Source organism: Aspergillus fischeri, genomic scaffold (assembly GCF_000149645.3).
Source record: "Aspergillus fischeri NRRL 181 1099437636245 genomic scaffold, whole genome shotgun sequence".
NCBI classification, from domain to species: Eukaryota; Fungi; Ascomycota; class Eurotiomycetes; order Eurotiales; family Aspergillaceae; genus Aspergillus; species Aspergillus fischeri.
Genome location: NW_001509773.1, coordinates 1,608,513 through 1,676,340, shown reverse-complemented (window position 1 = coordinate 1,676,340; position 67,828 = coordinate 1,608,513). Strand labels below are relative to the sequence as shown.

Sequence of the window (67,828 nt, the reverse complement as noted above, 5' to 3'; positions counted from 1 at the left end):
TTCCCTGTGCAATCCGGGAGGAACATCGGGAAGTCTTGGGTGGACGGGAGCTGACTTGCTCCAGCAATTCTCAGCGGGTTTGCGTTGTGGAGATGACCACGATGTCATGGACGGCCGGCCGACTGGCGTATTAAGGCTCAGCCTGGGAGCAATGACTAACTTGGAGGACATCAATACCTTTGTCGAGTTTGTCGAGGAGTTTTATGTCGAGAAGGTGGCAACTATGGACTCTCTGGTTACACCAGTACACAGTGTGCCACTTCAACAACCCCGCTTCTATATCGAAAGCCTGTCTCTCTATCCGATCAAGAGCTGCGGACCATTCAGAGTTCCGGATGGAAGACGCTGGGAGGTCAGAAGGGAGGGGCTGGCTTGGGACCGAGAATGGTGTCTTATCCACCAGGGTACTGGTGCTGCCTTGAACCAGAAGAAGTATCCTCGTATGGCTCTCATTCGACCTTCTATCGACCTTGACCGCAATGTGCTGCGTGTCACTTGCGAGGAGCCGGGTTCAACTAATCAGAAGCTTCTGGAAGTTTCTCTACTGCGTGAGGACACAGAATTGGCTACGACCTCCCTTTGCCAGCGAACATCAAAGGCCTCTACAGTTTGTGGAGACCAGGTGACTGTACAGGCCTATACCTCCCCCTCTGTCGCGCAGTTTTTCTCCGATTTCCTTGGTGTTCCTTGCACACTGGCACGATTTGGGCCACATAGCTCAACTAGATATGCCTCACCTCGGAAAGCCCCAGGGGCCTGGAAACAGTACCTGAGGAAGTTCGTGATGCCAGGCTCTTTCCCTCAAGAACCTTCGCCGCCTCCGGCCGAGAAAAATCCCATTCTCCTGTCCAATGAGAGTCCTATCCTCCTCATCTCGCGCTCTTCTGTGAATCACTTGAACGAGAACATCAAAGCCAATCAGAAGAGAAATAGGACGGGGACCAGCAAAGCCGTAGCCGCTGACGTCTTCCGGGCCAATATCGTCGTCGCGGAAAGTCTTGCAGACTCGCCCAAGGTGGAGCAGCCATACATCGAAGATCAGTGGGAGGCCCTCAAAATCGGACCTGGGGAGCTTCAGTTCGATGTACTTGGTTCCTGTCAACGATGCTCGATGGTCTGCATTGATCAGTTTACCGGCGTTCGTCGCGACGAGCCATTTTCGACGCTGGCAAAGACCAGGAAGATCAATAATAAAATTGTTTTTGGGAGACATTGCTCCCTTTCTGCGTCAGAAGTTACGAAAGAGCAGCATGATAACGCGGAGCGCTGGACGCTGATGGTTGGCGATATCGTTACTCCTTCGTATGCGCATGATTACGACTTATGAGAATCATCTGGTTGCCTGGTTCGGTTGGTGTTGGATATGAGCGACTTGTTTTGATGACATGTATATATAGCCACTCAATCTTCTGAATATTTATTGCCACGTATAATAATCCTGTATAGGGCAGTTGTCGGGGCTGCCTTTCCAGTCCTGGAGTTTGTTGATTTTGAAGTGTTCAGTATACACACAAATTCTATGAAACATGGAACGCTTTGTGCAATTTTTGCTAGAACATCTATTTGTACAGTACATATGCAAACAAGAACTCCCATCCCAAACCCCGTCAATGATCCATATAGTAATCTTAGCCAAGCTGTGTGAGTCGAGGATTGGCAAATAAAACAGACGCGACATGATGAAATCCCGTGTGATAGAAAAGATATTGACATAGATTCGTTCACCTCTTGGGCCATTGCTTCCAGCCACGACCATGACCTCTCTGTGCATCGCATCAAGTTAGCCTCGACACATTCCAACCGCACACTCAACATCAACTGAATGCTTACCTGCTTCCACAACCGGATCATCTCCGGCATCTCCATCATAGCCTTGCGTCTGTCCTCCAAACGAGCCTCCATCGTCCGTTCCCACTTGTGACCCTTGACCTTCTGTCCAACACCAGTACCCTTGATCGCCAGTCCGCGCTCCGCCCGTCTCGTCTCCTTATACTCGGTTGATTTGCGCCCAGGCGGCAGCAACGCCTCCACGTTATACTTGATAGCCAACTTGACAAGCTCCGCCTGTCTCCTTAGCCCGATGGGCGGGCCGATCCACTTGCCATTGCGGAAGTTCTTGCGAGGGAGGAAAGGGTTGGGGTGTTCCGGGTTGGAGTAGAGGAGCGATTTGGACGGGGAGAAGGCTTTCGGGTCGGGCTTTTTGAAGCCCTTTGCGTCTCGGTTGGGCGTGTATGGCGATGGAAGGGATTCCTCGGCCGCAGGGGCTGGAGTTTCGGGTTCAGTGACGGGAGGGCGTACGGCCGCGGAGTAGATTTGCGGAGGATAGCGGGCGAAGAAATTGCGTAGGCGGAGGGGGAGCTTGCTCACCAGGTCGGTGGCTGCTGTTGTGACGGACATGATGAAATGTAATAAGCCCAAGCCAGAAAACCCCCAGTAAGAGTGTGAGGTTGGGGACTTGGGATAGATAATGTTATGTTGGTGATCGATAGCTTCAAAAGGAAATACTCTCGGATATGCTATGAGAAATTCCACAGCCCGGGGTGCGGCTAAGCCACATTAGTTTAGGCTTGGCAGCGAGAAAAGGCGGCAGCTGTGTGGCTGGTGAGAGTGGCTTCTTCCTCAACTTGCTGAAGTTCTACCTATCCAGGCGGAACTCTGCGTCTCTCCCGCAACCGTCTTACTTGTGTTATTCAGGAGTCTTTGTCTCCTCCATTCATTGCATTTTCTCTTTCTCAAGTCTCTCCATTTATCGCATATCACTCCTTCTCGCTTGTCCTCGCGCTGCTTGCACCTTTGAGTGATTGCCATTATGGCGGACTACAACTATGGAGGTTCCGAGGAGGAGAACGCCGAGTTGAGAAAGCTTGAGACCGAACTTGTATGATCCTGATTTACACATGCTAGTTGCGAAGCGCAAGTATTGTAGCTAACAGATGTATTTCTCAGGCCGATGACCCTGACAACTTCGAGACGTGGGAGAAGCTTGTTCGCGCTGCCGAGGCGCTGGAGGGTGGAATCAATCGCAACTCCAATCCGCAGGCCATAACAACTGTCAGGAACGTCTACGATCGGTTCTTGGCCAAATTTCCCTTGTTGTTCGGATACTGGAAGAAATATGCCGACCTGGAGTTCTCCATCACTGGTACAGAAGCAGCGGACATGGTATGAAGGCTCTCTCTCTACCGCGCATGTTCGGTGCTAACTTCTGGTTCCTAGGTCTATGAAAGGGGAGTTGCTAGCATCTCGTCTTCCGTTGATCTATGGACCAACTACTGCTCCTTCAAGGGGGAGACTTCCCATGATCCCGACATCATTCGAGAGTAAGTATACTATAGCTGGTTTCCTTTCCTTCCCTGTAACCGTTACCGACACAGCGCGGACCTTATCGTGGTGCCGAATACGCATGATGCAAGATTTCACTGGCAACAAATCCCTTGATGATGGGTGAGATTGTCGCCTTACCCAGGTTCAACTGAAGTTTACTTCTCACCCTTGGCTTTTTCAGGCTGTATCCTTTCCCTTGGTGAAATTGATTTGACCTCAAGCACCACTTTTTTGCACGGACACCAAGACCAGTAACTCTGTTCGGAGACTGCTTCTTGCGCGCACGATGCGCCAGGGAGGGGGAAGGAGAATTCTTCCCTCAGTCTGATCATCCTACTCGTTGAATTATTTGGGCTCACGCACTGATTAGTTAAAAACTGATGTTTGCCATCCTTGCCATCCCCCCTTTCCGTATACCCTCCTCTATCCCATTTCTGCTCAAACAATGTGCTAGTTGTTGGTGCTAACATACTTTTCTCCAGGTTGTTCGAGCGAGGAGCGAGCAGCGTTGGGTTAGATTTCCTGGCGCATCCCTTCTGGGATAAATATATCGAATTCGAAGAACGAGTCGAAGCTCCTGAAAAGATTTTTGCCATTCTTGGTCGCGTTATCCACATTCCAATGCATCAATATGCTCGGTACTTCGAAAGATATCGCCAGCTTGCGCAAACTCGTCCGTTATCAGAATTGGCGCCTGTGGAGACTTTGTCTCAATTCCGCGCCGAGCTTGAAGCAGCCGCTGGCCAGATACCCCCGGGCGCAAAGGCAGAAGCAGAAATCGAGAGGGATCTCCGGCTCCGTGTCGACGCTTACCACCTTGAAATCTTCTCAAAGACACAGACAGAGACTACCAAGCGATGGACCTACGAGTCGGAGATTAAGCGCCCATATTTCCATGTTACAGAGCTGGACGAGGGTCAGCTAACCAACTGGAAGAAGTATCTGGATTTCGAAGAGGCAGAGGGATCATATCCTCGAATTCAGTTCTTATACGAGCGGTGTCTCGTGACATGCGCTCATTACGACGAGTTCTGGCAACGCTATGCTAGATGGATGTCTGCCCAGCCTGGCAAGGAGGAAGAGGTGCGGAATATCTATCAACGTGCAAGCTGCTTCTATGTTCCAATTGCAAACCCCGCCACGCGCCTTCAATACGCATATTTCGAAGAAATGAGCGGCCGGGTGGACGTTGCTAAGGATATCCACGATGCGATACTTGCCACCCTACCAAACCATGTGGAGACTATTATCTCCTTGGCGAACATGTGTCGTCGTCATGGTGGCCTTGAGGCTGCGATTGAAGTATACAAGAATCAGTTGGATTCACCTCAGTGCGACCTGGCTACCAAGGCTGCGCTTGTTGCCGAGTGGGCTCGCCTCCTGTGGAAGATTAAGGGCTCAGCCGAGGATGCGCGTCAAGTCTTCCAGAAGAATCAGCAGTACTACCTGGACAGCCGTCCATTCTGGAACAGCTATCTCATGTTTGAGTTAGACCAGCCCACGAGTGCTGCTACTGAGAACGTCCAATACGAACGCATCAAGCAGGTGGTTGATGACATTCGTTCTAAGAGTGCCCTTTCGCCCGACGTCGTGAGGGACCTCGTTCAGATCTATATGGTCTACTTGCTTGAACGAGGAACCAAGGACGCGGCGAAGGAGTACATGACTCTTGATCGCGAGGTCCATGGTCCTGCCTCTGTGGCTCATACCAAGACTGGAGGCGCAGTGCAAGCCCCGCAGAACGGCAGTCAGGCGGCACCTGTGGCATCTGTTGTGGACCCAACGGTTGCTGCCGCCGCCGCCGCTCCTCAAACCAGCCCATATCCTTACTATCAACAGACTCCGGTCAATGGTGGTGTAAGTGCTTAGTTGGCATGTGTGATCTCAGCAATAGACACTGGCTGACTGCTGCCATGGGTCAGTACCCGTCTCAGCCCGTCCCCTACCGATAAGGTAAATGGCTTCCTCAGGTTTTTCTCTTTCGTCTCCGGTAGGAGCCATCTCCCATGTAGAACAACTACTTCCGTGCTCGCTTTTTGCAACAGCAACAGCAATAGCGGTTCTGTCGCACCAAATGCAGAGGTTCGTCAACATCTCGGCGGACTCTCTGCTTCTCCGCCTACTTCTCAAATGATATCATGCCAGCTGATTGGGTGGAATTATGGATTTGGACATTTCTTTTTCGATCGTGTACTCTAATTCTAGGTCGCAATGCCACTGAGACTTCATGTACTCCTTTGCTGGTTTCCTTTACACTGGTAATATAGATGGATCACGTGACTGCGCGTCGAGCTTCTATGCCTTTCCGTAGAAATTCGAGATACGCTTCACTTATCAAAGGGTCCGCAACCGCTACTTGCGACATAGTTCCCCGCAAACCACCATGGATGGCATCATTTCAAACGGCTCCCCGGGTGCGTCTGTTACCCGACCCCTTCCTGAGCCATTAGAAAAACCTCCTACACCACCTCCCCCTCCCCCAGAAGATTCCGCCGCCCCTCCTCCGCCCCCAGACACTTCCGTGCCGCCACCACCGCCGGAAGATGCTCCCCCAGCTCCGCCGCCTGAGAAGAAGAAGAAGGTAGGGTGGGGCGCGAAACGCCCAGCAGCGACGCCGTTGAGCGTTGAGGAACTTGTACGGAAGAAGAGGGAGGCAGATGCGGCAGCAGCCAAGGTAGGCTTTCCTCCGAATTTGCGAACTACGCACTGAACACAATAGCTGATACTCTGACTTACTGCGCAGCCGAAATTCTTGTCCAAAGCTGAGCGCGAGCGGATTGCTCTAGAGAAGCGCGCCAAGGAGGTGGAAGCAGGGCGACGATTCAAATCGGAACCATCCACCAACGGTACAGACCGAAGCGGGACGCAATCACCGTCAGTTTACTCCGAGACTCCCAACGGCGATGAAAGATCGATACCCACCGGTCCCCGAGCGATGCGAAACTCAGAAGTCCCGACTGGTCCCGCCGCGATGCGCAACAAGAATTACGACATGTCGCCGCCGCCTCCGCCGAAACCTATGTCGTTCAGTCTAACGGATGGGAAAGGAGACAGCAAGCGCCAGGCGGAGGAGGACGAGGCGGCGGCCCAAGCTGCCTTGATCAAGCAGAAGTACATGGGAACGGAGAAGACGTCGAGTTTCTCAGCGAAGAAGAAGCGCAAGAGGACGACTGATCGGAAGTTCAATTTCGAGTGGAACGCGGAGGAAGATACGAGCGGGGATTATAACCCGTTGTATCAGCAGCGGCATGAGGCCAACTTCTACGGGCGTGGCCGGTTGGCTGGCTTCGGAGACGATGTGGCCGATACATTAGCGCAGAAGTATGCCAGGGCTCTGGAAGACCGCGATCGGGAAGCTGGAAGCATCCGAGCCCGAGAGATATTGGAGATGGAGCGGAGACGAAGGGAGGAGAGTACGCGGAACCAGCTCGACAAGCACTGGAGCGAGAAGAAGTTGGAGCACATGCGCGAGAGGGACTGGCGTATCTTCAAAGAAGATTTCAACATCAGTACCAAGGGCGGCAGTGTGCCGAATCCCATGCGGTCATGGGAGGAATCTGGCCTTCCCAAGCGGCTCCTGGAGCTTGTGGACCAGGTTGGCTACAAGGAGCCCACACCGATTCAGAGAGCTGCCATCCCTATCGCTCTGCAATCACGAGACCTTATTGGTGTTGCCGTTACAGGTTCGGGTAAAACCGCGTCATTCTTGCTTCCGCTGCTGGTATACATCTCGGAGCTGCCCCGGATTGACGAATTCGAATGGAGGAAGAACGACGGTCCGTACGCCATCGTCCTAGCTCCTACCCGAGAACTAGCACAGCAAATCGAGATCGAAGCCAGGAAGTTCACACAACCGCTCGGGTTCAACGTGGTCAGTATCGTCGGTGGTCACTCCTTCGAAGAACAAGCATACAGTCTCCGAAACGGCGCGGAGATCATCATCGCCACGCCCGGCCGTCTAGTCGACTGTATCGAGCGCCGTCTCCTCGTGCTCAGCCAGTGCTGCTACGTCATCATGGACGAAGCCGACCGGATGATCGATCTCGGCTTCGAAGAGCCCGTCAACAAAATCCTCGACGCCCTCCCCGTCACCAACGAGAAGCCCGACACGGAAGAAGCTGAGAACTCCGCCGCCATGAGAAGCCACCGCTACCGCCAGACAATGATGTACACAGCCACCATGCCCTCGGCCGTCGAGCGCATCGCCCGCAAATACCTCCGCCGGCCCGCCATCGTGACGATCGGCAGCGCCGGCGAAGCGGTCGACACCGTCGAGCAGCGCGTTGAGATGATCGCCGGCGAAGACAAGCGCAAGAAGCGGCTCGCCGACATCCTCTCCTCGGGCGAGTTCCGGCCCCCAATCATCGTCTTCGTCAACATCAAGCGCAACTGCGACGCCATCGCCCGTGAGATCAAACAAATGGGCTTCTCCTCCGTTACCCTGCACGGAAGCAAGACCCAGGAACAGCGTGAAGCCGCGCTTGCCTCCGTGCGCAACGGCTCGACGGACGTCCTTGTCGCCACCGATCTCGCAGGTCGTGGTATCGACGTCCCCGACGTCAGTCTCGTCGTCAACTTCAACATGGCCAACTCCATCGAGAGCTACACGCATCGTATCGGTCGTACCGGTCGTGCCGGTAAGAGCGGTGTGGCTATCACTTTCCTCGGCAACGAGGATGCCGACGTCATGTATGTCAACTTCCCCTCCCCTTTCTTCCCGTCTCAGAATCATCTAGAGGATATGGTATACTGACTTTTCTACTTCTACAGGTACGACCTCAAGCAGATGCTCATGAAGTCGCCCATTTCCCGCGTCCCCGAAGAACTGCGCAAGCACGAAGCCGCCCAGTCCAAGCCTAACCGGGGATTTGCGAAAAAGAGCGACGATAGTTCAGGATTTGGGAATAAAAGTGGGTGGCAGTAGAATAACATAGACCCATCATGCTGTATACCCTTATGACAAACGTACCTATATGCTCAGCGAAGAGACATTCTTATGGTGCTCCAAGTGCATTCTGGCCCTTCAGGGTCGAAGATATCAAACCTTAGGACTTGTGGTGGAATACACACCTGTAAGAAGCACATGCCTCATTTTCATGCGCTACTCTTGGTCGCCTGTATTTGTATTAAGATCCCATGCTCCTCGCTCTTCCAATGTACGCATCGTAACTCGGGATTTCACAAAGCTGCACAGCGAGATCTCTCAGAAGATTAAGTCTGGTTTTGTAACAACTCTAAACTTTTGGTCTATATCCGTTATCTTTACAACTTCTCATCCCTGAGGTAGCCGTTCGACTTCAGCCAAGACTCAACGTCAGCGCGGTCACGCTTCAGCCATTGGACCTTGGCCCGGATAGCATCCAGACTCTGCGAAACCGCACGATCATAGCCCTAGATAGTCAATTAGCCATATATCCCTTGAAACTGACAGGCGCCGAAACTCACCTTGGTATCCTTGTTCTCAAAGAATGTCTGCACATCCTTCAACTGCTCCTCGGTGCAGAAGCTCGCAGTGCAGAGCTGAACAACTGTGCCCAGCATACCAAGTGCAGGGGGCAGACGCTTGTAAAGGGCGTCCCAGTTCGTCTTCATCCAGTCCCAACGGGCTTCAATGGCAGCAGGCGAGCCACGGAGTCCTCCGAGAGGCATGTAGATATCCTGGTTCTTAACCTCATCACTGCTGGCCAGGCCCAGAGTACGCTGAATCAGAGCGGGATCTTCGGCAGAACCGAGGCAGCGCAGCGCGGTTGTCTTCTCATCAGAGGTAGGAGCGTTGCGGAAACGGTCCAGTACGACATTGTATTCCTTCTCTCCGCCGTGTTTGAGGACGATGGAGAAGACACTACCGCGGATGTTAGGGTGGATGGCACTCAGGTCACCACCAGCAAATCGCTGGAACATGTCCTGAGCGGCCTTGACGACAACAGGGTCTTCGGCCATTCCTGCGCTACCGAACATAAGAGCCTTGAACTGTTGCAGGATATGGCCGTCCTTGTCAGAGAATTCCCAGCCGAGCTCCTGTGCCTTGCTGCTGACAAGTGAGCGCTGGAAGGCCTTGAGAGCATCCTTTGTCTGGCTGTTCTCGAATATCCAGGCGGCTCTCAGGGTACCGACACGGGTCAGGATCTCGTTCCAGACGACGAACTCAGCTTCACTATCGAAGCCCTTCAGGAGGGACAGCAGACCAGAAGTGCTCTGATAACCAGACGCAGCCAGAGCACCAGCATCTGCAATCATCCCTGCACGATCCTCAACGGTCAAAAGTCCCTTCTTGGCTGCTTCTCCCAGCTTGCTGAGCCGCTCGGGTGGGTAGGAAGTGCGGTAAATGGCGGAATGATCAGCATTCAGCTTGTAAAAGTCAAGGTCGGGAACCTTGAATTCACCCTCACGTTCAGTGAGCATTGTGTTCTCATCAATGCCCTGCTTGGTACGCAAGCCCAACATGACGGGGTACAGTGTTGTGTCTTCTTCGGGACGCACATCGCCGGTGCGCAGGAAACGGTTTTGCTTCAGCTTGATGGAAGAAGCGCTGGGATTTTCCGTCACAGAGACGACGGGGAAACCAACGTTCTTGGTCCAGATGTCCATCACGTTCTCCACCGGCTTGCCACTGGCGTCAGCAAGGGCGGACCACAGGTCACCGGTTTGAGTGTTGCCGTATGCGTGCTTCTTAATGTAGTTACGTACACCCTGGAGGAACACATCTTCTCCAAGGTATTTGGAAATCATGCGGAGGACGGAAGAGCCCTTCGAGTAGGAGATGGCGTCGAAAATCTGATTGATCTCATCTGCCCGTTTCACAGGCACCTCAATGGGGTGGCTGCTGCGCAGAGAGTCTAGAGAAAGCGCGCTCTGCAAATTGTCGATGACATACGTCTGCCAGACCTTCCACTCCGGGTAGAACGCGTTGCAGGAGTACCACGACATCCAAGTAGCAAATCCCTCGTTGAGCCACAAGCCGTCCCAGAAATCCATGGTCACCAGGTTTCCGAACCACTGATGCGCCAGCTCATGTTGAACGGTCTCTGCAATGCGCTCCTTACGAGAGGCACCGCTAGCCTTCTCGTCCAACAAGAGATCGACAATACGGTAGGTGACCAGACCCCAGTTTTCCATTGCTCCAGCACTGAAGTCAGGCACAGCTACCATGTCCATTTTGGGCAGCGGGAACTCGCTATCAAATGCCTTTTCGTAGAAGGCCAAAGTCCTCGCGGCAAGATCTAGGGAGAAGCGGCCATGCTCGATGTCCTGATCTGGAGTTGCATAGACACGGATAGGGACACGGAAATCCTTGGTCTCGATGTGCTTCAGATGGCCAACGATGAAAGCAACAAGGTATGTCGACATCAGGGGAGTGGTGTTGAACTTGACAGCCTTCTTGGCACCTCCCTGGACTTCGGTCTCGGAAGCGACGTCCATGTTGCTTAGGCAAGTCATGCTCTTATCAGCAATCAACGTGACCGTAAACTTGGCTTTGAGTGCGGGCTCGTCGAAACAAGGGAAAGCCCTGCGGGCATCGGTAGGTTCCATCTGGGTCGAGGCGATGTACTTGGTCTCCCCATTGGCAAGCTTATACGACGAACGGTAGAAGCCAGCCATGTTGTCGTTGAGAATGCCAGTGAAGGTGAGCTTCAATTGCGCCGAGGATCCAGCGGGGATGGTTTCGGCAAACTTGATCGTAGCCGTCTGGTTGTCCTTGTTGATTGAGACATCGGGGCTCGATGTGACAACGGAGCCCTGAGACGAGACGACGGCTTTCTGAATATCAATCTCATTGGTATTGAGGGAGATGGAGGTCGTATCTTCGGCAACCTCGAGGCTATACGTAGCATCAGTGTCCCGAACCGCCGTAGCAGGCAAACATCTCGAACAGAAAACCTACTCAATAATCACGGTCCCGTCATAGGTGAACTTCTCGAAATTTGGTTCAAGAGTAAGGTCATAGTGCACCGGCTTGACGTTGGTAGGCAAGACCTCACGACCATGGGTGACGTTGGTCGAGCCCGAAGGCACGTCAGCACGGCGGGACATGCACATCCTTCGATAGGAGCAGTAGCGTTTGGCAACTTGGGAAAGAGGAAAACGACGGGGGGCGATTCGATTGACGGACGTTGATGGGGAGGAGGAGAAGAGAGAGGACGATCGAGAGAGAAGGAGGAGGGGCTTTGAAGAGGGTGAGGAAAGCGGTGGCCTTGCTGAGTTCAGAACCAGCGGTAACCGCGCAGAGGAGAATCGACGCATGAACCCCGCCGGTCGAAGAAACAGAGAGGAAAGAGGGAGAGAGGAAGAAAAGCGGTGGGAGAGGGAGGAGGAGAGTCAATTGATCAGGATGACAACAAGCACAATGAAGTCGAAGAACCGCGGATGGTGAATAGTGGTAGAGACCGATCTGTAGAACTGGCTACAATCGGCATCAACCCCGGAAGAAAACGATGATGTCTGGTCCGGAATGGCAGGCGGTGAAAACAAACCGTTCATAATGGGCTCATAACTTACGCTATTCAGTACATTACACACAAATACCCTCACCGCTTTAGCACCACAGCTTAAGGCGTCAAGGCAGTCAAAGCTTGCAAGTACGCTAAGCCTATATTAGACATAGCTTATCACGTGACATGTTTTCTTTTCCTTTTGAATCTTTCGCACCTTATTCTTTCCTCCTCATCATTCTTTACGCAAGTCAAAACGGCATATGCCAGGCTTCCTTTTGAGGAGTACACTGTGGCAGATGCCTTTTCCTATGCCCATGTGGCATTACTTGCAAGACGGTTCTCCAGTCAGTTTGAGGGGTTCATGACAGCAAATTATGCAAATCTCGTGGATGGGCTTCCATAGAGGACTGGGACAAGAGGCATCCTTAGATAGATTTTTGAGCACTATCTTCATTGGCCAGGAAATTCTTTTACAGTACTCTCTACTGGGTACTCGTGAAATATGTAAATGTATTTTGTGCAACAAAAATCAAGATGCTTGTTGAATGCTGTCTATAAATGCCTCCAAACTCCGAAGATATGCCAGGGTATCCAGTTCCTCCCTTTATACACATTAAAATTATGCCATGAAGGCAAGATGTTGAATCATGTCGTCGTAACCGGAGAATCTCATCTGACGCCGCTTGGCTGACAAGAGAAACTCAAAAGCGAGATCAAACTCGCTCAGCTTCCGCGAGCGGCAGCCGGGTGAAAACGCTTCTGGACCAGCCATCAGCGTCAACCACGGTTTCTTTGACCAGCATGTAGCGACCAAAGCGTGGCATCAGAATCGCCCACACCACATAGTATATCGCGCCCAAGGCAAAGATGCCGAGCGCCACGACACAGTGAAGGTAGTAGGGAAGTTCTTCGTAAACACTCTGTCCCTCCGAGGGCGGAATGTATGGTGCAATGACCAGGTATATGTTGGATAGGAAGAAGAATATGGTGACTGGGAGGGTCGCGCGGATCCCGGGAGCCCAGTCAGGAAAGCGTGTTGAACGTGTGAGGTAGATATAGATAAGACCGCCGGACACGAAGACGTTCACAATGGATAGAGGATAGGAGATCAGGCTTTTGACGGATTAGCAGCGCCTCAGCTGAAATGATGCATGGACGGACTCACTTGAGCAGGAAATTGTACGCATCACCCGGCGGGGGAGCCAGCATAATGATGACCGAAACGACCCAGTGCTCAAACAGACCGGCAGCTGGCGAGTGGAACGGCTTGTTACTCGCCCAAAGCCTCGAGAAGGGCAAAACACCCTCACGACCAAGTTCTTGGACAACTGCCGACCGTGTTAGTACTTGAGACGACACCACAGGCAACGAACTTGAACATACTTCGTCCTTGAGAGAAGATCACGGACAACACATTTCCAAAAGCCGACAATGCCACGAAGACCGACATCACCTTCTCAGCACGAGCACCGAACATGTTCCCGAAGAATTTCGCTGCCACCGTTTGGCCCGAAGAGAGCATATCTTCCTTGGACACGGCAGCAAAGTAGGCGATATTGCACAGCATGTAGAGGATGCCCACAGATCCGATAGCGATCGGCGCCGCGATCTTCAGCGTGCGTACAGGATTCCTCGTCTCGCTCAGAGCCTGTCTTGCAGTCAGAATACCGGTCGAAAAGATAAGTCACGACTGCGAATGACTCACATAGTTGGCGTTGGAGTATCCGATAAACGACCAGATGACGTTGTACAAAGCCATGACAATACCATAACCGCTGCCAGTTGTGCCCTCAAAAGCATTCTTAAAGTTATGAGGCGTCTCAGCCTTGGTATGACCGGCCAGCGCCACCCAGCCAGCAACAATGACAAACAGGATAATGACCAGCTTGATCACACCAAGCAAGTTCTGGAGACGAAGACCCCATTTCACAGCAAGAGCGTGGATGAGGAAGGCAGCAGTAACGCAAGCCAATCCAATACCGCGCTGATTCCACCGATTGACCTCCACATCGGCAGCATTGAGGATATACTCGCCAAACACGACACTGTTGCTCGCGGCCCAGCCCAGCAAGACAGCGTACGCAGCAAACATGGCCGTAGCCAGGAACTTGGGTTTTCTGTAGACGTATTCGAGGTAATTCTTCTCGCCACCGTTCCTAGTAGTCATGATGAGTATGGTGAAATCCACATACGCGCAGGGGGAACATACTTCGGAATAGCAGTACCCCACTCCAAATACACCGCGGTACCCGCCATGGCGATGGCAGTACCCGCAACCCACATGAAGAGCGACAGACCAACACTACCACACAATCCCAAGATCGTTGCCGGAGTGGCAAAGATACCTGTACCGATGACACGGTTGAAGATCAGGAAAGACGCACTGACGACGCCGATCTGTCGACGGTCGTCTGGTGTCGCATCAAAAACATTGCCCTCGTCTGGATAGAAACATCAGCGCCGATATCTCCCTTAAGCAGCGAACATAGAGCAGGACATACACAGCTGGGAGACTCCGTCCGCCCTCCGTGGGGTTTCGCTGAACGGCTTGTCCTCAGGCATGGCGCCTTTCTGATAAATCGACTCTGTTACCGGGTCGCTCATGGTATAGCTCGTGTAAAAATGCCTACTTCGAAGGGTCTGTTTTTCTGGCTCCTTGAGCACGGGAGCAGCTCAATTTCAATGCAGGAGCAAGTAGGCACTATGCGGTCAAGGGCGGTTAGCGATGGCAAGATATGGATTAAAGATGATGATGTGCTGGGTCTAAATATGATGCAATTGCCAATGCCTGTCAGCGGAGCAGATACCTTGTCAGAAAAGAGAGCTCAAAAAATAAAGAGTGAAAATGCTTGCGGGCATCAATCGGAGGTATAGTTCGGGATGCCGAGTCGCCGTCAATACTTCATATTCCAGTCCAACGAAGACACGAAAAGAAAAAAGGGAAATATGCAACAAGAATGATTAAAAGGACTACAGAAGAAAAGGGAGAAATAGAGTCAAGTCAAAGAAAAATAGAAAAGAATGATATCAATCAAGATGCATGTTGCACTGACTGAGACATTCGCCATGTGGTCGGCGGATGGTGCCAAACCGCCAATGGAGTCGGAAAAAAAAAAAAAAATTTCCTGGACGCAGCGGAACCAGGAGTTGGGAGTCTCCACCAAGAGCACCCTCAGCAGCTCGTTGAATCGTAGAAGCCAGTGGCCATGACACATAGAAATCGATCACGCAATTTTCGTCACTTCTGGAAGCTCGCCAGCTCCGTCTAGACTGTCAGTACGTAGCATCACACTAATTGCAACTAAACCGCCATTGTTCAAAATTCCATCCGCCGCTCATACAAGACAAGAGCACCGAAATCAATGCTTGAAATCATAATCAATCCCAGTAGGAAGATAGGTAATTTTTGTCTGATTCTTTATGTACAGAAATGTAAAGTTCGTCGGACTGGTAATAATTAGTTCGCCCCGAATCAATACCATGATCATGCACCCTGGACTCCCAAATCGATTACTCGCAGCCATGAATCATCCCAAGTGGTCTTGACAATCTGCGTATATCCGTCAAAAACTTCAACGCCGGAAGGCTCAGCCTGTAAATGAAAAAAAGCGAAATGGATATAGACTGGTCAAGGAATATTGGATCCGAGGCAGTAAAGTTGAGCCTCGATCGATCGATAATCAAATGCACTTGGGAACTAGGGTCCCAGTGGAAACGAATAAGAAAATACGGCCAAAGAAAAGGAAGAAAGCCTGCGGCAAGCCGATAGGCAATAGGTAGAGCGGTCATCGAACACATGTCGCATCAAAGACATAATGCAGCTGAAGGGTCAGAATCCCTTCATGTGGAGCATTCTGAGCACAAGGAATAAGTCGGGGTGGAAATACTCCATGGAGGCCCCACGCTTACTTCGGCGGTGTTGCACCCACGGAGACCGGATTTAATGGGGCCATCTTGCTGGGAACATTAGCAGAGGGTGTCGGTGCTCGTTTCGCAAGAATTGCCAGCTTCTTGCGAAGAGCTGCCAGCCGACTCCGGATGCTGGAGACAACTGCATGGATCGTCAGCACTAGTTGGTTTCCTGCTCGGCGGGGAGCGACTCACGCTTTATCACCACTTGCCGTTCTTCAGCCTGTACCGCATCAAGCACAATTTTGTCACTATCCTTGGACGTGTCGTCTTTGCCTTGCCCAAATCGCGGTACTTCGCCATTCTCCAGTACGGCTTCCAGCATTCGAATGGCCGTCACGTACGCTATTTCGCAACCAGACAGATCCTCGCCAGTGAGCTCGTTAATGGCCGCCGTGCGACTCATTTCCAGTGCACGGTCATACATAAGCTTCTCTGCGGAGACGCCGGGGCTCACAACAACGTCTACAGATGCACCTGATCCCAGCGAAGAGCCAACCGAGTGGTTGTCCGGATGGCTAGGATGGTCAGGTGGCAACCGCTTTTGTGCCTCGATTAGCTTGAGACGGACGAATTCTCCCTTCTCTAGCACTTCGTTGAATCGGTTTCGCACCCACTGAACGACATTGTTGATGCGGGTTCCAGCAAGTGTACTCGCCCCATCGGCTCTGCTCATGGCTGAATCCCCAAAACCATCTCCTCGATTCTTCCGCGCCCACCAGGCTCCTGCTATGTCCATCGATTTCGCCAGTAAAGAGAGTGCTTTGACATAAAGAACCAAGGCTTCCTCCGACAATGTCACAATAGCATCTACCGTGAGACCTCCATCAGCCGAGTCAGGATTCTCCCTCTCTCCGGCCAGATTGCCTTTGGATGATGGATCGGTCTGGACCGACGGCGCAAGGGGAACGAGCTGCTTATATTTGACCTCAGCAAATCCGTATACGACGTCACTGCGAGTAGCACATTCTTCCAGAATTTGGACAGTCTTTGTATCCTCATCCAGAGCCACATTATTCTTCGCCCCGTCTCCAATCATCAAGCTGCCATGCGCGGGATATGCAGGAAATGGATTGTAAGCGAGAGGAGGCGACCGTCCCCCCTTCGTAATGGCCAGAGGCGGGGAAAATCCCATGCCAAACAAGCGTCCACTAGCCATATTGAGCGCCTTCGAAATGGCAGACGTTGCAGAGGTGGGACTCTGCCCGTATCGACGCTCATATGAGCTCTGACGGTTGTGCATTGAATCAGCACGAGAACGTCCTGAAAGGACCTGCATGGCCTTGCCGACAGTAGCTTGAGGTGGTGATGGGTTCAATGGCGTTGGGCCGTGTACTGTCGATCGACGGGACAAGGCACCCGTCTGCGCACCTCTTGAAATGCCGCCCTGAATGCGGGGGCTATGCGCCAACTCGTCTGCAAAAGCGTTCACTTCCACCGCACGCTTCTCTACAACGACATAGTCCCTCTCGAAAGCAACATCTTGTGCTGCCCGTTCTCTTTCTTCTCTCAATTTGTCCGCCTGTCTGTCCGTCTGCGGGGAACCTTCAGAAAATGTATTCCGACCTCTCTGTCGTTCCATGGCTGTAAATGCAGCATTGCGATCAACAAGTTCTTGTCGTCCTGGGGCAGTTGCATGACTGACAGCACTAGGTCTTTGAGGGTAAGTCATCGGTGGCGTTAACTCTTTGGGAGTAGATGGAGGCCTGTCCCCGCTTCCTATTCGGCGCATATGTGTTGTAGTCGGGGGAGTGCCAAATCTCTGGTTTTGAGAAGGGGGCCGCTGTGTAAGGCCAGTATCCCCTTTTGGCAAATACGAAACCTCTCTTTCGCGCTCCGTACCGCCTGGCACAATGGCTCCGGATCGAGAATCGGGTCTCGGCGTTGATTCTGCTGTTTCTGGATCAGCAGGGGGGTCCCGGGGTATCGATGGCTGATCGTCGGCCACTAAGCCAGGAATAGGACTCGTGATCACGCCATTTTCAAAGAAGTCGGGAAAGTTTAATCTCTCAACGGGATTTCTCTTCAAAAGAGCCCGAATGAGCGCCTTGATTTCATCAGATGCCGGGTTCTCCTCGGGAAATTTGATCCTATCCTCTCCTTTCTCGATCTTGCGAAGCAGTTCCACATGATTTGTCGCTCTGAAAGGAGGCTTGCCTACGACCATCTCGTACAGCACCGTGCCCACGGACCAGAGGTCAGCTTTGGCGTCATACTTTTCGTACCGGAGGATCTCGGGGGCCATATATAAGGGCGAACCACATAATGTTTCCGCCAGTGACGTAGCAGGAAGTGATCGAGCGAATCCAAAGTCCGCAATCTTGAGAAGAGGTAGTGACTCGAGCCCGGTTGCAGGGTTAAAGGAATCTTCGCTGCCTTTGAATGGAACTACTTGAGTGACGCCACTGCGATAGGACGAGGGCGAAGGACAAAGCAGGAGGTTTTGTGGCTTGATATCGCGATGAATGAGGTTCCGGTCGCGAAGAAACTTCAGGGCGCTCGCCAGTTGCTTGAGGAAATGCCGGACAACAACTTCGTTGAGGGCGCCACCGGGAGGATTCGGATACTTGGCGATCATATCCCGTGTGTACCTATGATCTCCAAGAGTATCTCGACGCTTAATGAATAGGGACAGGTCGCCCAGAGCGCAGTATTCCATCACTAGATGAATGTGGGAGGTGGTTTCATGGCAATCGATTAGTGCAACGATGTGTGGATGGTAGAGGCCTTTGAGGATATGAATTTCAGAAGATAAGTTGTCCTTCAACTTCTTATTCAACTTCGAGAGGTTGACCGACTTTATGGCGACATACGTGCGTGTTTTCTGGTAGATTGTCCAAGCTGGTTAGCAAGAGATGCCTATGGATCAAGAAGGCATTATCATCACCAAGAGGAAGACGAAAGGTAGGGAGTAATAAGACTAAATCCAGCAAAACTCACAGTATGAACTCCCTGGTAAACCGTAGCAAAGCTCCCTCGGCCGATCTCATCCAGCCTTGTGTAGCGACCGATAGACATCTCGGGTTGAGGGGTCTCCCTCGACCTCCTCGAGTGGTGAGTAGATGTCATAGTCTGCAGCAACCAAACACGTCCCGTCAACTACACGACTACCTCAGCAGCAGCAGTAACGTCGACGGATGATGGGGGCCCATCAGGGGAGTAATAGATGAGGTCTAATCTGCCAGTGAACCGGGAAGGCTGGAGTGAATAGGCAGAGATGGAACCGTCGGGAGACAAGTATGGGAGGAAGAAACAGGAGGGTGAGCTGGGAGCCGTGGAACTGTGGCGGAAAAGGCTGAGCCGGTCGTTTGAGATCCGTACAAAACCAAAAGTTCTCTTTATAATAATCAAGTTATCGCCGCGTTCTGGATCGAGACAGTTGAAGCCAAAGATGCAGAGGCAACAAAGCGGTGAGGCCGCAGAGGAGCTGCACAGTAGATAGGCGGCAAAAGGACAATGGTTGTTTGATAAGGAAAGCTCCAAGGTACAGAGCTAATGAGTATTCGTGAAAGAGTCAGAGGCGTTCAAGTCAAAGGGCAAAAAATAGCTGCGAGATCGGCTAGTAGAAAGATAGGTAGGAAGCAGCTTGATCCAAGGAACGTAATGGCTGTCAACTATGGGGAGGGAAGAGTCGACAGTTCAGGCAGGCAGTAGTAGGCGTAGGAGGAGCGTGACCCAGCGATAACAGATGTTTGGAGATAAAGCTCAGGCAAAAGTCAGGTAATGTGACTGGGGGGGAAGTCTTAGGTAAGGCGGTCAGAAGGGCGGCATCGGAATGGGAGATGATTAGGACCAATCAAGGCAGATGATGCAGCGATAAGCAGGAGGCAATGAAGCTGGCTGGGGCACTTGCTTGGGTACCCTTAGGTTCACTTAGGTAACAACAGCAGCACGCCCGTGGACACAACTGCCTTATTGTTAGGGACCGAGTAAGTAGATGAGTGCTTGTGATGACAATGATACAAATGATGCAATCTGACAAAAGAAAGGACGGAAATGATGAAGAAGATGAGCAATCGAGATGACTCGGGGATGATGATGGGACGAATGACAAGAAGCGGCTAAACCGCTTAAGGTAAAATAGCTCCCTACCTGGATCCCCACCATGGAGATCCATGATCGACAATGGCCTGAGGCCGGAATGGCTCCTTGTCGAATCTTACAATTTCCATGATTGCGTCGCCCTTGATATCGAGTCAGGTAAATTTAGATTCATGGGTGCTACATGTACCTTACAGTGTAATTGCTCTAGCTCTAGGTAGAGAGGTCATTCCTACCTGTACATCTTTCGCAGGTATCATCTGTCATGGTCTTAGGTGACTCGATTTCCCGAAGTACCCTCACAAGTATGACTCAGTCAAATGATACTTCAAGACTGCGGTACCTAATTCAGGGCACTTGAAGGCACTGGAACAGGTAGTAAATCAAGTGACTCAGTAAACTTACAGGTTCATGCGTGATTACGCAACTGTTCATCTGCTATTTTAATTTAAAGTTACTGAAGTAACTGACAGCTTTAAGTACCTCATACTTGGTTGTGATGCACCCACTGCATCATTGGAATGGATGGCAGACTTCGCTCAACTCTGGTTCTCTGTTGGTGTATGATTCTAGACTTGTCCGTTCGGAGTAGAAACATCTCTCTAAAGTAGATTGAGAAAAAGGAAAACGCTGTCTATTGCGCCTCGTCTAAGCGCTTCAAAATCATGGGTCATGCATTATGCCTAATGACATTAATAGAGGAAAATTCATATTCATCAGTAGTTTCATATCCAGTGGTCTTGTAGCTCATTTCAAGTACTGGATTGCTTTGTGCTCTCTTCCAGCAAGCCAAATTGCTGACAACGGAAATCGAGAGGACGATACAATACGCGAACGTTCAGACCTGTAACTCATTCTTCCGGAGGAATCGCTTAAGATCAGATGAGATTCAGGTAATCAATCATAAACCGAGCCCTCTGACCAGCAACCAGAGTATAATCGGCACAACGACATTATCATTGCATCCAGTGAGAATCGCTTCGGTAGCACTGGTCGCACCAGCAGCCAGAATGGCTTTGAGAACCGTAACCGGCGAAAAATACTGCCCTGGCTCATCCAATCTGTTCGTGGGCCATTGTCCTACCGCGAGCCAGATGCTCCCGAACAAAAGCCCACAGAAGACTGCGATGACAAAGGCCACGCTGCCCTCGATGGATTTTCCACCTCCCCAGAACCACTTGCGCCGGCCGAATCGCCGGCCGATCAATGAGGCGGCTGCGTCTCCCATGCCGACGCAGATTACACCACTGACCATACTGACTTCCCTTGAGCTGACATTCCATCCGCTCCAAGGACTATCCCCCGTCCGCGGGACATCAGCCAGGGAGAGCCATAGAGGAATGGCGCATCCGATGAGAAGAAAGATATGAGAGATGATAACGGGGCCCCGATGGTCACGACCATCGACGTAGGGCGCCAGGAAATACGTCAATGGCCGGGATATCGGCGGAAGTTGCGAGGCTCGGAAGAGGTCTAGGAGGAGAAAGACCACCAAGACTAATGCAAGAGCCAGAGCACAGAATGCCGGATCGACATAGACCGTCGGGAGGAACATCAACACCATCATGCCGTGAAAGACTTTGCGTCTTGTGTCTACTTCCGCGACGGACCTGAGCTTGAAGACGACAACCATACCTGTCAGAAGCACAAGGATGCAATAAGCAGTGATGATCAGACGCGTATTCGCTTCGCCAAAAGTACTTTGACGAAGGTGCTCAACCCAGCCGAACGAGCAATAAGCGTCGAGGCCTTCCTCGTCCAAGCGCGCCGGTAGAGATATCCAGTGGCCTAGATTCCACATAACAACCCAGAACCTGAACCACGATATATTACCGAACAGATAGCCAAGGGCCCATCCAAACGGATCTTCTCCACCTAATGCTTGTTCACCAACGTATTTTCGAATGGGGCCGAGGATTATAACTAGTACGGCAGCGTACACGTAGAGAGCATAGAGCCACTTGCGTACTTGAGCCTGCGGTACAGTCATTGTGAGGAATGACGAGAGCCCAGGGGCCATTGATCGCTTCCGCCTGCCACTAGGGGTCGTCCGGACTCGCTCGGCGCGCACAACTTCCACAAAAGTTGAGACGGTGTGCCGCCGGCGGTGTGTGACAGTCGTATGCCGCTCAAATATCTCCTCTGTGCTCACTTTGTCCACGGCGGAGATAGGTTCTTTGATCGCGACATTGTTCCGAGTTTCCTGCATAGTCTTGCGTGATTTGAGCAAACGGCCTGGTGAGTAGTCGCTATCCGACATGGCATCTTCGGACGAAGCGGTCCGACTCAGCCTCTGGCAGACCTTGTGGTCGATCAAATTCAAAATATTCTTTGGTGACCGCGATGACCGCGATGACCTCGGGAATCGCCTGAATTTCCAGGTGGGAATCCTTGCCAGAACCACCTCCCACCGAAGGACATGGCGACAAGAGGCGAAGAGGCAGAGACCACCGAGCCAGAGGAGTGCCTTGAGTATCTTTGCTTGTGGGGAGACCGCAAATAGAAACAAATTAATCAAAGCAGTCGCCAGAAGCTGCAATTCCGCTGGAAGGATACTAGTAGTCAACAGGAAGTCTAGAGTGGGTATCAATGCTTGGTGCAAAGGAAAAACAAGAGTCAATAGCTCCGAATTCAGAGCACGAAAAGAGAGAGGTGCAGGTGTTGAGCTGTCTATGGACCAATGCTCCGAAACCAATATGGGTATCAAAGTAATGAACCAATGAGGAATGCTGTGGCCATTAACCAAACCGCGTAGAGGAACGACCGGGGCAGGTAGCGACGAGAGGCTGAGGAGGATGTTGGGTAGTATTAACGGAGGTCTATGGTGTGACAACGACAACGAGACGAAGATCGGTATTAAGATCGGATAGAGGAGAGGAGCAGGCTCAAATTTCGATGGAACTGTGAAGGAAAATAGTTTGGAGAACCGTAGGCGTCGTGTCTGGTGTAGCGGATATACCACATAGAGGACAGTCACAATGAGAGTATGAGCAAGGAGCTCTGTCCCAAATCAGTAAGCCATACTTAGCACAGACACGAGACAAGGTCAGTCACAAACCTTTTCTCCACGTCCGGGCAAACGCTCTGGCGTCGTCCTGCCATAAGACAACACCACCTACAGAGAGCAACAACGCAGTCTCTGAAAGCCTCCGGAACACCTCAATTCGAACCTTTCTGCGGGCCTTGTCTCTCAGCTTGCGTACTTCGGCTTGTGCTTCGTCCCCTGAGCTCCTCCGCGAACTTCGCGACGACGTTGACCGGGCGAATGATGGCCACGTTCGCAATGTCGGATACCATAAGTCACTATCGTCCACGCCGTTCCAGCTAGATCGAAGCCCTTTGCGTGGCCGCGGGGATGGGGCCGGTAGGCCTTTTAAGATACCCGTACTCTCATCGTCGGCTTCTGTCCCGCTATCGCTGGAGGTCTTGGCCCATTGTGACAAGTTCCGAGACGGTCGATCGCTGTGGTCTGTCAACACCGACGGTGCGTCGGCAGATTTCAGGCCCTTTCGGTGGTATGGATGGGGTGAACGAGATAATAGCCGGAGGGGATCAGCAGCAGGAAATTCGAAGTCGCTGGCGTTTCGGCCGGGAATAAGTTCGTCTTCTTCCTCGCTCAGTTTGGAGGCCATGGCGCCATGAATTGTATTCGGGAAGGTGTCTATAATAACAAATACGTCATGTCGGGTTGGGAGCGGGGAGAGGAGGTTACTGTTATAAATCAAATTATCAAAAGGGCCATCTCAATTGAAGCAGAGTATCGCTTCTTTTCACTCACGCAATTGCCAGAACAGAAGATTGGCTCGTAGCGACTGAAGCGAACGAGGCGGAGGGTTGTCGCTTGTTATCGCGTTGGACGCAGAAGGCGGAAGAGCTACTATTTATTCGCCTATCACATGCTTTTTGACTTCGACGATGTCCTTACGGTACTAGTCTCAGTAGTAGCACCACTCGAAAAGTACCTAGCACCAGCATACAGGAGGGAAAATTGTACCACGAGATCGGTGGCTAGTTCAAATTTTCTACCTTGTTGAGTCCGAATCCCTGTCAGCGGTTACATCCAGTCAACTGCCAGATTAGGTCCAGGCCTGCTGTTGGTGCGCCACGCGTTTGTCCCAACCATTCTAGGGAGGCAAAGATAGGTTCGAAATTGCGGCGCAGCCGTAGATTACCGTTTCTTACTACTGACGTCTGATCACGCTTATCTCGGATTATTATGCCCAATCAGCCTTCAAGGGCGCTCAACGGCATCATGTGGTTGTTGTATGCATGTTTTCGTGAGACGTCATTTCTTCGATTCATACTTCATCAATAGACCAAGGCGTCTATGACTCAAGGCTCTGGAAAATAATACCAGCTGCCAGCCTACGTCCCTTGTGACCCCAGACTGACTTGCAGGGGACGACTTCCCCTGGCCAGGATTCCAAGGGGAACGCCTTCGTGGTATAGATCACTGCGTGCGTTAAGGCTGAGGTTACCGTGTGGGCGGCTAGAATTTGCTGCAATGCTGACTTCAGATCGCTTTCTGACTTCTCCATGTCGGTTTCGACAATAGTGTAGCCCGCTTTCTGTTCTGTGACTGTCCTGGTGGTGCGTCCTTGGTCTGTTTCTTCTGCGTTCAATTCCAGTCCATCGCAGCGGTAGCCCAGACCTTGCCATTCAATATCACTGGCGCGAGGTAGTTCTTCGACCTGGACGGCTAGGAAGGGAGGAGTTGCTCCGCTCGATCGCAGCACTTCGAAGTTCGGTATCGGGGCCGAGACCGTCGCCTTGGTGGTTTGCTCCTGTGCCCTGCGTCCGTATTTGATGTCCCACACATCGAACATAGACTCTTCTTCGTCGACCGATTCATCGTCGCTTTGGCTGTTCATGGTCTCCCAGATGTGCCAGGCTACTCGAGCCTTAGCAGCGATGTTTTCTGCACCTGTTATAAACGCAACTGCTCCAAGCCACCAGTCGACCTGCATGGCTGCACCGATCCTCCACATGTGCTGAAGAGAGAGCACTGCCCGTAGAGAGTAGTCCGAAAGCCACGATCGTTCCTCCGTAGGTGCGCTGTCACAGACCATTTGCATAGAGGCCGGCTCTAGAGGGATCTGCCCTGCAATGTATACTACACGCTCGACTCCTCGCAGAGGAATAGACATGGCTTGCGAATACGGCCCAATGTTGGCCGGTGCCCAGTACGAACGAGACTGGACATGAAGGCCTTGCCGGGAATCTCTGTCTCCCAAATCAACAATGAATGAGACCATGACATTCACGCCCTCAGGGAGCTCATCTCCGCAGGCCACTGTGGCTCTTGCCGGGGGGTTAGGTTTCTTAAAAAGCGAGACGTAAGTGTCGTTCATCGATGCAAAATCGGCCATGGAGCGGAGCAGCACTGTAGCGAAGACAATATCCTCCGTCCCTCGAGGTACGTTAGTGGAAGACTGCAGTATCGTCCTGATCTTCCCGGCAATGCCTTTCATCTGTTCAGCTGCCTCAGTGCCTGCCTCAGGCGCTGTGATGTTGCAAATGTGCCATATCCCGCCGTTCCTCAATTGACGAGGCTCGCACTTGATACGCCCAGCGCTGATCGATCCAGCCAGCGTTTCACCTCCGTAACTTCCTGAAGCCGATTGCACATCCTCCAGAACTCGAGCAAACGCCTCATCCAGCAGCATCGGCCGTCTCACCGACTCCAGTGTGATTGCATCTCCCTCCATAGCCGTCTTAGGCACGCATCTCGCCCCTTTCAACCTCACGTACCCAACGCCACCCTCACCCGTCCGCACCTCCGTCTCGCAAACCTCAATCCTCGATCTCCAAAGGAACCCCGGCCCATCAAGCGCCAAACTCTCATACTCCCCACCCTCCCCCAACACCGCGCCCCGCAGATCCCCCGGCGCAGCAAACCGCCTCATCCCATTCACAATACGTCTCCGCAACGCCCCATCCGCCGACGACACATCCTCCCACAGAAATCTTTCATCCAACCCCCCAGAAGCAACCTTGATGATCCGCGCCTCACACCCACAAGCAGCCATATCCTCCAGTAACCCCGCATCACCCATCACAGACGACACCGCCGAGAGCGCGCTCCGCTCCGCAGGGGCAGGCAGCAGTGGGTACTGCCACAGCCAAGCAAGCGGCACAAGCCCCAGTCTCGACGCGACGTTCTCAATCCTGGTCCGCTGGTACGTGGACAAAATGGCACCAGCCGAGACGGCGTTCGCTTCGGGATGAGCCGCTTTTATCCGTCTCAGGAGGGGAACAAGCGACTCCGTCTCGTCTTGCCGATGCTGCTTGTTTTCCTCGTTCGCAGACTCAGGTTCCTCGGCCATTTGGTCTGCGGCGTTGTGCCGGTAGATACGGGAGGTGTCGACCGCGTCGCCGGTGATGGGGGCCCGGTAGAGCGGGATGCCCAGGGCGGCTTCGTAGAGCGGGATCACGCTGTGTCCGATGGTTTGGTACATGAAGCTGTCGATGTCTTCTTCTTCTTCTTCGTCTTCTTCCTTCTTGGGATCTTCATGACTGTCCTTTGCGGCGGTACTGACCGCCTGTCTGGATGTAGACGGGTACAGATTCGCTAGAGCGACCACCTTGTGTCCGTTTCTGATGCAGTGCAGGATGGAGTAGAGCGAGTCTTTGCCGCCTGATATCAAGGCAATCACGTTTAGCCCTGGTGTTGTTTGGGGAGTCTGTGTTGGTGGCGACATTGTCGCTGGAGGTTGTCCCGCTTTGCTTTGTAGCGCAGTGAGGGGGGCATCCAAAAAGCACCCCTCCTTTTGTCTTTACGTGTTCTTCAGGCGTGCTCCTTCGGATTTGAAACGGGTTATTCAGTGTGGGGAATATCAGGTGGTGATGATCTCAGATCGTCGACTACTTTAAAGCAAAGCGCTAGAATGGAAGTGCCGCAATCTGCAAAATTTTGAAAATTTGATCTACGAGGTATACATGCGAGTGCCCCATCTCAGATGTAGGCCATACAACAATTGACACCCTCACAACAATGTTGATCAAGTTAGATAATTAATGTCAACCTTGGCAATATGACATCTATTTTTCTCTTTGCTAGAGTACTGTCTTATTATCAGGCAGGAATTTCATTCACCAATTCTTCAGATTACCACTAGGACTGCCACTACAAATGGTATGCGCAACATATTATTAGGCCACAGGGGGAATAATGCAAGATATAAATAAGTTCAATAACAGCGAGGGAGGTAATACACACAAGGGGTATGAGATGGGTGAGAAATGACTGCTAAAAGGCAGATTAGATGGTACATGTGGCCAGCACAGTAATGAAGGGGGAGAAACGAAAGCATGTGCAAAAGATATTACATCGAATAAGTCACAAAGAATGCAAGATGAGAGAACAGTATATGAAAAAGATGAACAGGCGAAAGTTGGAAAGGCTGCAGGCCTCCAATGCTTCGCAGTGAAGAATCAATAAAAAGACAGAGAAGGAGAAAGGTGAGAAAAACGAATAGTGCCCAAGTCAACCGTCCGCGCCAGAAAATGATAGGTATCGTCATGCGCTCTATTGATTTTGGTCCAGTACCCTGGACTCCGAAGTGCGCCCAAGCTCGATTGCTGTCCAGGCAGCCCAAAGCCTCCGTCCTTGTAAGAGCAAGGAGCTCGTATGCCTGGATCCTTCCCCTCTTATAACCCACCGATGCAAACAGTCCTGACGCCAATCCAAGGAAATGACCAAGCCAGATCCACCCAGCCCTGATGTGGAAGAATGATTAGGAAAGTATATTAAGTATTAGGAGAGCTCCTGGTCTCATCGCATCATTATAGAGCTTCTAGTAGTCTCGCGAACGGAAGTTCAGACGTGGTCGTCCCGTCGGCGCTTCTTGGCAGGCCGCCCACCGACGGACGACGTGTCTGAAATAGTTCCGTCAGATGACTCGCTCGTTGTCGACTTGCTCGTTGCGGCGTTGGCGGCCTCGTACAGAGCGAGGCCCAGAGCCCGCGGCTCAGGCTCATCGAACGCGGGTTGGGTGTTCGAGCCGTTTGTGTCGATAACACCCATCACAATGGAACCACCACCGTGAGTCCTGGCATGCTGAGCAAGGTTGTCGCTGCGAGAGAACTTCTTGCCGCATTCATGGCACTCAAACGGCTTGTCCTGAGTGTGAAGCGAGCGGTAATGACGCTTCAGGTGCTCCTGACGGCGGAAACGACGAGAGCAGAGCGAGCAGACAAAGGTCTTCGAGGGGTCATCGGTCAAGGATTGCTTGCGTCCGCGACGGTTGACAGAGACAGGAGCAGCTGGGGACCCAGAGCTGGATGTATTGGCGGTCGAGTTCTGACGAGAAGAAGCAGTCGACTGCTGGACTGTGGAAGTCGTCTCAGAGTGACCAGACCGGCTGGTGGCGGAAGCCTGAGTCTTCTTGGCAAGGCTATCCGAGCTGCTCTCCGACGTGCTCGCCCTCTTAAGCGACCTGCGAGAGGTGACTCTCTTCTTCGAGCTCATTTCCTCGGTGTTCTGTGTAGCATCACCCTCGGCTGCGAGAAAGTCAGAGGACTCCACGGAAGGAAGACCGGATTGGGCAAAGGCCTCTTGGTCGTCCAAATCTTCCAAGCTGCGTTCACTCAAGAACTCGTCCTCATCAAGGAGGTATGTGCCCAGGCGTTGCCGTTTATCTCCCAGGAAGTAGGTGTTTCCAATAGGATGGAAGTCGACGAGCTTGTTGGCAAACTCGTCCTCCGAATCAAGGTCGGAGAAACTGTCGAAAGTGGGCAATGAACCGAGAGGATCCTCGGAGGAGCTCGAGAATGAAGGCGACAAGCCCTCGTGAACCGGCAATGTCACAGTTGCGCTACCCAAAACCACCTTAGGTTCCTCCTCATTGCAGGAAAGAGTAGGCAATGGCGGTAGCTCTGCAGGTGCTCCGACTGACGATTCGACGGTAAGCTGTCGAGGGTCGCAGAAGTCGGATCCAGAGGGCTCAGCTGAGAGAACCGACTGAGGATGAGAGATGAAAGTTGTCGAGTCCGGAGAGGGCGATGGAGAAAGGGATGGGCAGGACATATGAGCCGATAAGAGATCTGAGCTCTGGCTGGCGGTGAGGGATGGTGGTTGGATAAACACTGGAACGGGTTCAGTTAGCCCCTGCTTAGCCCTAGATTCTCCCCAAACACAATCCCCGCAACATGATCTTTTCAACACATGCGTTCCATGTACAAAGACTAAAAAGGGAACAAAACACTAGACTGTACACCCGAAAATCTTTAACTCACCAGGTGTCAAAGGAGGCGAGTCAGACCGCGACCAGCCGGTGTTGGCCAGGAGCTCACAGTGAACATCGCTCTCGCAACCTTCCTTCACCCCTTCCACCTTCTCAAATGAGAAGAAGCAATCATTGATTGGGGTGTGAAGAGAGCCATTGCTGGACGGGGGGCTGCTGATAGTGCTTCCAGATGTGGACAGCGGTGGGGTCGAAGGGAACCCATAGAAGTCATTGCTAACGAATCTCGTGTCCAGAGGCATGAGAACTGGAGAGTCCTGCTGCTGCACGATGATGGTAGGCTTGAGATGGGTCGGCTGTGGGGAGGCAATGGGAGTCATGCTCAGGGCACCTCGGAAGGCATTGGTTGTGGCCATCTGATGCATGTTCAACATAGGTTGAGCAGCGTAGACGGGCTGTTGTTCTGGCATGCTGTGCTGTTGCTGTGGGTAAGGCGGCACTTGTCCATAGTACTGCATCTCGGACGGGTGACTGGTGAAATGTTGCTGCCGCGATTGCGACTCTGTTGGGTAGTATGCAAATGATGGCTGTCCCTGCACTGGGGTCTGTGCCATGGTGTATGTTGCGTCCATTGTTGTGGGTTACTGTGTCTGACTGTGAACAGGTGTTAGTTATTGTACCGCAGTCAGGTAACAGTGGTGAGTCAGGAAAGCCACGAACAGATGATGAAGTCGACCAGGACTCAGAGGAGATGAAGCTCGAATCCTTGCCTTGCTGTTTGCTGATTATGCTATATGTATAATTGACCTGTATGTGTCCTCCAGTGCGATTGTTTGGCGATGTCGCAGCTCGACGAAGGGTGACGAATATTAGGCGACAATACTGGAGATGAATGAGTGTATATAGAGGGAGTTGTCTCTTCTTTTGAATGAAGGAATGACTGGAGGGATCGACAGTTGGATCTTCCTTCCCAGCCTTGGATACTGATGTTATATCCAACGTAGACGAGTGTCTGAAGTCTGTTAAAGGAAAGACAGGGACCTCTTTTCGATACGAGCCAAACCACAAGATCTATCTATATGATTTGGAACGCTCTCGATCAAGGCACCGGGAGACAGATAAATGACACGGGAACAGAAAGAGAGATATAGGAAAGGGCAAAAAGAAGGCAAAAGGTTAAGTAGTAAAAGAAAGATAAAAAGGAATGGCACGAAGGGAATTAGAATCTAGAAAGGGAAAGAGTAAAAAATAGTTCAGAAATCCATAGAGAATAAGAAGAAGATCAATGCAATGGAGACTAAGCTTGAGTACAGTACAGAGAGGAAACTGAAAGTCGCGGGGAAATAACGAGAGACAGGCCAGGCCGATAACTATGGGACGAGGAGCGACGGCTGGAAGGGGTGGGCAACAGAGTGGGCACTGGGCAGTGGATAAACTGAGCGACTGATCTGCCTGTGCTACAGCTTCGTAGCGCAATTGGTAGTGGCTTCTTAGTCGTACTTTTAGTTCTAGTATTGAAGTACTTAGTTTCTCTCTGGAGGTGCACATGTGGGAGTAGTGGCTTGTACTGAGGTGGTGCCAGAAAATAATCCTATTTTAATGATTTAATAGTAGTACTACATTAAAAAATAAAATAAAATATATTAAAATAAAAAGAAAAGCAATTTTAAAATACTGTACCATTATTAGATATTATTATTATTAGCAGTATTTTTATCCCACCCTCCCACTCCAAAGTTCCACCACTCCTAATAAAATACCCAGGAGATATGGTGTCATAACGGGACATGAACCAGACTCTTAAATGATCTAAATTTTGTTCCTGTATGCGTGAACCACTAACAGGGTACCTGACCTGATCCAGTATTATTATTCCGTCGGGAGGGTACCGTGCTGATTTCCAAACTTTTCTCGCCTTCGGTTGCAACACTACAATCTGGGGCTGGAGATATGCACGTCGCAGCCTACAAAAGATCAGAAATGCAAAACTCACTTTTCCTTCAGATAAAAGGTCTACCGGCCAGTTACAATTGAAACCTCAGAAGCGGAGACCCGTGGGAGGTGGGACTGGTTGTTCCCATATAGGTAGGTATGCAGATAGTCTGAGGGTTTTAGCAAGAGCCTTTCAACCTCGCCATCGCGACGGGAGACCATAATGATAGTTCGCCTTCTCCAATTGACCCAGATACTAAGTTGCAACGCAAAATGTTGTGCTCTTCCTCAATTCGGACACTTATGGGTAAGATCAACTACCCTAGACAGACCGGTCGGAGAGTCAGCGACGGATCCCGGTCTGTAGACCTGTACTAAAGAGCAATCTGCCCCACCAACTTCGGCCGGGGAACCCAAAAAGGTCTTAGTGAGTGGCGCTCAAGAGCACGAGTAGGAAACATTAGTTGGATTTGGGCCAGTCCCAGGCCCTGTTGCGAATGGAAAGTTGGCTTCGATATTAGTAGTACGTAGTTAGATTGTTACAGGAGATACATGGTACTAGAAGGCAGAGTTGAGGGTGTATCCTACCGGGAAATGCGGGGACTTCTTACTTGCTGTCTTTCCACCAAGAGATGGACGCCTTGTCTCACCGTACACACCAGCCAACAGAAGGGGCGATAAATACAGTTAGTGGTCGGCAAATACCGCAGCGGCGCAGCACTGTCTGAGGGCAGTGGAGGGACCTAACCTATGGGACTTGAAATGTTGACGAACGCCGTTGTCACCGTGATAGTCTTGTCTCATGTAGGAGTATCTGATGGAGATCAATGATTGGCGTGGTCAGAAAAATTGGACTGTGAATTGCCACTGTCCCCCGAGACCTCAGCTTCAATTGACAGTAGGGAGATACGCAGTACTACTGATGGAATTTGAAAATGCTCATATTGTCTCTCCCTCCACGCCCAAAATGGTTGCCTCCAGTAAAGAACGATAATTCAGTCCTCCTTCAAGCCAGCTGACACGCACATGCTGATAGAACCATTTCTACGCCCACCTCTGAGGATTAACGTTTTCAGCTTCGTATGGTCTTTTTCTGCAAGAACTGACTTTGAGGGTCCCCATTTGCCAACCTTAGTCTCGTTCCAACGGAGCACGCATCAACTTCAGCTTATCAGTGGACTATTTCCCATGGGTTTGGTGACTGGGAGCGCTTGGGGTCCAGCCAGTCACAGAAAATCCTGGGAGGATGGGTTAAGTGGGGGCGCTCTTCCTCATGCGCAACTTTGCAGGAACCGAAAACGTGATGTGGCAGATTAGCGGAGTGGTAGTAACTCTTTTTGACGCCGCGCTGATACTGGTTAGCTAGAATGCTAGATAGAAAGATAGTAAGTAGTGATAACCAAGGGCTTTACCTAAATTGTTCAGGGTGGTCCATCCCACAGATTTGAGCCGGTCAACCTATCAGGAGATGGTATGGTTTCTTTTCCACTTCGATTCAACCAGAAGTTGGCGAGACTAAGTGCGCTCGAGCTGCATTGAAAGCCAATGGACTCTACCCGTGATGGGAAACATTGACTCGCCCGGCTAAGCTAGACGGCCCCGCTGGCATATCCCGTCCGCCATTTGGGGAACCCCATCATTCCAATCAAAGAGACAAAACAATCCACAAGCAGATCAAATGATGAAAAATGGTAACTTGATAGTGTTCAGAGAACAGGAGATCAGCATTGCAAAGTTCCAACGGGATCAGCAAGCGGGTAGTTTGACGCGGTTACATAAGGGCAAAGTCATCATCAAGCCAGTCGCTAATCAGCATCAAATCCCCGTGCAACAGCAATCTGCCTATCTAAATTTCAGCGCTCTGCTCTGATTGGTTCAAACTGTGGCCACGTCGCTCAGGACTTTCCTTGGGTTTCGGGAACGAACAATTGCGCATAGTCTGCTTCTCGAATGACATGAACCCAATTTACGTCAGTAATATAAAATGTACTCTACCTTAAGAGGCATGATTGATTACTAGAGCAGTGGTGAAACGGTAGCGAACAGGGTCCACTGCCGCGGAAGTGATGGCATGTTCTTCCAGACCGACATTCATATCGTCCTATTTGCTCTGAGTCTGAGAGAGGCAAGAGGCATGTATGATTGTGTGTACATGCATTCAAACTACATCAATATGCGATCCATATTTTCATATGCCGCAGTCAGATCCCGAATTGTTTAGCGGAATACTACTGAGCTCATCCCGAAACACCATGGTCAATAGTTACATTATTTAATGGAGAATATGTAGATAGGCACTGGTGTGCAGCTTATATGCTTGCCAAGGAATAGTCCGCCAAAGTATTGAACCTACTGGCCTACTTTTTCTCCGTATGGTAAGAATTGTCGGTTGTCGACCACTCTTGAGACTGATTTTCTGGGGAAAGAGAGAACTAGAAGGCCGGACAAAAACTTTCTTTTGGGGTCTGAAATTTGAGAGGTGTTGATAGGCAGTTAGACATGATAGTTGTAATTGTAAGGTGGTACCTTAGACACTGTTGCATATCATGTGAACAAAGAGCTGCCTCGGAAGTGGAGTGCTTGGGCCTCAGGCACTGTTAGCCTAAGTTTGGGATTCGACCTGTTAAACGGCAGATGGATCAAGTTTGGTCGGGCTACTGCAGGAACAAATGCGGAGAGGCCTTGGAAGGGAAACATACATATGTCAACCCTTGCTTGACCAGATGCAAGCTCTTGCTTTGTTCTGTGATATCTATACATGGGTGACTAAGGTATGTACAGTAAGTACTCGTCCACTCAAACTCTTCGTCTGTATGTACCTCTCTAGATTTAGATTTAGACCAAAATGTGGCTGTCAAATCAATGATCTCTGCTTGGCTGCCTCATTATTCCAAATCCTTCTCATGAATGACCTCATCTATCTAAGAGGACTGTCTTCGATGCCGCGACACTGCCGCAGAAACGCGTGATGTTTGCTTCCTTATCAAATACAGCTAAATCCAGCCACCAGGACTGAATTTGGGATTTGAAAGTCGATACATAAAGATCCGCATTCACCGCCTCCACCTCAAGAGAGCTGTCATGGACTCATGATTAACGCAACTGAAACATGATGGCCGCAGGATTACTGTTTAAGGCTCAGATGATGAAATGATTTACAGTGCATAGCAAAGTGACAGGACAGAACCACCAAGCAAGGGACTCCAGAAGAGCTGTCATATCTTCATGTCAAAACTGACATATACTTTGGATCCAGTGAGGAAAGCAAAGCGAACAAATCGCAAACCCCCATTTTGCCACCCGAGACAGTGCAGACTATTACTCCGTAGGGTAGTCCCACATGCCTCTTCTCCAAGGGTACCTGACATATCTGTGTAACACAAATGAAAGTGCTGGGACGAGTTTCTGGTTGATTTCTCAAATCTACCTTATGATTTGAGGTTTCCCACGTACAGACCGCACAGTCGGGTACCTTATTGAGTGACTGATTGAGAAATGAGACGCCAGGCTTCCAGTACCCAAGGGAAATGCTGGACATCGGTTAATGTCCATTGGATAGTCTAAAGATAGAATCAGACTTTATTGGTCGACCCCTGACGTTTAATGACGGAAAGGAAAGCTTCCGGGGGCCGGAACGGTCCCCCGGCTGTTACCCAATTTCTAGCGATAACCTGACGTTCAAACATGGGCCAAAAAAGATGATACAAAACCACTACGAAATCGATAATTTCGGTAGCATCTTGCATCCGTCATCGATGCAAACGATGCCAATTAGGCCTCGATATTAAAATCTCCACTGCAATTTGGTTTAGGGTCGGTTGTCAGCACTATGGGCTCACTTAGATTGACAGTCTACCCACCTAGGCCTCCTCGTCTATGCATGGAAGCTGGACCAATTCGTTCGAGAAGATATCGTCGAAGGCTCCGGAGCAGTACTAGCCTGCTAGTATGCCAGTAGATTCCACACTCGAATTCAAGGATAAATTGGTCTGTATGGCCTAGTCTATGGAGACCGACTTTCAGCGTCTTCTACGATGTCGACCGTCGGGTACATCATCCGATATCCGTCGAGTACCGACTGTAGTCACTACTAGTACTACTACTGTATTATTCCGTCCTAGACTGATGCTGTTTGCCTCTGCGTCCCGAGGGCTTGCAGCTGCAGCAAGGGTTATCGCCACAACCGGAGTGCCACCGCACAAAGAAAACAAAAGCCGTTGTCGCACAGACGAAAAATGAGATCGAGGAGTCACATCTGTCACTGCCTGTTGCCTGACGATGAACGCTGAAGGATCAACGCTAGGACCTGAAATTTGAGTATCTCGATTTTGAATTTCTGATATATCATAAACGTTGAGCCCATGTCATCGAGATTGTCAATCGGTGGTCCGAACGAGTACCGTAATTCGCCCGTCCGATGCGTGGATGACATCCTTCCGAGAGTACCTTGCTTTACGGCGGACTGCCTCGGGGGTGTCGATAGTCCGTACGTACGGAATACTTAGTAGTCGATACCTACTATGACAGGTACCTCGCAAGTCGTTACCTACTGCAGACTCCCCACAGTCCGAGCACAGCATGGCTGGAGGGCTAACGTAGCCTAGAACAAATGGTCGCAACCGTTGCTTTGCAAAGTTGGAAATTTCGGTATGTGGCCGACTTTGTGGAGTTGCAGGCTATGTACAAATTACAGAGCTGGTAAAGGATTTGCACGGAAGAAAGGTAAACATGTCGTAGACATCTAGCACAATTTGACAAGGCACTCAGGCCATTCTTCTTGAAGATAGCTACCTAGAGAGGACAGAATGTGGGTTTCAATGGCGCGTCCGCGGGCAGCGGATGGGCGGTAGTCAGAGTAAGCGGCTTCGCGGGAAGGTCCTCAAATCATCTTTGACAGCACATTGCACCATTAACCGGTAGGCGACCGTGCGAGTAAGGTAGGAAATGTTCCGTAATTGAGCGGTTTTCTCCGGGCGAATCAGCTATCGACTATCACAGCATGTTATCATGTTATTCTCCTTGTTTTGATATTGATGAAGAGGTTGCTGTTCTGGTTGCTATGAGCTTTAAAGTTAGGTATTAGCTTCGTGGTACGCTACCGAATTGGATTCGCAACAAAGTACCTATCTTGGGTTTCTCTGTATCATAGTAGGATCCAAGAACTCAGGGAAGCAAAACTTTCAAACCTAGAAGCCCGGTGTCTGGAAGGAGAAAGAGGAAAAAATCATATAATTATCATCAGACAGTCATAAGTCAAAGGTAATGTCAAGGCCATACACAAGTAGCCACACGAGTTCTAGACTTCCACTCAGTGCCACTATAAACACTAGAAAAATACATCAGAGACGTCAAAGTCTTGACATATCCTGATACTCATCATCATGCAACATATGTCCAGTGCCAATCCACAGCGCCAGGCCGGTTCCCACTGTCATTTCGCACCTAGTGGGAATGGACTACAGAGCAGAGACTTCAGGGTAGCACGTCCTTAGACTACAGATACTTTCTGAGACACTTTCCAACAGTCATACCATGCATGACGACTCAAGATGGGGGATTTCGGTGACGAGACTCAAATGCCCTAAGTTATGATCCTTCGCTCTGCCCAGTAAACTTCAGATTCTCATCAACCATGTCCATGTGAAAAGCTTATTATCAACGTACCAGAGCATAGGGTTCTGGAATACGAGCATGGCTGTTATGATCCCCACAGAGTAAGATGCTGCAGGATCTCAGAGCAGACTGCGCGGTCTAATCTGCTGATCCAAATACTCATACTCCGTACTCTATGCATACATTATTGCATGATCATACAGTAAGACTACGAATCTGTAACTAGGTCCTCACACCATCCTTTCACCGCCAAGCAAAGTAATTACGAACATCAAGTAGATCCCCCACTAAGCTGAGAAGAGCAAGTGGAGGCACGACCGTACCCAACCCGAAAGACTAGTGTTGATGGTCTGTGGAGGTCTACAAGGACCTTGCTGGAAGAAGCTAAGAGTGCGAGACTAAGCCGGAAATATCTAGGCTCTGGGTCGAACTCCATATCCGAAGGTCGGCAAGCTCGAAATCTGAAACAGACTACGCGTACCCCAACCCTCCAATTACAGGAATGAGCTGACTCGGGAAAAGTGGCGACAAGGTCTGGGTGTCCAGTTATGGTATGTCGTGATCCGTAGTGCCTGTCTTGGATTCTTGGTACGGAGTCATTGAGAGTGGTGGTATCTAGATATCGAACGACACTGTCGAGTTTCTGGTAGTTATTTCCGTGCTCGAATGCAGATCCTCATTGATGGGGGGGATCCATGGAGACAATTCTTGGGGGAAAATCACAAAAGGACTTGCTGTTCATACATTCGGGGAGCATCCGTAGAGCTTCCTTGGAAGAGGATCCTGTGAGCTAAGAATTTCCCAGTTGGAGTCTCTCTAGCAGTCCTTCAGTACTAATGATCGGCCTCCTTTCATAGACTTTCGACTAGGCTTCTAACTCAGGCCGTAGAAGACACCTCGAACACTGCACTCTTCCTTCCAGGACGGCCCGCTTAGTACCAGCCTAGAGGTTAGAGGACCGAATCCAAACCTTGAACGCAGCGGGCACGTGCCTCCAGCGCGGAGCACGTGCCTTCAGCATCGATAGTAATGGTAACATCTCCGTCCTCTGGCGCCACCATAATCAATGACCTGGCCACCTTCGCTTGAAATTGTCCGTCGATGTGCGCCGGTGATTGGAAGAGATTACTAAAACTGAAGCAATGGTCATTGGAGAATGATTTAGGACGCTGCAGTTCCACTAGTTGCCATCAATGCCAAGCAGTTATATGTCCTCTTAGGATATCCCTATACGAAGGGAAGGTATTCGTTACGGAGAGTTGAGATGGCACCAAGCACCTCAGGCTAGCCAGTTAATCTAAGGCGATCCGCGAGGCTGTACGGAGCATAGTTTATACTACACCACACCATCTGAGCTCTGGCTGTCGTCTCAAATGTCAAATAGATTGCTACTGTCGAGTACGGAGTAATGACAGAGCTAAATAAGCCATAACCATAATAGCCCGTGGCTACTAGCAGGACACGGTGTCATTGGTCGATAGGACTTTCCTTCCAGCCTCGCCAGGTGGCCAATTTGCTGCTGTGGCTGGTCTAAAGCAACCCCCAGTATGCCGAATGCACCCCGGGACTTACATTAGGCGAAACACACAATGGGGCCAACAGAGCAAGGATTAAGGAATCAGTGTGCGAAAAAAGCTCGTGATGAAATCGCCATCTGTTTAACGTTTGAAGAGCGCCCCATTACCTTGCGTTTCTTCCAGAGAAAAGAAATAGCATGTCATTAGTGGGGAGGACTATTGTGGTTGATCCTCATCATCAAAGAAGATCCTACGGTTCAAGGCTCGAACACGTGCACGAATGGCAACTCCTCGGCGCTCACAGCTTGATTGCGTTCGCTGGGTGAGGCTACTGCATGCTAAGTCTCTACGGAGGACGCGGGATGCAGATTGCCCTTCGATTTGTGGAGGCGGGCATGCTAAACCATGGCGCTAGCCCGCTACTGTACCGTACCATAGAGGGACGAAGGTGTGATGGATGCAGTGGGAGGTCCTGTGTGGGTGTCTTCTGTTCCTGCATTGGTCGGCAACTGGCATTGGTCGACGATGCCGAGTCTAAGCCATCTACGGTATGTTGTTGATAAGGGCAGCGGACAGCCAAAGCATGAGATCAGCCTCCCAAGGTTCCCCAGTCCTCCATAGTCCATACGACCAGAGAAAGCCTAAGAACTCGTATCTCTCTTAGGGATGGAGAACCATCAAACTCTCCAGGTGGCTCAGATCTCCACGTTCAGAACAGACGGCAAGGGTGACGAAAAACAGAGTTCGTCCGGTGCCGCTCACCGTTGACTTGACAATGCCATTCCTCTGGTAACTCTCGTGACGAAACTCTAACCCTGGAGGTTACTGAGCGCTGGGATGAAGAAGATATGTTTGCCGAGGACCAAGAGTATCAGCATATTATCAAGGTAAAGCGGGGTTAGACTGCTGTTATCCAGAAATCGGAGCTTCCTCACTTTGCATGACTCAACCTGCTACCTAGCCTGTTAATTGTCTATTTCTGAGACTGCATATCCGCCTATCACGTCGATGGGCTGGATATGTGTCATACCTAGACTGATGGTGGTCCATAACACCCAGACATCCATAACGGCCAGTGAGTTATGAGTGCTGGTTATTACGTGTCCCAACTTGCTACTACAACCGCAAGGTTTGTGGAGGGTGTCTAGTTCAAGGCTGTACATTTGATTTTCAGTTAGCTCTGGGGGAAATAATCACGGTTTGCTGATACGGAGAGGTGCAGATATCGAATCGAGTCTCCGCATACGAAGCTAGGATAGGCCATCTCAAATAGCGCGATCCCGACAAATCCAGGTGTGAACTCTATCTGGAAGGATTCAATACCGCGCTACTCCACATTCCAAAATACCCCTTTGGCGCCTTTGAGTGTTTGGCCGAGAAGCTCAGAGGCTAATCTGCTGCGGTGTTTCTCCGTCAGACCGCGATGCTCCAATCGAGTTTCGAAGGCGTGGGTCGCCAAAGGGACCATGCATGAGACAATTGGAACGGTCATTGGTCTGGAGCTGGAAAGAGATGCGATGATACGATGTGCTTTCGCTCCTTTGGGACTTGATTGACGCCGTCTCCCAAGTTCAAACCCTTGTTCCTGATCGACGTCCGATCCTGGTTCGGAAGTCCTCCCAACCACTGGCTCCCGAATCTAGATACTGTCATTTTGCTAGACAGAAACCAAATCCTTCTGTCACTGCTGCTCGGCCTAATGCCGAACTGCACAGCAGATGGTCGGTCGAGGAGCGATCTGAGGAGAGAAGCGATAAGCGTATGAGGTATTTCCCTTGGCAGATCCCTCAGCACGAGACCATAGTGGCTGTGCGGTTCCATGGGTCGAAGTGGAAATCATTGGAGACTAATCCGAATCATAGCACAGAACACGAGGACATTCCAAAGGGTGCGCTGTGCTTACTGAGTATTGCGCAATGACCCCGGAGCAGTGACCAAGGTGTGTCCTTGACTCCTCGCCCGTGCTTGATAGTCTGCTCGAGACTTTGGGTGCTGTGGGGAAGAGCTACCGTGAGAATCAAGCCTCAGCGCCTGCCACGTAGTCTAACACACGGGTATCAAATCAGAGTACCTTCGGGACATCTACTGCTGAATATGGCCCTGCCGCGGTGAGCAAGCCTGCACCTTAAACGCAAGAGAGTGCATGGGAACCATGGACCTTGTCCAACTTCTTACATACACGCAGGCTTATTAAGAAGTCCAAGATGGCAACACAGCACAAGACCATCTAGTTCATGGAAATGCTTATGCTAACCTACATGAACAATACCACACAGCAGCCAAACCCTGTCGACTGTGCCGAAGGCTGCATCTGCAGGTACTCAAGAATCCAACGACCAGCCGCGTAGAAGCAGGCCATAAATCCTTGCTCCCTGTACCATCCAGGTCATGCTTAGACAAAAGGACAACAGTATTGTTCCTCCTACTGGGGGTACACGTCGAGCACGACCAAACGCGTAGACACTAAATAAACAGTCCTCGAACGAGCACTATCTACCACCAGAAATAACAGGTAAATGCGACAGCCTCAGTGGATGTAGTGTTGAGATCATGCTCCCAGAGGGAGACTCAGTCTCTTCCTATCATATATTCATCCAATTGTCTCATCACAGGCTTTGTCTGAAGAAGACAAAAGGAAGAAGAGAAGGAGGGAAAATTTTCTATGCACTTTACTCGCTTGGCATTTCGCAACCCACACAGAAACCCCGATTATGTAATTAATACCCATACTTCCAGCCTCAAGCGGAAAAACAGTATCTCCATCATCCGAATCTCGCACAAGGATAAATTTCGTCGCAGCCAGCCAGCATTCTTACTTTTTTCTTTTTCTTTTCTTTCTTCGTGCGGCGACGCAACTACTATTTCACCCGTGTTGCCTGGACATCGATTCTCGTGATGTTATCCCAGGTGTCAGTTGTGTCACAGAGCGACGGAATTGCACACCGGTTCTACTTTATTGGTCTTTCTGAATTTTATCAAGGATGAGACCATTTGGTTTGGGATCGGACAAACTTCACTTTTCTCTCATGTGGGATTGCGATAGAATCGTAGCGATTAGCGATTAGCGATTAGCGAATGAAAAGAATGTTTTGGGAATTGTTTTCTCTGAAGTCATCGAAGGTCGTAAATCTAATCTCGTATGCTATGTCCGACACTTGTCCTCCGTACAGAATACCGGGTTTGCAACTCATGGCAGAGCTTATTCGCCCGGCTCATCTCCAATCTTCTCAAGTTTGCCCATTTCTCTCTTCTCGCCAGCCTCGCCAAAGATCCTGATTCTATCCACGCGCAGCTTCTCGCTGTCCCCATCCCCATCAACGAAGAAGAGAACCAAGGACGTGACGTTCTGGAACTTGACAAACCGCAAATCTATCTTCGCGGTCGCCGTCTTGGGATCCCAGTCCTCAGGCTGAATCGTCACAGTCTGCACCGGCGTGATGTCATCCGCCTCGTCGAAGCCAAGGACATGCGAGCGGTTAGTGTACAGCTGAATAGTCTTCGGACGCATCGGGGCCTCGTCGTCTTCCTCCGACGGAGACGCAAGAGAAGTCACCTGCAGCGAATGGACCTTGAGCGTCGACTGGAACGGAATAAAAAGCATCAGCTGTTCGTCGGTATCACTCTCCACCCAGTCCGCGGGGGCGCCTTCCTTCCTCTTCCCGTTGTCACTCAGCGCGGACGGCTTCGACGGATCGAAAAGCGTCTTCGCGGTGCCGAAGTCGCTATCCCGGTTCAGCAGCTCCAGGCCCTTGGGGTCGTGCTGGTCCGTGATATCGCTGTATCCCTTGGGCACGGCGGCGCCGATCCAGCCGTTTCCGCCGCTGAGATCACCCGAGGCCTCGCCGGAGGCGGAGGTGTCGTTCTTGTTTGCTTCGTCGGCGAGCTTGCGGACGGCGTCGGAGAGGGCTTTGGGGTCTGCGCCGCGGACGGTGGAGATGGGGCGGCCTTGCTGGAAAACGATGAAGGTGGGCATTCTGGTGAGACTGTTAGTATCTATGCGTTTCTCGGAATCTGGGCCAGGTGTGGCTGGTCGAATGTGTTTGACGTACGCTGTAACTCCATATGCACGGGCAATGTCTTGCTGCTCGTCAACGTTGACCTTGGTGAAGGTAATCCGGTTCGGGCGCGAAAGCTGTTTGGCCAGCTGCTCGTACGCGGGGGCGATAGCTTTGCATGGTCCGCACCAGTCTGCGTAAACTTTGAGGAATTAGTCAGTAGCTGTCCGTAGCACGGGGATGAGTATGCCTAAGCTCGCGGTCGCGGGCGGGGAATCAGGAAACAGGGAGCTTACAGTCTGCGATGACAAACTTGGAACTTGATAGAAGCGTGGAAAATTGCTCCTTCGAGGAGATGTGAACAGGTCCCGACATTATGGCGGCGGAATCTGACCAGCTAGGAAGATGAATGGAGGAAGGATGATGTTGACAGTGGGAAAGAGGGATATGGTGGTTTTCTGTTTTGGACCAAATATGTCATCAGCTGAGCCCCTCCACAACATCGCCGACAGCACCAGCAATGCTTGTAGTCCAGGAATGCATGACATTAGTCTGGAGCTTGTCTCTAGCTCTAGATGGCAATATTGGGCCTGATTGATTGATGACCCTGATTGAACCTGTAATTTTAACGACTGCTTATAGTCGCGGCCATGCTAATTTATATATAAAATCATTCCTCGAATTCATACTGGTACCAACTCATAAGCTCATGAAACTCATGGAGCAACTTCATCCTCCATTCCATAAGAATGTCGCATAGACGCAAAGAGATTTATATGAGCGTCCTACACGTAACAGCCATCCCTCAAACACTGTCCAACGTGGGGACAGAGGCCAACTGTCCCGCACTGGTACAAATGCTCTGTACAGGAGCCACCAGGTCTCTATACCCAGCAAGCTCTCTGAGCGACGCCAGAGTCGTGATGCGTGACGACTGTTCTGACAAAGCTGGAACAAGCCGACGACTCTGAACGTGACACTTCGATCGTGCCTTTCAATCCTCTGCCGAAGACTTAATCCCATCCAGGGCCAGCCAGCGAGTATATAGCCTCGATCTCCAACGACCAGGGCAAAGACAGACCATATAGCCAATCCCAATTCAAATCCCAATCTCCAACACATCCAAGCTCAACCATCGCCCTCCTCCATCGCAAACAAAATCTTCATCCAGAGACTACATCCCCGGCACCCGATCACAACCTCCCCATGCTCAGCCTCCTTCTCCAAATCCCTCTCGGTAACCATGAACCCCCTCTCATCTCCACACCGGCATCCCCGATACCAGCACAGTAGCCCCTCCCCATCGCCCGTCTCCTCGCATACAAGATCCTCCAAATCAACTACCTCAAGACCCGTATGAAACGCCGCCCCCGCGCCCTTCTCCCCCTTCCCCGCCGTCACCCGCTCAAGCCGGAGGACACGGTCATATTCCGCCCGCAGGGCAGAGTCAGAAAGCGTCTTGTAAGCCGCTGTTATCTCGTCAATGGTGAATGTCGGAGAGGCATCAGCGTTGCGGTCGGGACTCGGGCGGTGGGCGGTTTTCGTGTCGCGTGTGGGTGCGGGAGTGGCTGCGATTGAAGTCGCTTTGTCCGGGTGATGTTTCAGGAGAGCTTTGTGGTATGCGACTTTGAGTTGTTGTTTGGATAAGGCTGTTGGGGGAGTTGTGAATGGGAGGTTGAGGATTTCGTAGTAATCGTGTCGCGGGGTCTGGGATTTGGTCATGCTGTGGGCGGTGCTCTGGGCTGGTGGTAGTAATTGAGAAGGGAAGAGGCGAGGTACCGTTACTCAGGCATGAGTGTTTCTTAATCGTGGAATGGAGTGAAAAAGGTGAGCGGGATGGAGCCCGCGGATGTTGAGTCGGATCAAAAAATGCGATGTCGGGTTACCGCCACCTCTTGATTTGAAGTGGTTCCGCCGTATCTGACTGTGTTCTTGCCAGCTGCAACATGAACATCTTACAATGAATGCAGGCTACGCGCTTCGCACTTCAGGCAAATTCAGAATATGCAACAGAATCCAAATCTTCTTGGTATGGTTAATGCTAGGAATATGTCTATTGGCACAAGTACAGTTTATAACCCAATATATGACATGCTCCAACTCGTCGCCCAAGCTTCTCAGAGTAAATCAAGCGTCACACAAGGACATGGCCATCAGAAAACGACAAATCACATGTCGGATATCAAGATACGAACAAACCAGAAATGCAGTGCTATCCAGGAAATGAAAAGAGATGTAAGTCAACAGTGAAATTCCTTACTCAGAGGTCTTGAAGACGTAGCGGTCCTCAGCCTTGCTGGTAAAGGGGACACCAAGCTCGAGAAGCTTGACGAAAACGTCCGAGAAATCCTTGAAGAAGGCGTCGTTGTCCCTGGCATAGCGCTCGACGTGCTTCTTGAACTCCTTGTCCTTGACTAGGGCAAGATCGGCGGGAAGCATCATCAGGGTCTTGGTGGTCTTGTCAGTGAACTGGGCGGGGCCGTTCCACTTGCGGTTCTGCCACTTCTCATCAAGAAGCAGCCGGAAGAACTCGTTGGTGAAAACGGTGGGGCTGAAGTCCCAGGGGCCGTCGTAGCCAGAACGGTCGGGGTGAGCACGGCCCAGAGCGTGGGCACCGATCAGAGCAACGATCTCCTGGTCGTTGAATCCCATGCGGTAGAAGATGTCGCGGATGTGCCTCTGGTCCTTGGAAGCGTCGGGGAGACGTCCATCAGGGGTGCAGCCGGCTACGTCCTTGTCCTGACGGCCAGGGCGCCAGGGAATGGCGGGACCACCCAGTTCCTGGATGGCGCAGGCGCCGGCCAGAGTCCAGAGATCGGAGTAGGTAATCCAAGGGAACTGGGCCTTGATGGGCTCGAGGAAGTCCCGAGCAATCTTGAGGCCAGCGTTGGCACCGTGGTCGGACTCGGGGGCGAATCTCATGGTAGCGCCGTTGCTTCCTCCAGTGCCGGTTTCCTTGTCATAGGTACCACTTGCATGCCATGCCAGACGGACGAGGACCTATCAAAACACCGGAAGTCAGCACTCTGTTCATCGCCCATGTATTTCATTGACAAGCGGAAAAGACTTACTGGTCCATAGCTGCCATCGTCATAGTCGGTCTCATCGGCGAGACGGCGAGCAATGGCGTCGTACACCTTCTGGTAGTCCTCCTTACCAGGAACAAAGGTCTTGGAGGTAACGGAGTCGCTGCCGTTCAGGTAGAAGTATGCACCGGCACCACCAGCCACGGCGAGACCAGCCCAGAGGAAGACGTTGGACGAGGACTTGCCCGAGTTGGCTTCGGAGGCATAGCCACGACGAGCAGCGGCGCGGAAGCCCTGAGATGGGAGAGCAAAGCGAGCGGCGCGGACAGCAGGACGGAAGGAGGAGGTAGCAGGAGTGGAGCGCAAGAAGGCGCGCGAAGCAGATCTAGCAGCCGAAGCCATTGTGAAGTAGAGGACGCGCCGGAAAGGAATGTGTAGGGATAAATGAGCTTTCGATTGATTGCGGAGGAAGGACAGGAAGAGGGATAGATACTTTCTAATATACAAAAGTCAATTCAAAAAGAACAGAGTGAAATCTGACAAAGGGAGAGGGGAGGATAAGGAGGAGGGCAGGGATAACTAGCTACTAATAAAGTGCAGCAGCTCTTCCCATTGCATAAGAAATATCCCCTCATCCTTCTACTGCCGCTCCTCCTCCCTAGACTACAGAAACGCCGAAGCCCATCGAAGCCCCAGGAGGAGCCGTAAGCACCAATCATGATACACAGATTTGTGAGCTCTGGACCCGATTCTTTTGACTCAGCAGATATTCTCTCCGCATTTTCCCAGAGGTTCTGCTTTTCTTTGGCATAAGGCAGATAGATAGACCAAGCCTAAGAGGGGGATATCGATCATGAATGGCCGTGGCAATAAGCCGACCCATGGCTCCCTATCCTCATTTGCCTCCTGCACCTGAGATACATCTGATCATTCCTTTGAAAGACCTACTGTTGCTTGCGTTGATACCATTATCCTTTTGTCAGAACAAAGATCGAGTTCGTTAACAATCGGTTGTACTAGCAACGATGATAGCCGAAGATGGCTCGTCGGGCGGATCCTAGCAGCTTCATAACATTATTAACAGGAACACGCTCTTTGGCAGAGAGTCTCATGAGTCTCGGTCTCAGTAACCGCGGCAGATTCCGATCTCCACTCTCCCTCTCATGCTCATTCTTCATTGGTGTCCCTGTTCTGCTTCCTCAAAAATCTCACTCCTAAGTTCGAGACTGGCTGCGATTTATCATCAATCCAAATGGATGATTGAACAGGTCACAAAAAATATTCATCACATCGACTCGAGTATGCTGATTATCAAGAATCTTAGAAATCGGTTATGATAGACCGGCATGATACTATGTATGGTACCTGTACCACACTGGAAACCAGTTGATGAAGGCGACGGACTATGGTTTAGACATCATGCGTCGGCAAAACCTCTTTTAGATCAATGCAACCGGAACTAGATAAGCTATTACATTGTATTGCTGTCTTCATGAGCAGAAAGCCGAGAGGTTCTATTTTCTATTTTGAGACCCAATATGCTTCCAAGTAACTCCCTACAGGATGTTCACATAGGGAACAATATGGTTCGCATTGATACTCTCATTATGATATAACAAAGGTAGGATGTCCGTCGTAAAAAAGTCCTGCCGTTCGAGAAAGACGAACACCAGGGTGGAGTAGACGCAGCTCTGCTAAAAACTGTTTGGTTTTGATCTTCCACTGAACGAACAAAATAAAAAGCATACGACTTGGCCATTGAGAGACTAGACGCGTGCTGTGTGGTTATAACAACATTGGTACAGAGTACAGAGGAGAAGACATCGAGTCTTGCATTGAGACTACAGGCAATAGCTCATACATCAATGAGCATGGCACAGTTCGCATTATGCGAATTGTCCCTTTGATGAGTGTTTTGTTGAAGAGAAAGAAGGAAGAGGTGAAAGAAAAAATATGACAACTTTCACAATAGAGGTCACCTGATTTAGCGTATACTAGTGCTATGCCCACATAGCACGTGACGCACTGCCCGCGTTCCCTTTATATTCTTCATCCTCCACACAACAATTTCCTCTCTTTTCTTCTTTTTTTCCTCATTACACTTTTCATGAAACTACGAACGCATAATCAACCTCCAAATCCTAGTTTTTCCTACAGGTTGGTAGGTCATATTGGCGTACTAGAATAAATATTTCGGGGCATAATAAGGCTCCTCTACCGTGCTGGAGTTTCTTCCGAGACTCTGAGTGCGATGGTGGGGTGAGTCACCTGCTGCTCATACATTCTATCATAACTATCATGGTATGATATTCGTAGTGTGAAGCGTAGTTTTTCCTCTATAGTGACGAGATGATGCAAGTTTGAGTTCTCTCCAACTTCGCTTGAGACGGTCCATATCGCCGGCCAGAGGCATGTGGTATCTATCCATGGCTGTGGAGACTATCTGACAGCCGTACAACCAGTGGACATTGGGCTCAAATACGGAGTAAATTGTGAGGGAATTGAGAAAATCAAGAGACGGTCACAGACATTTTATGTGCTTGGCAGTCAAATACAGTAAAACCTCGTTATAACGAGCCTCGCTATAACGAGAACCTCGATATAACGAGATTTTTTCCTTGCTTCAATTAATTCTCCATATAAATAACGAGATCCCTCGCTACAGCGAGTCTCGTTAACTTTGCCTTATCTCCCATACAAAATCTCGTTATATCAAGGGGTTCTTATTAGCTAATATGCCTCAGAGGAAGCCTATCTCAACGTCCCAGAAGGCTGCTTTGCGAGCCCAAAAACGCCTCCATCCAAACGCAACACAGAAAGACCTTCGCAAATGGTTTCAGGAGACCTACGATCATACTCTTTCATCTGGTCTCATCTCTGATATCTTATCCCGCAAATACGACTATCTTGATGCCGATTCCCTCCCTACCCGCGATGCAAAGCGCCAACGCCGTGAGAACTGGCCAGAGCTAGAGAACGCCTTATTTGAGTGGATAATACGTGTGGAGGAACAAATACCTATCTCTGCAGAGATTATTCGACAAAAGGCTCAGTCTTTTTGGGAGAAGATCTACCCAGGGCAAGAGATGCCAACTTTCAGTAATGGATGGCTTCATAACTTCCAGACAAGGAGGTCAGTAAGATGGTATCGACATCATGGAGAGGAGGGAAGTGTTCCAGCTCAGGCAGATCAAGAGATGCTTGAGATTAAACAAGTCTTAAGTGCGTATAGCCTTAAGGACCAGTTTAACTGTGATGAGACTGGCCTCTTCTGGAAGCGGTCTCCTGCACGGAGTCTTTCAACACGTCAACTTCCAGGTCGAAAGAAAGATAAAGCACGGATAACGGCCCTCTTTTGTTGCAATGCGGATGGCTCTGAGAAGCTATTACCATGGTTTATTGGTACAGCGAAGAATCCACGAGCTTTCCAAGCTGCTGGTGTTAATATACGGAATCTGAATCTTATCTGGCGGAGTAACCAGAAAGCCTGGATTACAACATCAATATTTACAGACTTTCTTCGTTGGTTTGATAAGCAGATGAGTGGACGGAATGTTGTCCTTCTTATGGATACTCTCTGCTCATCAAGCTGCTGTAACAGAGATTCAATCTAGTGGTTATCCACTACAGAATACTCTTATTATATGGCTTCCTGCGAACTCTACCAGCCGATACCAGCCTCTGATCAAGGGATTATCCACTGTTGGAAGTCATACTGGAAACGATACTGGATTCGCTTCATCCTTCAAGAGTTTGAGCTTAATCGTGATCCAATTGCGTCAATGAACATTCTACGAGCGGTTCGATGGGGAATCCAGAGCTGGGAATTTGATCTTTCTGGGCAGGTAATCCAGAATTGCTTTCAAAAGGCACTAGATTCTCAACCATCATATCGAGAGCCTGTCGATCCAGCAGTTCTGGATGATATACAGAATGCTTTCTCTCTTCTTAAGCTCTCTACGCCTATCCAGGACCTAATGGATATTGATACCTTTCTGAACCCTGCAGAGGAAGCTGTCCAGGATACTCCTGAAGATATTGAGAGCCAGATTCTAGCTCAGTATGGGCCAGAGCTTGATGATGATTCTGAGGAGGAGCTTGAAATTCTACCACAAATATCACTTGATCAGGCATTGGAAGCACTAAGAACACTTCGTTTATATGAGGAGCAGCAGGCAGAGGGCATTCCTAGCCTTATATATGAGCTAGATAAGCATGAGCGTATCCTTTGGGGTCGAAAGCTGAGCCTACAGACTCAGCGAGATATTCGAAGCTATTTTACAGGCTAAATTATATATATCCTTGATATAACGAGAACCTCGTTATAACGAGAAATTTGGAATGTCTGGAATATCTCGTTATAACGAGGTTTTACTGTAGTCAAGACTCGAAAGTTGGTTCAAGTCGGTTGCCCCTGGCGCGGTCTTGACTAGGGGATCCATACCAGAGGCTGGAATGTGCAGTCCTCCACGAGACAGTTTAGATGCTGCCCAACAATCAACGGCAAAAAAAGCCATTGTCCCTCTAATTACTCCGTATAGCTCCAGAAATATCAGGATATAGATATCAAATCCATAAGGTCAAAGCATGTCTATCTAATATGCTCAAGAGCTGAGAGAAATCGATGCGGTGACTGTCGTCTGTCTTCCCCACACCGTTACCATCTTATCATCCCTGACCACTTCGCTTTCTCTCTTACTTCTCCTGGACTATCGAACTTCTGCGCTTCATCCCCCTCCTTAACATCTCTTCCGACGATTTCGGCCCTCGCATTGCTTGTATTCTTGGAACTCTTCTTGTTTGAGCCTTCCATTCATATTGTGTAAATATGTTTTGTCTTTTTATTTGAGATCCCACTATCTCCCGCATACGGAAGATCGGCCCGGCCTCTGTCACTTTTCCTCCATCGTTCGTGAATAGCTTCTGTCTGTTCCCAACCTAGTCCATCTCTTCCTTGGACGTTTGAAACCCTCGGCTTCTGTTAGTTACTCTTCGTCAACAAAGAGACGGCCAGGCGGACTCTCCGGATTTTACCAAGATGCCCAGCATTGTCAGTAAGCGGCAGCAGCAACGAAATGAGAAAGCCTTGCAGGATCTCATCCGCTCAGTACCGGGCAATGATCGATGTGCCGACTGTGGAGCCTTCAACCCAGGTATGCTCTTAGAGACCTGTATATAGCTGCAAGCCAATCGCTGACAAGCCACTTGCACACAGGATGGGCCAGCTGGAATGTACGTATATGACTCGGTTGCACACGACTTACCGCCACTTTTTACGATAGCTGATCCGATGAAATACAGATGGGAATCTTCTTATGTATGCGGTGCGCAGCTCTGCATCGTAAGCTGGGCACACACATTTCCAAGGTCAAGTCCTTGACCATGGACACTTGGACGGCCGAACAAGTTGATGTGAGTGATCGGTTCAACAACGTGAGGAGGCGCGAGCTGATTGTCTATGGGGCACAGAACATGAAATCACACGGAAATACCCTCATGAACAAGATCTTCAATCCCAAGAACGTCAAACCTCCGGTCCCCAAAGATATCGACGAGGCCGATTCTAGCATGGAGCGGTACATCCGGCAGAAATACCAGTATCGTTCCCTGGAGGATGGAAAACCGAAACCACCAAGCCGTCATGATTCCAGTTACGACATATCGCCGGAGGGGTCACCCCCTCCACTACCTCCAAAATCTGGCCGGTTTCCGGGCCCTGGGTTGAGATCCGCTTCCTCTACCTCGAACCTCCAGCGGTCGTCCAACAGACCCTTTGCGACCTCACCTCGATCCGAAAGACCTGATTCCCCTCCACCACGAAGCGTTTCCACTTCCGGCTCTCAAGGATTTGGACTTTCCGTCCGTGATACAAGTGACGCATCATTTGAGTCGAAGCTGGCCCAGCTGAGAGATTTGGGGTTCACCAACGAGCGTCGAAACGCAGCGGCCCTTAAAGGTCTCGACGGTAACTTGAAAATGACCATCGAGACTTTGCAGAGATTAGGGGAAGGGCCTGCATCGCTGGGACGGCCTTCGGCAGCTGGCAACCCCACAAACAATTCTACTAGAGGGGACAGTTCCGCCAATCCGTTCGACCTGCTCGACTCCAAACCCTCCCCCCAGACGAGCAGCGCGTATAATCCGTTCGATATGCCAACGTCACAAGCACAACAGCAACTCGCACCTGCGCCTGCCCCTGTACAGTCTCTCGAGGGGTCTTTCCAGCATTTACAAGTTTCGCAGCCGTTATTCCCGCACCAAACCGGAGGATATCCTGGTCGTCAAGCTTCGCTTCCTCAGCCCCTTTACCAGCACCCTCTTACACCTCCTATCACCTCGACTCAATCACAAGGCACATACATCTCATCCCCACAAGCGTTCGACGGAAGCCAAAACCCATTTTTCCAGTCCAGCACCCAGCCGCAAGCACCATTCACTAGCACACCGCTCACCGAGAGCCCTGGCGTTGCTCAAACAAACCCCTTCTTCAGCCAGTTCGGAGCGGCGGCGAACTCAATGCAGTCACAACCACAATCAGTCTCTGGAGGTGCACTGCCCAATCCGCCCCAGCATGCGAACACCATGCCAGCATTGTCCTCCACATCGCCCTTTAGCCAGGGTTCTTACCAACAGCAGCAGCAGCCGCAGCAACAACAATTCTTACAGAATCAACCACATTTGCAGGGGCAGGGCTTTGCATCCCAGAATCCATTCCAGTCGATGGCAGCGCCAAATACACCACAGAATGCGGTCTATCAACACCAATATCAGCCACAACTACAGGCCGGGATGCAGCAGCCTACTCAGTACATGGCTCCTCAGCCCACAGGCCGCGTGGATAAGGGCAGCATCCTTTCTCTGTACAATACATCCTCCGCACAAGCATCCGGGATGCAGCAGCCCTCTCAAATGCAAGCTCCGACGGGAATGTCGCTGAACCAAGCGCCCCCAAACCAGCCAATGCCAAGTATCAGCGAACACCAGAACAACGGCCCACAGGCCTCTGCTGCCCCCCAGTTAGCCGGGTCTCGGAATCCCTTCATGGGTGGGCAAGGCGGCCCCGGTGCTGGGATGGACCTGACCCCAAAAGCCTCTCAGCTGAATGGCAATTTCCCCAGGACCCACATGAGCCAGCAGAGTGTAGATATCAACGGCTTCCAGAGCGGACGGCACAGCCCCGATGCCTTTGCCAATCTGAGCGCCCGTTACCGGTAGCTGTTTCTCCCAACAGCCCTGTTTCTGAAGGCGCTCTGAAAATATTTTCTTCTGTGTATATTCATCTACTGTATCTGATCTTGGCGAACGTAATGGTGAACAATTGGTTGCATCATTGGCTGGCGTTTGTGATTTTGGCATTAGAATGAAGATTGCGGGCCTTGTTGAGCTCGGTGTATGCTACGTTACAGCTGGACATCAGCAAGAGTATATAGTAGAATCCAGGGACAAAATGGATACCGTCGTCTATAAAGGGGACACTTCCTACAGATCGATCCAAGTTTGCTATGTTCCATTGATATTACAGGGACAGTACATAAATAAGATCCAGAAATCCAGGAGGTATCACATGTACGTATTTCCAACAAGTTGACCAACTGATAAAATACAACTCTTACGACCACAGATCCCGCTCGAGAAGCTTCTTAGTCTTCTTCTTCTGCCTCCAGTTCCCGAACCAGTCCCCTCCCCAAGCCGTCCACGACGACCGTGTCCTTGTCCACTGCGGAATCTGCACACCTAACCAGGACGTCCGCTTTCGCTGGCCCCACGGCCAGTGCCACGACGACGGCCACGACACAGAGAGCGAAGACGACGGGGCAACAGAAGAAGAAGACGAAAACCACCGACGGAACGGCGAGAGCTTGCCATCGCGCTTCCCGCTCGCTTCTTTCCGAAAACTCTCGATGATGCGGTCGAATTGTCTCTCGCGGTTCTCGAGGTCGCGTTGGCGGGTGGCGGATCGCCAGGCCTGTTGTTGGGCGGGGTCGAGGCACCAGACTACGATGTCGCCTTTGCGACGCTGGTCGTCGTGCCAGGCTGTGTTGAAGGTGCGGTAGCATTCGGCGTAGGAGCTGGCGCGGAGGAGGGATTGGAGGGTTGGCTCGAGCTGCGCGAAGAAGATGAGGTAGTCGGGCCATTCGTGGATGGTGTGGTTGGTGTTTGTATTCGGCGGCTGCTGGGGGTGTGGTTGCGCGGAGATGTAGGATGGTTTGCGAGAGATGTGGCGGAGGCCGCCGGCCATGTGCTCGCGGAGGAACTGGGCGGGGTTGGCGTAGAATTGGTCTGCTTCGTCTATGTAGGTGGCTTTTTGGGCGGCGGTTTGGTCAACGGGAGGCTCGCAGGTTAGAGCCCAGGCGTGGATTGTGGGGTAGACGAGGTGGGAACGCCAGGGGGTGCTGTGGCAGGGCATGAGGAAGCCGGCTGTGATTCCGTGCTGGGAGGGGTCTTTGACTGAGGGCCTGAGGTTCGAAGGAGTTTGAGCGGCCGGGGCATGTAGCTCGTGCTGTTGCCGGAGGTATGAAAGGACATTGGACGGTCCGGATGCGTGGTAGATGGTCGTGTAGAGGGCAATAACGATATTGACCAGCAATAGGAAGACGAGGGTGAGCCTCCTGGGCATATATGATCGGGACGAGCGGAGGACCGCAGGGAGGAAGTAGTCCACCAGAGGTGGTGCGCTAAGGATGTGGAGAGATGGTAGAAGCGGATAGATGAATCGCACTTCCTTGTGAGAAACCAGGGACAGGACAAAAGGCATAACCACGCATATCAGCGCAAGCTGAGCTTGCACAAGAGACTGCAAGTGCCCCAATCCGAACGTTCGAACTTGGGCCAGAGCGCGGTACAGGCCAACGAGAGCGAACGGCAGTGCGGTGGTAAGTAAAAGGGGAAACCCCTGCGAGATATAATAATGCCAGTCATTTCTCCCGTAGAAGACCGCTAGAGACTGTGCAATGTTGAAATACAGGAATCTCAAAGGAGGAAAGGTCCAGCTTCCGTAGAAGAGCCGATCAATCACGGACGACAAACCCAGAACGGTACATCTATGAGCTTATCAGCTATCATTTCGCAACGTGTCTGCCTGGCAATACCAACTCACCCATAAAGCAATATTTCGCGAACAAGAATCCCCCTCCGGTCCCAAGAAGTTCGAAACCATGCGACAATGGCCAAAGTCATCCAGATGAGGATGTTAGTCGGTCGTAGAATACAGGCGACAGCCGCTAGGGACAGGCATTGACGTAGCCTACGCTGCCGTGTGAGATATGTATAGATCAAATGGACGTCCACCATACCTCTGTAGCGGGTCTGACACCTCTGGACCCCTCTGGGCACGCTCCCTGCTGGCCGCGCGAGTAGCCTTCTTGTGAACCGGTGTCTCAAATGACCAACTCCAGGGCCACAAGTAGAGAGCGACAATGGTAATCGTTGTCTCGAGGCAATTCGACAATGTCCTGGTCGAACAAAACCATTGCCATGGGCTAACGACCGTCAAGGCAAGCTTCGACAGTCAACCTCCGTCCTCGTATCGATAATTAGGCAAACAATGACATGAACATACAGTAGCCCAGGCCTCGTAACTTCGAGCGCCATAGACATAGCGAGCCAACTTCCAAGTATAAAAGTCCCCGAGCCCCGCGATTATCGCCTGCGCAGTTTTGGGAGCGGCGACGAGAAGATCCGCACGCGATGCGGGGGAGAGGCGGAGAAGCTGGGCGACGACATCGGCAGCGGAGTAGACAGCGGCGAAGAGGAGAGGATGGATGGAAGACCTCAGTTGATGCCTCCATTCCTATATTGGTGACATCCAGTATCCAGAAATTAGTAACTGAAATGATGTGACTGGTTGGAACAAATATGAATGCGACGCAAGGCTACACAGGATAATGTTGGGGGATGCGACTCCACTAACCCAGGTTATCCATGCCCCCTGATTTTCTCCAAACGCGATTTGCCAGGCAGGTTCAAGGGACTGAAAAAATTCATCGGGCTGGAAGAAGGTGCGAACAGTAAATGCGTTGACCAGCCGAAAAGCGATTAAGAACAGAAGGATATTGGTTGCCAACGGCGTTGTTGATGTTGGTGATGTTTTGGTATTATTTGATGGAGGAGACCGCGGCCTCAGGCGCGAAGTCGGCGGTGGGGAGTGAAACGACGGAGACGACGAAGAGGAGGACGACGTGAAGGACTTTCTTCGACGCGACGAGGACATGGTCGCAGGCAAATGTCATAGGGCGTATCTAACCCCGCGATATCCTCCGATGCCAGCAGGAGTGTAACAAAATCAATAAACTGCCTAATAGAGAGGCCAAGAGGACAAAGTGTCCGGGCCGGCAAAAAGCGATGGGATCCGCCCCGGTCATGCAGTGGAGGCGCGGAATCGATGAGTAATGGACCGGACGCCAGTGGACAAATGGACGAACCGGAAGCCCCAGATCGGCCAGGCGAGGAAGGAATAAAGTCAGGTGGAAAGCAAGCTGACTGGATGACTGGAGGAAAGGTGGATCACCGACATCATGGTCGCTGGGGATAGCGCGTAGACCTGCACTTAGCGATATATAGCGGGTAAACCTGCACTTAGGGGTCTAGTCCTCCTTCGGTGCCCATGTCTCTCGCCTCAAAAAGGTGACACCAGCGGGTCTCAAACGCTGCGGATTGGAATGGCGATTTCTACCACTTTGCTCTTCTGCCGTTTTTCCTTCTTTTCTTACGGTGCTCAATTCTAACAGGTGTTTCCCATCCTCGTGCTATTAAAGGACGGCAACTTGCTCGTCTCGGACTGCTCAGCGGACATTTCCTCCCCACCTTATCTTCCTCTACTACCCTCCTCAGTCCTCCTCACTATAGCTTCGAATCATCTTACTTCATATTATCCTTGATCAATAACAATCTCTTTCAAGCTCACCTCCTCTCTTCTTTCCGCCAGCATGTCTGCCAACGGAACCAGTTCTTACCATGCGTCCTCCACGCAGGAGGCCATCCAGGCGGAGAAGGAGTTCGCAGCCCACAACTATCACCCTCTCCCTGTTGTCTTCGCTCGTGCCCAGGGCACCTCCGTTTGGGATCCTGAGGGCCGCCACTACCTCGACTTCCTGTCAGCGTACTCTGCCGTCAACCAAGGCCATTGCCATCCCAAGTTGGTGGCTGCACTTGTCGACCAAGCCTCACGGTTGACCTTGAGTTCCCGTGCCTTCTACAATGATGTATTCCCCCGGTTTGCCGAATTTGTCACCAAGTACTTTGGTTTCGACATGGTTCTGCCCATGAACACAGGAGCAGAAGCCGTGGAAACGGGAATCAAGATTGCTCGTAAGTGGGGCTATAAGGTTAAGGGCATTCCGGAGAACCAAGCTGTTGTTCTGAGCGCGGAGAATAACTTTCACGGACGTACTGTAAGTGCACGCGAGAATCAGTTTCCTCGATCATTATAGATTGACCGGCCTTGTTCATCTAGTTCGCCGCCATTTCCCTGTCTTGCGATCCCGAGTCGCGCGAAAACTACGGTCCGTATCTGCCAGGTATCGGATGCACAATCCCTGGAACCGATAAGCCCCTCAAGTATAATGACAAGGCAGCCTTGCGGGAGGCCTTTGAGAACGCGGGACCCAACCTTGCCGCCTTCCTGGTAGAGCCTATTCAGGGCGAAGCAGGCATTGTCGTTCCCGACGATGACTATCTGCGGGAGGCGAGAGCTCTGTGTGATAAGCACAATGTCCTGCTCATCTGTGATGAGATTCAGACGGGTATTGCCCGTACAGGTAAACTGCTCTGCCATGAGTGGAGCGGAATCAAGCCCGACCTGGTTCTGCTGGGCAAGGCTATTTCCGGTGGCATGTACCCTGTGTCGTGTGTCTTGGGTCGCAAAGACGTCATGCTCACCATTGAGCCTGGTACCCACGGTTCCACCTACGGCGGTAACCCTCTAGCCTGTGCTGTGGCTATCCGAGCCTTGGAGGTCGTTCAGGAGGAACACATGGTTGAAAGAGCTGAGAAACTCGGTCACGTCCTCCGCAAGGGCCTGGAGGCTATCCGGAGTCCAATTATCCAAACCGTTCGTGGCAAGGGATTACTCAATGCGATCGTCATTGACGAGTCCAAGACCAATGGACACACTGCCTGGGATCTCTGTATGCTGATGAAGGAGAAGGGCTTGTTGGCCAAGCCAACCCATCAGAACATCATTCGCCTTGCTCCTCCTCTTGTGATCACTGAAGAAGAGATCCAGAAGGCACTGAAGATCATCGCAGAGGCTGTTTCTGAGCTTCCAAACCTCAAGGGTGAGGCGGAGGACAAGGTCATCCCAGGCCCAGAGAAGAATGTCAAGATCAGCCTTGACAATTAAGGAGAGTTTGGCAAAGTCTTTCGAGTTCCTTGGAACTAAGGAACGCCCACCACACAACGCATTAAGCGGTTGGCCACGGGCTTCTACCCTTCGCCCGCTATGCAAGTGTGAACGCAACCCGACCAGAGACGGTAAATGTCTGCTGGCCGCTGGAAGTGGAAGAATGAGAGACTGTCTCGCTCAAGGCGACGAAAGTACTCATTCGACAGTCGATGGCTTGCTTATTTCCCTTAAAAATGGGACAGCAACTTGATGCCAGTTACGAATGAACTAGTCTATGTTTGATAGTGAAGACTTAGTCTTATATTTTAGAATGCAATCAATTTTAGCGTCTTTCATGTCTTCAAGGAAGCAAACAACAAGCCAAGTGACTGCTCCGTAGAGCAAATGGCTTGAGATAGACCATATGTCTACGCGTTCTTATTCCCCTCTTCTTCCTCGGCGCACCTTTTTCCTCGCTGCTCCATTTCGTATAGTTAAAAACTATTCTATGGTCAACTACGAAGTATTTATATTCGAGACTCTTGAGAGGAAGAACGCAGATAATGCTAACCTGGAAAAGCTTAGCCCCTTGTCGGAGGAGGACTATCGGAGCCCGATTGTCCGATCATTAGTGCTATGTCATTATGTGTCTATTACGAATACGAGGGCCAGTCGGTGACACGGAGGCAACAAGCTCCTCCCCGCATCAGGAAAACGGGCATTCCAAGATATGGGCCTGTGGCTGTTGGCTGTTGCTTAACAACCAACTCGTGGAATCATGAGGAAGAAATTTATCACCTCGGATTTAACAATGATTTATCTCCTACCAATATACCGATTTGACACGTCGGGTATAGTTTGCCGGGTTATTATCACGCTTTTTTTGACTACTAAATGCGTAATTCCCCCGGCCATAATCGTGCAGTGATTTAACTCGGACAATAGAGCGTGAACAAGGGAGAATAAATAATATCCAGTGAGTCTCAAGTGGATGATATCTGCGACGTCCCTTGCATACTCTCATTCTCAATACCAGTTGATTGTACGACTCCCAGTCTCTCATTCATCAATAGTTCCGCGAGAACTGATGAATTTTCTATATTGAGCAGGCCAAATCATCACAATCCTCGGCAATTCATCGTTTAATCCTGCAATTGACTAGTGCACAACCATATCTCTGTTAGAAACTTAGCACACGATTAGTTGGACATTGTCTTTCAGGTCTGTATCTCCACTGCTCAATTCATTTCCGTTTGATGATGACTTGTGGGCGGTTACTGACCTGCCGCAGGATTCATCCCAGGCACTGTCTCAAGCTGTCGATTGACGCCATACATATAAACAAGGCATGCAATTGCCAAAATCGCGCCAATTCTTAGTTAACTTCATCTGGAACCGATGATCAGCCACGGAGTCGGCTTGAGAGGCTTGATCAACGGGCTCAGCCAATAATACTGAGTCTCCTGGTTTAGTAAAGAAGTAAGCACTATTTTCGCATTTATATTCCAGTCTGATCGGCCGTCAATACGGCATTCAAACCATACGATAACGGAGTGGCGCGGCATCATGTTCGTACAGAACAATTGTAATGGCTCACTAACTTGACGAACTTCGCAGAACATTGGGTAGCAGAGAGATACGAAGCTTGGTGCTTCTTATCATATACGCCGGGGACGCTCTACAACACACTACGCGGGTTTCGATACATGATGGTGTCGGAAATTTAACGTCATTTCAGGCTGATTCATCAACAAAACGAGATGAGCAAGACTTCACAACCTCCATTGGAGGTGGTAGCGCCTCAGGCGAAACTACCGGTTGAACAGAATCAGACAGAGGGCACGAATGACCAAGTTGCTTCTCCCCAACCCCAGCTGTCCAAATGGCGCAAGCTGAACCCTTTGCGACTGCAAAAGGTACCTCCTGTTCCCAGTGAGAGACAAGTGACTCGGGAATATGGGGCGAATATCCTTAGTCGCATCTTCTTTGAGTGGATGACCCCCTTTATGAAGGTTAGTTCAGAATCTCGAAACCCAGAAAGTCAGGATGTTTACAGAATCGAATAGGTGGGTTATCTCCGACCATTGGAACCCAAGGATATATGGACCGTCAACCCGGATAGAGCAGTGGATACCTTGTCGGACAAGCTTGCACTGGCTTTCAAGAAACGAATCGAGCAAGGGAGCAAGAGACCTCTGGCGCGGGCTCTTATCGACACCCTAAGACATGATCTTGTGGTTGGTGGTATATGCCAGCTTGTTGGCATGATGTGCATGATTCTATCGCCATACGTGGTCAGGCACCTTATCACTTTCTCGACCGAAGCATACGCAGCCCATATTCGCGGAATACCTGGGCCCCATATTGGACCAGGCTTGGGCTACGCCTTTGGCCTTTATGCCATGCAAGTGCTGCAGAGTTTGACTATGAACCAGGCGTTGTATCGAGGGATGGTTGTCGGAGGAATGGCCAAAGCGGGCCTTACATCTCAAATCTTCGCCAAAGCGATGAGGCTGTCGAACCGTGCGAGAGCTGGCGGGAAGCAGACCGATGACACGGGACAGAAACCTGCCGAAGAAAGTCCATCTAGAGCAGCAGCAAACGATGCGGCGAAGGAGACTGCCGGCTGGAGTAATGGACGTATCACGACGTTGTTGGGCGTGGATGTGGATCGTATCGATACGGCTTCCGGCATGCTTCATATGCTTTGGGTTGCACCCATCGGTCTTATCGTCGCTCTGATCATCCTGATTGTCAACATCGGCTACAGTGCACTTGCCGGGTACGCCCTCCTGGTTGTCGGAGTATTTGCTCTGGCATGGGCAATGCGCCTCCTGGTGCAATTTCGGAGGGCCATCAATAAAATCACCGATCAGCGAGTCACTTTGACCAGAGAAATATTGTATAGTGTGAGGTTCGTGAAGTTCTTTGGCTGGGAAAGCAGCTTCCTAAAGCGACTCGAGGCCGTTCGCAATCGCGAGATCGGCTCCATCAAACGGCTCTTGTTTGTCCGACACGCTGTTGTGGTGTGCATGGTTTCTTTACCAACATTCGCATCATTGCTGTCTTTTGTCACATACGCTCTGTCGGATCATGGCATGTCCCCGGATCGCATTTTTGCGTCCTTGGCATTGTTCAATGTGCTTCGCATGCCACTCATCATGCTCAACCTGACTATCACACAGATGACCGATGCCTGGACTGCTATGAACCGAATCCAGGAGTTCCTTCAGGCCGAGGAAAAGTCTGACCCAGTCGAATGGGACACAGGCATGGACAAGGCTATTGAGGTCGAGCATGCGTCATTTACCTGGGAACAAGTGCAGAGCAACAAGGGAGAGGAGAAGAAGGAAGAGAAGCCGAAACATAGCCAGGTCTCGCCGAAAGACGCAACGCCTAGCAGCCCGCCCGACGACAACAGTGATACCACTGAGCTTGCGCCGTTCAAGCTCACCGATATCAACTTCGAAGTGGGAAGGGATGAACTTCTTGCCGTAATAGGAACAGTTGGCAGTGGCAAAAGCTCGTTGCTCGGGGCTTTGGCGGGTGATATGCGCTTGACGGAGGGTAAAGTCCGAATGGGTGCAACTCGATCGTTCTGCCCGCAGTACGCCTGGATCCAGAATGTGTCAGTGCGAGAGAATATCCTCTTTGGAAGTGATTACGACGAAGAATTTTACGACCGCGTAATTGATGCATGCGCTCTACGAGCCGATCTAGATATTTTCCCAAACGGGGATCAGACGGAGATTGGGGAACGAGGCATCACGGTCTCTGGAGGCCAAAAGCAGCGAATCAATATCGCCAGAGCGGTCTACTCCAAAGCAGATATCGTTCTCATGGATGACCCTCTTTCAGCCGTTGATGCCCATGTCGGACGACATATCATGGACAAAGCAATCTGCGGTCTTCTCAAGGATAAATGCCGTGTCTTGGCAACCCACCAGCTTCATGTCCTTAGCCGGTGTGACCGAATTATTGTGATGAAAGAAGGCCGTATTGACGCTATTGGTACCTTTGACGATCTTGTACGAACAAATGAACACTTCAGGGAATTGATGTCCAGCACTTCGCAACAGGAAAAGCAGTCGGATGATGATGTCGAGGAAAAGTCTGACGAAGCCGAACCAGCGAAAGACCAGATTGACAAGGCTAAACCAGCAGCCGCGTTGATGTCAAAGGAAGAGGTAGCGACGGGGTCAGTTGGGTGGCCAGTCTGGAAAGCTTATATCACCGCCTCTGGATCTTTCTTCCTCAACTTCATTGCTTTTCTCGTGCTGTTAGCCTGTCTCAACGGTGGTCTAGTTATGACCGGCCTGTGGGTCTCTTATTGGACGTCCGACAAGTTTCCAAACCTGACCGCTGGCCAGTATATGGGAATATATGCGGCCATCTGTACAGCACAGGCTTTGGCCCTGTACGGCTTCGCACTACATGTAACCATTGCCGCAGCGGTCTCTAGCAAGACGATGCTGCACCGCGCAATGTACCGAGTCTTGCGAGCCCCGATGGCCTTCTTTGATACAACCCCGTTAGGACGGATCACAAATCGGTTTTCTAGGGATGTCCAGGTGATGGACAGTGAACTTGGCGAATCTATTCGCATGTTTGCCTTTACTTTCACTCAAATCCTTGCTACGATGGGGTTGATCATCGCATTTTATCATTATGTGAGTACCACAGGCTGAGATTCGTGAAGTGAAGTTGCTAACCACCGTGGCCAGTTTGCTATTGCATTAGGTCCCCTGTTCCTCTTGTTCTTACTCGCAGCGGCCTACTATAGAGCTTCTGCGCGAAATCTGAAGCGGCATGATTCAGTACTTCGCTCGACGGTGTTTTCACGTTTTGGCGAGGCCATCACCGGTGTCGCAAGCATCCAAGCGTATAAAATGGAAGGGTACTTCCAGCGGAATCTGCATGAAAGCATCGACTCAATGAATGGTGCATATTTCCTGACGTTCTCCAACCAGAGATGGCTCTCGATTCGCCTTGATGCTATTGGCAGTCTAATGATCCTGGTGGTGGGAATTTTGGTCGTCACCTCTCGTTTCAACGTCGGGCCAAGTGTCTCCGGTTTAGTACTGTCGTATGTTTTGAACATCACTCTGAGTTTGCAATTCACCATCCGGCAGTTCGCTGAAGTTGGGAATAATATGAATGCCGCTGAGCGGATCCATTACTATGGCACCAGCTTGGACCAGGAAGCGCCCCTCCAGTTGGCCGAGGTACCACCGAGCTGGCCTGAAAAGGGGAGGATTACGTTCTCCGATGTGCAAATGCGGTACCGTGACGGACTGCCTCTGGTGCTCAAGGGACTCACGATGGACGTTCGAGGCGGGGAACGTATTGGCATTGTTGGGCGGACAGGTGCCGGCAAATCCAGCATCATGGCGGCGCTATTCCGTCTCAACGAGCTTTCCGGGGGAAGTATCAAGATCGATGACATTGATATTGCCACGGTTGGGCTGCGTGATCTTCGGACTCGTCTTGCTATTATCCCGCAGGATCCGACGCTCTTCCGCGGCACAATCCGCTCGAACCTGGATCCTTTCAATGAACATACGGATTTGGAATTATGGGCAGCGTTACGCAAGGCACATCTCGTCGGCCAAGAGCTGCCAGAGGACGAGTCCCAGGACGGCACTCTTACGCCATCATCGATGAACGAAAAGCAGCAGACGGTGCAGCGACTGCACCTTGACACCATCGTCGAAGAGGAGGGACACAACTTCTCACTTGGCCAACGGCAGCTAATGGCTCTGGCGCGTGCTCTCGTCCGCGATGCCCGCATCATCATTTGTGACGAGGCAACCTCGTCCGTTGACTTTGAGACGGACCAGAAAGTCCAGGAAACGATGGCGCAAGGGTTCCAAGGTAAGACGCTACTTTGCATTGCTCATCGTCTACGGACGATCATCAATTATGATCGCATCTGTGTGATGGATCAAGGGCAGATTGCCGAATTCGATACCCCTCTGGCGCTGTGGGAGAAGGGCGGCATCTTCCGCAGTATGTGTGATCAGAGTGGAATCATCCGGGAGGATTTTGAGGGTTGATGTGATTGTTCGAGTATACCACTCGAGTATATACTTTGATAGTATTCATAATATTATAGACGTTGTGAACTTTGACTTGCCGAGATCGTTGGATTGATGCTCATGCTCAGCAACACATTCCTTGACTTTTTCCCCCAGAGATTGACTGGTGAGTGGTGACGCTATTCGCTCTTCTGCCTGACATTGAAGCCATTCATTCTTGTTGACTTTCTTAAATACTCGCAGATACCATCACCAGACAGGCGGATCCATAAATTACCTCCTGCTCTCAAATACTGATCATTGTTGTCTTTTGTAGCACCACCTGGCCAAAGATGGGACCCTATTTAGCCTAGTTTGGATCTACGCCTAGACGTAGAGTGGGTCTCTATTTCTTTCTCGTATGCAATCATATTGGCCTGCCGGGATCCCAGCGACCATCCGTCTTCACCCAACCAGGTTACCCCGTCAGACCTTCAAGAAGAGACCAAGGGACGGCTGCAATTCATAACAGTATGGATGCACGTCATCTATCCATTATCAATAACTGACATATACACATCTCTAGGAAGAATGGCGTGAAACATCCAACGCTGAGGATCAAGTGCATCAACGGCGCATTCTAGTGAAAAGACCCTTGCACCTGAATGAATTATCACATCGCATTCCATCCTCAGCAGTGGAGTACCCACCTTCTGCACTGGCGGAACCTCAACCCAACAAGCGGTCCGTATGTCTCGCTCCAGAGACCGCCAAACACATCCGCGCAACTACACCCGTCTCCTCAAATTCCTGATCCTGCTGTACCTCCAGCAGGGACGAGTGGAACACTGAAATAAGCAGGTATCAGAAGGAATGTCACTCATGTAAGCAAATTGCTAATGTCTATACACGGTCTTGATATTCTATAGCTTTTGACAAAGGACAATGAGTGGCTCTGACGGGGTCTATCCACTATATACCCGTTCTCGGTTGCACCAGCTCAGTGTAACTATTCATCCGCCAACCTGTACGACACCTGGACCTCTGCAACGGCTCTTTGACGGATAGATATCTCTGCGCATCTCAAGAATAAAGGTCATTAGCGGCAAGAACAGGCGTAGGAAAGCTCAGATCAGCTCTGGTAAGATCGCAGCACTGACCTGCAGGAACATGGTAGGTACTCAGGCCAGCCTCGAGAAGTCGGGGGCTATACTCGGTGTCCATTCGTGTCAGCGTCCATGGGAGCATGACTCCGGACTGTGCACGATCTATGAGGATCTAGGTTAACTCTTTCCTTCTGTTCACTCTTGTGTAGGTATAAAGCACTCACCTCTAAAAATCTGTATATTGCGGTGTTCGAAATGATTCCACAGTAGAAGAAGAGATGCAGGGCCAGTAACAAGTAGAGTAACAAGTGCAATGATAGCCTCCACTGACCAGCCCATTCTTTGATCTATTGACTATCCTCAGAAGACAGACAGGCTGAAGTTGTCGATTGTGTCCAGAAGAAAAGCCATGCTGAGATGACAGGAAAGAGCCTTTTATCTTTTTTATCCTCCATAGTAAATGACGTGAAGCATTGAGTAGACGCTAATCAACCTCGAGATGAACGACCTGTTAACCGACTGAAATCTGAATATGGTAAACACCAATCGGATAGCTTACCATTGGTGGCATATGAGGGAGCTTACCTAACTTGGAGTACCTGATAACGTAATCAACCACCGAGCGACGAATTTCTCCCTACGCCACCCACTTCCTTTCTTCAACGCGTTGTTTTATCACCACTACTATTAAAAATGCCTTTATCTCAAGAAAATCGGATACAAATGGCAATTGCAGCCATTAAGAATAAAAAAATTAAATCAGTACTGAGCGCTGCAGAGACCTTTAGCGTGCCTGAGCCTACCCTTCGCGCTCGCCTTAATGGAAGAAAACCACGCTCAGAAACACGTGCTAATGGCCATAAATTGACAGCCCTGGAAGAAGAAGTTCTTACCAAGCGTCTGCTAGATGCAGATAAACGGGGCTTTTCGATTCGACCAGAGTACCTGCGTGGAATGGCGCAGATCTTACTCCATGAGCGTACACGGGATCCTACCGCAACCATTGGTGTCAACTGGGCATATAAGTTTATTAAACGCCATCCAGCCCTTTGCACACGATATAACCGGAGGATTACATACCAGCGTGCAAAGCAGGAGGATCCAAAGGTGATAAAACAGTGGTTTGCAATTGTGCATGAGGCTATTCAAGAATATGGCATCTATAAGGATGATATCTGGAACTTTGATGAGACTGGCTTTGCAATGGGACTCTGTACAACTTCGAAGGTTATCACTGCAGTGGATCGCAGTGAGAGACCCCGTACTGTCATTCAGGGGAACCGTGAATGGGTTACAATAATTGAATGTGTGAGCTCAAAGGGGGTTTCTATACCACCAGTGGTTATCTTAAAGGGGAAAGAGCAACAGGCTACCTGGTATCAAGAACCAGCAGTTCCTCAAAGCTGGTTAATTGCAAAGAGTGATAATGGCTGGACAACTGATATAATAGGCCTTCGCTGGCTTAAGGAGGTATTTGAGCCACACTCAAGGCGGCATTCAACTGGTGCAAAGAGATTACTTATTCTTGATGGCCATTCTAGCCATCAGACTGCAGAATTTGATGCTTTCTGCAAGGAGAATGCAATTATCTGCCTTTGCATGCCACCACATACTTCTCACCTTCTGCAACCACTGGATGTTGGCGTTTTTGGTCCACTAAAGCGCGCATATGGGAAGTTAGTTGAAGGAATGATGGTTGCTGGGAACAACCATATTGATAAGGAAGACTTCCTACACCTATATCCATCTGCACGTGAGAGGGTCTTTATCCAGAAGAATATACACAGTGGCTTCGCAGGTGCTGGTCTTAAACCACTTAATGAAGACCAGGTGCTTGAAAAGATTACTTTTCAACTCCGTACACCAACACCACCACTTCTTGAAGGCTCTATATCATCTGCTTTTCAAACTCCTCAGAATCCTCGGCAACTAGATCAAAAGGTCCGCAGCCTGCAGAGAAGTCTTCAGAAAAGAAAGCTTTCTAGCAGTCCAGTATCCCATATTCAACATCTTGAAAAGGCTGCACAAATGGCAATGAATATGAACCTTCTTCTTCAAGAAGAAATCAAGGTTCTACGGGCTGAGAATGAGCGAAAGATGAGAAATAAGGCAAGGAGGCGTGCTAACCTAGGTAATGATATCCTTTTATCGGTACAGGAAGGTCAAAGTCGCATTCAGCAGCTTGATATGCCTCTTGTTGAGCAGGTCAGTGAGCCTACACCTATACCTCGTCAGCGGGCTCCACCACGCTGCAGTGGCTGTTGGACTATTGGACATACTAGAAGGAATTGTCCTAATATATAGCTATATATTCAGCTACTAGATAGTCAAGTCTAATGATGTTGGTGGTTGAAAAGCTTCAAAATAGTATTAGAAGCGGCAAAAATTCGTCGCTCGGTGGTATTCGTCGCTCGGTGGTTGATTACGTTATTGATCACTGATATTCTGGTCTTGACCAATAGCAGCTCAGCGAGCTCTCAACTCCCTCACTAACTGCTATGGCGAGCTGAGGTGAGAGAGGTAGCCACACCCGGTGGTCGGCTTCAAAACTCTCCATCCCCCGATCATGGGTCCGAGGCCATATTCTATGATATGTAGCCTCAACATACTTATTTATAGTGTAAAAATAAGAATATATATTATTTAGTATCAATCTATCAACATAGGTTTACAAGTTTTATTGGAAAAGTATTAGTAGAAGTATAACATATAGTAGACTTTTGGTACAACTATAGTAATTTACAAAAAGAAATAAATAAAAGAAGTACGGATACCGCCCTACTGCTGCATGTCCTTGCCTGAGAGATGCAGCCCGCAGCTCTGGACCGGTGCTTTTATACCAACCCTCTTCCAAAATTAATTAGAAATTCAGAAAAAATATCCCGTAATATTAGTTATAGGGGGTTATAGAGAAGTATTGGGGACTAGAAAATACTTAAAATATTTTGAAATAAAATTCAGTTCTTTTCTAAATTTCCTCATATTAATATTATTATAGGAAAACTATATTTTCGTGTTCCATCGTGTTACTAGGCACAGGATGAGTTGAGGCTGTACTGCATGCCGAGGTCATTCCAGATTTGACCTGGCGATTTAGGCCACATTTCCCCCCTGTACCTTCTAATGGTGCCCAAACAATGTCTTTCCCTCCAATTTAGAGATCACTTGCAATCATTCCGAAGCCTCTAAAGATATCGCGTGCCCTGTGTACAATGTTGGTAAAACAAAGCATATTGCCAGAACCGGGATTGCTGGGATCTTGAGCTGCAACTGCTCTCAACCAAGAACGTTGTTCTAATCCGGCGAATGTCTCGCAATGTATCAGGCTTGTCCCAGAGTATCGCTACCCTTGTGTTGCCTAGAGATAATTTTGGCAACCCAGGTCTGTCACGAAAGACGTGAAGGGAAG

At 50.5% G+C, this 67,828-nt stretch overlaps 17 protein-coding genes across 17 annotated transcripts in view, besides 8 other annotated features; 6 read left to right on the top strand and 11 right to left on the bottom strand.

Moving 5' to 3' along the window:
* The window catches only part of hxB (putative molybdenum cofactor sulfurase protein (HxB)), a gene marked incomplete at both ends in the record, with an annotated part of 2,556 nt that extends 1,229 nt beyond the window's left edge, over positions 1-1,327 (top strand). The window contains one exon of the mRNA XM_001267123.1: positions 1-1,327. This exon is cut by the window's left edge and continues 1,229 nt beyond it. Within this exon, the coding sequence (XP_001267124.1) occupies positions 1-1,327 (1,327 nt within the window).
* A 394-nt stretch (positions 1,328-1,721) lies between these two features.
* Positions 1,722-2,397, bottom strand: NFIA_107170 (mitochondrial 54S ribosomal protein mL59; the record flags this gene model as incomplete). Its single annotated transcript, XM_001267122.1, has 2 exons — positions 1,722-1,763; positions 1,831-2,397. 2 exons carry the CDS (start codon positions 2,395-2,397, stop codon positions 1,722-1,724), a joined length of 609 nt encoding a protein of 202 aa, XP_001267123.1.
* A 412-nt stretch (positions 2,398-2,809) lies between these two features.
* NFIA_107160 (putative mRNA splicing protein (Prp39)) lies at positions 2,810-5,193 on the top strand (the record flags this gene model as incomplete). The annotated part of the gene is made up of 4 exons (XM_001267121.1): positions 2,810-2,878; positions 2,947-3,162; positions 3,217-3,320; positions 3,807-5,193. 4 exons carry the CDS (start codon positions 2,810-2,812, stop codon positions 5,191-5,193), a joined length of 1,776 nt encoding a protein of 591 aa, XP_001267122.1.
* Positions 5,194-5,707: 514 nt separating this feature from the next.
* prp28 (mRNA splicing protein PRP28) lies at positions 5,708-8,248 on the top strand (the record flags this gene model as incomplete). Its single annotated transcript, XM_001267120.1, has 3 exons — positions 5,708-5,998; positions 6,068-8,013; positions 8,095-8,248. The coding sequence occupies 3 exons, from the start codon at positions 5,708-5,710 to the stop codon at positions 8,246-8,248; spliced, it is 2,391 nt and encodes a 796-aa protein (XP_001267121.1).
* A 338-nt stretch (positions 8,249-8,586) lies between these two features.
* Positions 8,587-11,361, bottom strand: NFIA_107140 (M1 family metallopeptidase; the record flags this gene model as incomplete). Its single annotated transcript, XM_001267119.1, has 3 exons — positions 8,587-8,715; positions 8,770-11,143; positions 11,207-11,361. 3 exons carry the CDS (start codon positions 11,359-11,361, stop codon positions 8,587-8,589), a joined length of 2,658 nt encoding a protein of 885 aa, XP_001267120.1.
* Positions 11,362-12,469: 1,108 nt separating this feature from the next.
* NFIA_107130 (high affinity methionine permease) lies at positions 12,470-14,360 on the bottom strand (the record flags this gene model as incomplete). The annotated part of the gene is made up of 6 exons (XM_001267118.1): positions 12,470-12,869; positions 12,922-13,084; positions 13,140-13,404; positions 13,462-13,912; positions 13,966-14,197; positions 14,258-14,360. The coding sequence occupies 6 exons, from the start codon at positions 14,358-14,360 to the stop codon at positions 12,470-12,472; spliced, it is 1,614 nt and encodes a 537-aa protein (XP_001267119.1).
* A 1,301-nt stretch (positions 14,361-15,661) lies between these two features.
* On the bottom strand, positions 15,662-18,683 carry atg1 (serine/threonine protein kinase ATG1; the record flags this gene model as incomplete). Its single annotated transcript, XM_001267117.1, has 3 exons — positions 15,662-15,807; positions 15,861-18,489; positions 18,606-18,683. The coding sequence occupies 3 exons, from the start codon at positions 18,681-18,683 to the stop codon at positions 15,662-15,664; spliced, it is 2,853 nt and encodes a 950-aa protein (XP_001267118.1).
* A 1,924-nt stretch (positions 18,684-20,607) lies between these two features.
* Positions 20,608-23,338, bottom strand: NFIA_107110 (putative phosphatidate cytidylyltransferase; the record flags this gene model as incomplete). Its single annotated transcript, XM_001267116.1, has 2 exons — positions 20,608-22,706; positions 22,765-23,338. 2 exons carry the CDS (start codon positions 23,336-23,338, stop codon positions 20,608-20,610), a joined length of 2,673 nt encoding a protein of 890 aa, XP_001267117.1.
* A 693-nt stretch (positions 23,339-24,031) lies between these two features.
* On the bottom strand, positions 24,032-26,407 carry NFIA_107100 (diphthine--ammonia ligase family protein; the record flags this gene model as incomplete). The annotated part of the gene is made up of 1 exon (XM_001267115.1): positions 24,032-26,407. The coding sequence occupies one exon, from the start codon at positions 26,405-26,407 to the stop codon at positions 24,032-24,034; it is 2,376 nt and encodes a 791-aa protein (XP_001267116.1).
* Positions 26,178-26,209: a microsatellite.
* A 1,118-nt stretch (positions 26,408-27,525) lies between the features above and the next one.
* Positions 27,526-29,523, bottom strand: sebA (putative C2H2 transcription factor (Seb1); the record flags this gene model as incomplete). Its single annotated transcript, XM_001267114.1, has 2 exons — positions 27,526-28,793; positions 28,944-29,523. The coding sequence occupies 2 exons, from the start codon at positions 29,521-29,523 to the stop codon at positions 27,526-27,528; spliced, it is 1,848 nt and encodes a 615-aa protein (XP_001267115.1).
* A 993-nt stretch (positions 29,524-30,516) lies between these two features.
* Positions 30,517-30,545: a microsatellite.
* Positions 30,546-37,417: 6,872 nt separating this feature from the next.
* Positions 37,418-37,455: a microsatellite.
* A 3,547-nt stretch (positions 37,456-41,002) lies between these two features.
* Positions 41,003-41,028: a microsatellite.
* A 124-nt stretch (positions 41,029-41,152) lies between these two features.
* On the bottom strand, positions 41,153-42,323 carry NFIA_107080 (thioredoxin-like protein 1; the record flags this gene model as incomplete). Its single annotated transcript, XM_001267113.1, has 3 exons — positions 41,153-41,927; positions 42,003-42,150; positions 42,245-42,323. 3 exons carry the CDS (start codon positions 42,321-42,323, stop codon positions 41,153-41,155), a joined length of 1,002 nt encoding a protein of 333 aa, XP_001267114.1.
* Positions 42,324-43,076: 753 nt separating this feature from the next.
* NFIA_107070 (diphthamide biosynthesis protein 4) lies at positions 43,077-43,670 on the bottom strand (the record flags this gene model as incomplete). The annotated part of the gene is made up of 1 exon (XM_001267112.1): positions 43,077-43,670. The coding sequence occupies one exon, from the start codon at positions 43,668-43,670 to the stop codon at positions 43,077-43,079; it is 594 nt and encodes a 197-aa protein (XP_001267113.1).
* A 534-nt stretch (positions 43,671-44,204) lies between these two features.
* NFIA_107060 (peroxidase) lies at positions 44,205-45,376 on the bottom strand (the record flags this gene model as incomplete). Its single annotated transcript, XM_001267111.1, has 2 exons — positions 44,205-44,948; positions 45,020-45,376. 2 exons carry the CDS (start codon positions 45,374-45,376, stop codon positions 44,205-44,207), a joined length of 1,101 nt encoding a protein of 366 aa, XP_001267112.1.
* Positions 45,377-47,535: 2,159 nt separating this feature from the next.
* Positions 47,536-47,584: a microsatellite.
* Positions 47,585-47,892: 308 nt separating this feature from the next.
* Positions 47,893-48,846: a mobile genetic element.
* Positions 48,847-50,012: 1,166 nt separating this feature from the next.
* NFIA_107050 (putative GTPase activating protein for Arf) lies at positions 50,013-52,189 on the top strand (the record flags this gene model as incomplete). Its single annotated transcript, XM_001267110.1, has 2 exons — positions 50,013-50,127; positions 50,307-52,189. The coding sequence occupies 2 exons, from the start codon at positions 50,013-50,015 to the stop codon at positions 52,187-52,189; spliced, it is 1,998 nt and encodes a 665-aa protein (XP_001267111.1).
* A 394-nt stretch (positions 52,190-52,583) lies between these two features.
* Positions 52,584-55,184, bottom strand: gpi10 (putative glycosylphosphatidylinositol-alpha 1,2 mannosyltransferase; the record flags this gene model as incomplete). The annotated part of the gene is made up of 5 exons (XM_001267109.1): positions 52,584-54,015; positions 54,072-54,218; positions 54,268-54,473; positions 54,534-54,764; positions 54,885-55,184. 5 exons carry the CDS (start codon positions 55,182-55,184, stop codon positions 52,584-52,586), a joined length of 2,316 nt encoding a protein of 771 aa, XP_001267110.1.
* Positions 55,185-55,899: 715 nt separating this feature from the next.
* On the top strand, positions 55,900-57,314 carry car2 (ornithine-oxo-acid transaminase; the record flags this gene model as incomplete). The annotated part of the gene is made up of 2 exons (XM_001267108.1): positions 55,900-56,364; positions 56,427-57,314. The coding sequence occupies 2 exons, from the start codon at positions 55,900-55,902 to the stop codon at positions 57,312-57,314; spliced, it is 1,353 nt and encodes a 450-aa protein (XP_001267109.1).
* A 1,742-nt stretch (positions 57,315-59,056) lies between these two features.
* Positions 59,057-63,352, top strand: NFIA_107020 (ATP-binding cassette transporter YOR1; the record flags this gene model as incomplete). Its single annotated transcript, XM_001267107.1, has 3 exons — positions 59,057-59,308; positions 59,363-61,966; positions 62,021-63,352. 3 exons carry the CDS (start codon positions 59,057-59,059, stop codon positions 63,350-63,352), a joined length of 4,188 nt encoding a protein of 1,395 aa, XP_001267108.1.
* Positions 63,353-65,112: 1,760 nt separating this feature from the next.
* Positions 65,113-66,633: a mobile genetic element.
* Positions 66,634-66,805: 172 nt separating this feature from the next.
* Positions 66,806-66,838: a microsatellite.
* Between the last annotated feature and the right edge of the window lie 990 nt (positions 66,839-67,828).